At 45.5% G+C, this 72089-nt stretch overlaps 2 protein-coding genes and 1 pseudogene across 2 annotated transcripts; all 3 read left to right on the plus strand.

Moving 5' to 3' along the window:
* Positions 1-7963: 7963 nt before the first annotated feature.
* On the plus strand, positions 7964-9421 carry LOC124694272 (disease resistance protein RGA2-like). The gene has a single exon (XM_047227278.1). It carries the CDS (start codon positions 7964-7966, stop codon positions 9419-9421), a length of 1458 nt encoding a protein of 485 aa, XP_047083234.1.
* Positions 9422-18138: 8717 nt separating this feature from the next.
* Positions 18139-19595, plus strand: LOC124694273 (annotated as a pseudogene).
* Positions 19596-27192: 7597 nt separating this feature from the next.
* Positions 27193-28650, plus strand: LOC124694274 (putative disease resistance protein RGA3). The gene has a single exon (XM_047227279.1). The coding sequence runs from the start codon at positions 27193-27195 to the stop codon at positions 28648-28650; it is 1458 nt and encodes a 485-aa protein (XP_047083235.1).
* The last annotated feature ends 43439 nt before the right edge of the window (positions 28651-72089 follow it).

Genomic DNA, 72089 nt, shown 5'->3' on the forward strand with positions numbered 1-72089 from the left:
CCCTTCTCAAAGTAGAAGCGTGTGGCACGACGCCTAGCATCCTCCCCGTAATCCAGGATCGTTGGGGCATGGTCCGATCCGATGATCGTCAAACCGATAAGGGAGCAAAGGGGAAATAACATCTCCCAGTCAGTGGAGACCAACACCCTATCAAGGACACTCCTTACCGGGTTCAGCTGTTTGTTAGTCCAGGTGTATCTGGCTCCGCCCCTGTGGATCTCGCGAAGTGCAAGGTCAGCGATACATTCGTTGAACCTGTGCACCCGCGGCCAGTGGATGTTGTCATTGGACTTGTCCTCTGATCCCCTAATCAGGTTAAAGTCGCCGCCAACCACCAGCGGAAAAGGGCAGGCGTTGACGGCAAGCGACAATTCCCCCAAGAATTCGTCGGAGAAGCGGTGATCCGCCGGGCCATAAACCACGAAAACCGTCCACATACAGTTAGTGGCTAATTGGAGGATATCCACCCTAAGGAAGAACCTCCCCTCCGTCCAGGCGATTGCCTCGAACGTGTCCTCGTTAACCCCCACGAGGATCCCTCCCGAGTGCCCCAACGCCGGAAGGGAGTGCCAAGCAAATTTCCCTTGTGGGTCAATCGATCTCAGGTCCGTCTGCGAGAACTCGCATTTAATCGTCTCCTGTAGACCCACAATGTCAAGCCGCTCTCGGGTTAAGAGTTCCCGGATCTGTGGCTGGCGCCCCGGCGCGTGATAGCCACGAATGTTCCAGAAGCCCGCTCTCATGGCGCTCCTGGGCATCTCCGTCCGCGACGGGTGGCCAACCTGGTCTTGCTCCCGCCCCTTGCATTGGCATGGGGGGCAGCATCCCTGTCGTGTGAAGGGTCGGCAGAAACCTCCCCACTCACGACGAGCGGCCTCACGCGACTCAGCAGGAGCCTCCCCCAACCGGGAAGCCTCGCCGGCCTCACTATGGGCCCGGCGGGCGGCAGCCAACGCCAATGCCGCTTGAGCCTCTTCCTTGGCACGGATAAACGAGATAGCGTCCGTGGCCGTCCCCGCTTCAACGGAGAAGGCCAGCCCGAGCATCGTGCGCCACCGTCTCCGGGTGCTCATCCGACACCTTTCGCAAAACCACGAACTCGGAGGCGGAAGGAGGGGGTGGGATCGTACTGTCGGGTCGAGGTTCTTCGCCGCGGTGAACTCCTTGGCGCGCTGCAAGATGGGGACCGCCGACGCAGGACCCTGGAGCCGGGCGCTCTTGCGCGCCGGGCCAACTGGCACAGCCCGCGTGCGTCGAGCCCGCGGCACCGTCACCCCGTTGAGCGCCGACCTGCGCGCGACGTCGTCCGTGTCGTCCACCACGCCTCCTTCCTCCTCCGCCTCCGCCGCGTGACCAGAACCCTTGTGTGACGCCGGAGACCCCAACGAGTCCGCGGAGTCGTAGTCCGACCCGGTGGTGAGAAGCGTGGAGGAGTCGACCGGCGGAGATCCCGGCGGGTCCGCCCTGATCGCCGAAGGCGGGTGAGAGGGAGGGAGCTCCCTCCGCGCTCCCTCGGCCGCCCTGGACTGCTCCAAAACCACCAAAGGAACCGGCCAGGGTGCGGACTTGCTCAGATTGGACCCATACTGATCAATCCGCAACTCCACCTGGCCACGGAGAGCCGGCGGCTCACTGGCACCCCTGGCCGTGATGACCTCCACAGGCTCCGCCGGCTCACCGGCCACCTCCTCAGCAGGCTCCCTGCCCTGCGTGGTAGCCGGCAGCGACTTGCTGCGCTCCGCCGCCTTGGCCCTGTCCTTGTCTCCCAGGGCCCTCCACTCGTCCTCCGAGGGGGAGTTGGCGTCGACGTCATCGTCATCCATATCATCATCCTGATGTGGAGGAGAAGGCGGCCGCGGCGCCGAGGACACCCCCCGAGGCTCCTCGACGCGGATGCCCACATTGTAGCCGAGGCTTTTGTGGAAGAACTGCACCGCCCCGTTCAGCTTGGAGGGGTTGCGGCACGCCACGCGCAGTCTCACCGGACCCCTAGCCTTGAGGGTGCTGTGATCCACCTCGAGAGGCCGGCCCAACATGCGCATGCCCACCAAGAGCCTCCTGGTGCGGCGCATGCACCTCGGCAGCCCGGAGACGCGCACCCAGACCTCCTGGAGCTTCTCCGCCGGCGCCGGGTCCGCATCAGCAAGCTTGATGTCCACCACCGTGCCGCAGAGGGTGAGGAACAGCTTGCCGCTCCGGGCGCTGAAGGTGAGTGTGTCCCTCGACGGGAACACCACCGCGAACTCGCGCTCCCCCAAGGCGCGGACTTGCCAATCCCAGTCACCCTCGACCAGATGACGCAGTTCTTGCTCCAAACCAGCGGCCGTCAGAGCCACCCCCGGGAAGGTGATGATGGCTTCCCAAGCTGGAGAGGATGTCCCTCTCGAGCTGCAGCGTCGACGTCACCGACCTGGTCCTCCGCTGCTCGCACCTGCGCGTGCTCAGAGAGGCCGACAGTACCCAATACAGGAACGTCATTATCCGATCCGCGTCGTTGCAGGTGGATGGTCAGAGTGGGCGTGTCCATTTTGGCCAACGCAATTGGCAATTCGATGCATGATGATAGTATAAGTAGAAAATCTGCACGAAAAATATCTATGAAAAATATATAAAAAATATTAGAAGGGAAATACTCGTGTGTCAAACCCTCTCTAGGTACTGCCACTAAACACTTACTACCACATTGACTGAGAGCAAAAAAAATCTCTTCACATAAAAATCCATGTTGGTCAGGAAGGCGGTGGTGACAATAGACGAACTAAGAGCATCTCCATTGACGTCTTCATAGCGAGCTCAATAGACCTATTGGAGTCCGGTCCGCGGTTGTTTTGTTTCGACGCATTCTATTACACAACATCAGCCTATTGTTTTATTACCTCCTCAGATTTCGTCATAAATTCATATATTTTCCTCAAATTTCTCCTAAAATTCCGACCTCTGCACCTCCCTGCCGATGCCGTCGGAAGGCTGGCCCCGCTTCCCTACTCCCGCCGCAGCCACCGGCGGCAAACCGGCGCTCTGCCGTTCTCCTTGTGTTGCCTTCAATGTCAACCGGGAGGGAGGCACGCCGGCGACGGGATCTCCAGACGCGGTGCGTCCATGACACCTGCCGCTGCAACGCCACTCCCCTCATCGGCCTCGAGTCCTCGACCGACACAGCCTCCATGGTGGCTAGAACGGCCATGGTGAAGCAGGGTTGAATGACTTTTTTACCACATGGTTGGTACAATAGGATGATACTGATGGATACTTTACTTTCGGTGACTCTACGTCCGGTCGTGCACGGTATGTATGTTTTTCGATAAAGGGAATATATTAATATCAAAAGATACCAATTACACCCAGCCTCTGCAAAAACGTCCCACCCTAATGGCAGTACGGATGCACACAGCTAAAAAAGAGAAAAGAAAACTAAAAAATAAAAGTCCCGCTACAGCCTTCTAGACCTAGCAACAACAATACAACCACCACCGTGACAACACCTGAAGTACAGACTCTCCAAAAACGACGCCTCCAAGAAGGAAACAGTGCACCAGCGCCGTCGTCGCCCGACCAAAGGTCTTAGGATTTCTTCCTGAAGTCTGCACTCTCAAAACAATGCCTTCAACAAGAACATTGCCAGGCACAACCAGTTAAGGCCAGACCTTGGGTTTTCACCCTGAGAGGTAAGACTCTGAACATCCCCTGTGCTGCCGCCCCCACATGCATACCACTGCTGCAAGTCCGGAACGCCAAGCAGATCCCTCAACATCACATTGACTCGAACCTCCTTTAGTCAGTCCACCAATCCGGCCTTCATGATATTCCTTCTTCTGACTTCATCATGGACCAAAAAGTCACCAGATGTCAACACAGAATATAGCTTCGCGGCGCTCCCTCCGTAACCAAACGGTCGGAATAAAAACATGGGTGCGCGCGACCGAATACCACCCAATCCAGCAAACTGCAGGCAAAATATGCACTGTTCCATTCGCCGGTGGAGCTTTCCGGCACGGTATGTATGTGATTCGAACGAATGAGAGGCACCTCCTTTTTCTAGGCTGTGCTGGAATTTCTTCTGCCGTGATGGCACGGAGGAATTCGCAGGATCAGGTTAGTGGGGTAGTACTGCAGTCAGACTGCAGTAGTAACAAGATGCACTTTTAGCACGATCTACCAACTAGTCCTTTGCACTACTAGTCAATTCTTGGCTGCTTAAATAATTCAGCATGAGGTTCATGGGTGCAAGTAGAAATATCTTGGGTGGACAACTAAGAGCTGCTTTCAATCCCCAAATTTTCTGCAAGGTCATTGCAGAGCCACTTTAATGTTTACATCTGTTTACCAAGCAGGAAAACCAATTTTTTACTTATCCAAGAATTAGTTAGAGTATCTAAACGTAACCGCATTTTCTCCATTTATCCCGAATTTGGAGAGGAATTGCTCTGTATAGCTGCTGTACTAACCGACCCTCTCCTCTCCCGACCCCCACCCCAACCCTAACCGCCGCCGCCGCCACCGATAGCGCCGCCGGGGCAAAGACCCACAGGGCGTGATGGCGGCGGGGGCCCTTCCTCGTCGACGTGGGTGACGGCGGACGGGGTCTCCTCCTCGACGCAAACGGCGGATCGGTCGGCGCGGGTGATGGGCGGCGGCGGCTCTGCGCTGCGGAGCCCTCTCCCGTAGGCTCTCCCCCGCAGCACACCGGCAGGGGCTGGTGGTGGGTGGCGGCCAGGCCCATGGCCTGCGCCATCCCCTCCCCCCGTCTCTCGCCGTTGAGTGGAGGCGATCTCGGGCTTCTTCCGCGACACGAGGTCGCCCGGGGCAGCAGCCTTGGGTACGACAGTGGAGGTGGCCCTCTTCTTCGCCGGAGAGGGTCGGCATGCGGTTGGTGGGGTTGGATCTTTCGATCTATCACCGCGTTCCGACGGCGTGATGGAGGAGCTTGGAAGCCGGCGACGGTGTCGCCGGTGGAGGGTTGAACTGGCCAGCCCGGGATGGTCGCTGACGTGGGGGTCCGACCTGAATAAAGGCGGCAGTCCTAGGGCCTCTCTTGCCTGAAGAGGAAGATCTACCGGAGGCATAGACTCGTGATCTGGCCGGAGTGTTGAGTTCCGGAAGGGTCCGACGGCGAATGTAACAGTGCCTTTTGCCTGGAGTTTGCTGGATCGGTGGTATTCGGTCGTGCGCACCCATGCTTTTATTCCGACCAATTGGTTCTGGAGGGAGCGGCGCGAAGCTCATTTTATGTGTTGACATCAAGTGACTATGGATCCATGATGAAAGTCGGAAGAAGAGAAGTTCATGAAGGCCGGAAGGGAGGACTAGCTAAGGGAGGTTCAAGTCTCCGCGCTGTTGAGAGACTTGCTTGGTGTTTCGGGCTTTACATCAGCGATATGAAAGTGGGGGCGACAACACAGGTGAAGTTCAGAGTCCTACCTTTCTGGGTGAAAACCCAAGGTCTGGCCTTAACTGGTTGTGCCTAGCAATGACCTTGTTGGAGGCATTGTTTTGAGAGCGGGGACTATCTTCAGGGTGAAAATCTAAGATCTATAATCGGGCGACGACGGTGTTAGAGCACTGTTTCCTTCTTGAAGGCGTCGTTTTTGGAGAGTTTGTATTTCAGATGTTGTCTTGGCTGTGGATGCATTGCTGTTGTTAGCCTCGAGATGCTGTAGCAGGACTTTTGTTTCTCAGTTTTCTTTTCCTTTTTTTGGCTGTGTGCATCCGTAGTGCCATTAGGGTGGTGCGTTGTTGCAGAGGCTAGGTGTAATTGGTATCTTTTTTATATTAATATATTCTCTTTATCGAAAAAACCAAGTAGGAAAGGATGTGCACTTTCCACAACCATGCTTGGTTAAAATTGGGATTGAAAGTTTCAAAACAGTCATCAAGTCTTTTGTTTCACATGAGCTTTTCTTTAGACTAGTCAAAGTCACCAGAGGATACTGTTTGTAAGACCTAGACCCAGAAATCTGCACGAAAAACATGCATGAAAAAAAATATGTTGATCATTTTCCTGGGCAGTGGTTCTGTCTCATTTCTCTTAAGCACCATACATATGTCCACAATCCTAAAGCCATAATAACACATCATAGCATAGCATGTACTCCTACCTACAACTATCAGCACAACTACCAAGCCAAATCAATCAAGGGTTACTCTGGTCATCGATGAAGATTGAGTATCATGATTTCGCCCCCTGGTTTCTTCCAGACCCCGGGGCGAAACCGCTTTCTCCCCGCCCGTAAGGCGCTCTTCTTCAAACTCCCTCGTCTTCATTGTGAGAAGTACAGACAAAACCAAAATTATGTGGACTTGGGAACAGTATATCATCTAAATGTATTATGTGCTACGTAAAAAAAAAAGTATTATGTGCAACCAACCTAGATGGTATGGTTGACTTATAGTTAATATGAGGGTTTACTTCCCTCTGTGGCCCATATCAAATGGATCAGCCTAAAGACGGCAAACACATAGCCACAACATATGGAGCATGACAAAGTCACAGTGGCCGTTTCTTCAATAAACAAAGAGAGCAGGAGTAAGCTAAACTAACTTCACCTAGATGGCATGTCTAAATACGTGCATAACTTTAAAACCAGACTGAAGAGTTTATACTTTTGAGTTGCGTTGATTAATTTGGCCCGAAGAGAGTAATTCCCTTTTTATCAAGATTTTGTCCTCGCTAGAGAAAACTTGGCCAACGCAATTAGCAATTCGATGCATGATAGTATAAGTAGAAAATCTGCACGAAAGATATCCATGAAAAATATAAAAAATATTAGAAGGGAAATACTCGTGTGGCAAACCCTCTCTAGGCACTGCCACTAAACACTTACTACTACATTGATTGAGAGCAAAAAAAATCATTCATCACATAAATATCCATGTTGGTCAGGAAGGCGGTGGTGACAACAGACGAACTAAGAGCATCTCCATTGACGTCTTCATAGCGAGCTCAATAGACCTATTGGAGTCCGCGGTTGTTTTGTGTCGATGCATTATTGGACGCGCTGATGTGACCCAAAAACAACGTCTGGCCCCCAAAAAGTTATTGGGCGCGCTAGTGGCGATACTCTTAGCAAATTCCTGGTAGGGATTCGGTATTTCAATTTCACTGGATTAAATGACTTTTTTTGTGTGCGTGGAAGAAGCAAACTTCGTCAGGTCTTTGAGTGTCCACCTTACCACGTGGTTGGTACAATAGGATGATACTGATAGATACTTTACTTTCGGTGTCTACGTCTGGTCGTGCACGGTATGTACGTGATTAGTACCAATGAGAGGCATCGTGTACATTAACCCTCCTTTTTCTAGGCTGTGCTGGAATTTCTTCTGCCGTGAGGAGGAATTCGCAGGATCAGGGTAGTGGGGCAGTACTGCAGTAGTAACAAGATGCACTTTTAGCACGATCTACCAACTAGTCCTCTGCTCGGCAGATTGGAGGATATCTTTTTTTAGTTGAAACGGGGCAAGAAGAGGATATCTATGTTCTGATTCTTCTTCTTGTTGTAAGTAGTACTGCTGCACTGCTAGTCAATTCTTGGCTGCTTAAATAATTCAGCAAGAGATTCATGGATGCAAGTAGAAATATCTTGGGTGGACAACTGAGAGCTGCTTTCAGTCCCCAAATTTTCTGCAAGGTCATTGCAGAGCCACTTTCATGTTTACATCTGTTTGCCAAGCAGGAAAAGGATCTGCACTTTCCACAAGCATGCTTGTTTGAAATTGGGATTGAAAGTTTCAAAACAGTCATCAAGTCTTTTGTTTCACATCAGCTTTTCTTTTTCTGATGTTCCTTTTAGACTAGTCAAAGTCACTAGAGGATACTGTTTGTAAGACCTAGACCCAGAATGTCATTGTATGTGTCTTCTAAGAAGTTTCAGATGTGCTGTATTTATAGCTCCTGGCTGAATCTCTTGCAGCACCACATTGCTTAAGAAGCACCAAGGCTTGGGGGTTCTCAAACAAACTTACATACATGGAGGTAATCTTTTCTGCTGTTATGAATGAGCTTGTGAGCAGATCCATATCTTTCCTCGTGGACATATATCTGAAACAGAAGGCAGCGCCAACCAAGGAGGAGAGACTCCGTAGCCTGCAACGACTGCTGCTACGGCTTCGCGTCATTGTCGATGAGGCAGATGGTCGGCTCATCACAAACCAGGCCATGCTGCATCAACTCAGCATACTGAAAAAGGAGATGTACAAGGGGTATTACACCCTCGACGTCTTCAGTTGCCGAGCCCATGGAGAAGACGTGAAAAAAGATCGTAAAGTCCATTACTTCTTTGCCCACTCTGAGTTCAACCCTGCCAAGCGTGTATGTTTTTGCAATGAAGATGCATCACAAGCTGAGCTTCTGGAGCAAGTTCTTGGCAGCATAAGGGACATCATTAAAGATATGAGTGAATTTGTCATGCTTCTATGCAAATCCCCACGTTTAAACCGTCAACCATACAACATGTATCTGCTACTGGGCAAGTGCATGTTCGGACGCCAGATGGAGATGGAACATATCATCAACTTCTTGTTGCAGGCAGAGAGGGCTCCTGATGCGGCTGAAAATCCGCCGTTTCTGCCGATCATCGGTCCCATGGGAGTTGGAAAGAGCACCCTGATCGAGCACGCTTGTGACAATGAAAGGGTGCGCAACCACTTCTATCAGATTTTGTGTTTCAGTGACGATGACCTTAAAGGTGCAACTTTAGAGATCCTAAGAGACAGAGGGAGAATCGAACATCAAAACCGTGGCATGGGCGGTGGAAGGACACTGATCGTCGTTGAGCTATTGTCGGATATTGAAAGGAATGTATGGAAAAGGTTGTATTCAGCTGCAAGAAGTCACATCGGGAGTGGCAGTAAGATCATAATCGCGAGCCGATCCGACATGATAGCAAGGTTTGGAACCACACAGCCCATCAGATTACAGTGCTTAAGTCAGGAAGCATACTGGTATTTCTTCAAGGTGTGTACTTTCGGAAGCACCAACTCGGAGGACCACCCAAAGCTCACAGCAGTTGCCATGGACATGGCCAGGCTGTTGAATGGGTGCTTCATGGGTGCAGCCATCTTCACTGGTCTACTCAAAGCAAACTTTAACATCTGCTTCTGGAATATGGCCCTTTCTATCATCAGGAATATCAACCGGAAGCAGGTCTTGATGTATGGGGTTGCTGAACCTTGGCAGCTAGCAGAGCCGGTATATGTTAGGAGAGCAAATAAAACTTCTTCTGAATGGTTTGTAATTTTTGCTGACTGCCAGACATCTTCTGCTGAAACTGAAGCTGAAGATCCGGAGACGATTAGCGTGCACGACTTTTACTTTGGAAATGTTAGGCCTCGAGGAAATTTCAAGGTCCATGCTTGGACATCTCACCTGCCCCCTCACTACAACTACATGTTTCACTGTCGGATAGAAGCGCTTCCAGAAGAGTAACAGCTAATTAACTATCCAATTTTTGATTTGTTGACTGAACATGATGATGCATGGCTGATACTCGTCCAACAACATGAAGAAGCGAAAAGTGGAATGCATACGTGACTTCACTGAAATGTGCAACTTCTTTCTTTTAATCTTTTTGGAGATTTGGAAATACCACAAACTTATATATACTTGCAGCACCTTTTATTGATCGAGATGTAAGCAACTTTTGAATTTCTTTTGTTAGGTGAGATGAGATTAGCCTGCTGCGTCACAATACTTTTGGTGCGTGTACTGAGTAAGTACTGAGAAACCATGTAATAAACAACTTCCCGAATTGCTCAGCTTTGACTAATTAGTCCATCCATGCATATAACTGTTTTTCTCATCTATTTACAACTGTACGCCTACACCTTAAAATTGCCTGTTCCATGATTTTTAGTCTTCTTGGAGAGCTGGGAAATAGTATAATATATATACTAAATACTCCCAATTCTTCTTTTTTTGCGAAATACTCCCAATTCTTCATGCGGCACGTTACTTTTGAAATTTCTTTGGTTTAGTGATACGCCTGCTACATCCAGTACCTTTATCATCTTTGATGCTGAATTTGTATAGACTAGATGACCTGTTGTGACCTGGCACAAAAGCAGAATCGAGACAATATTGGAACTATCATACTAATATTGTCATAAGTACATTACTACCTCCATACCAATTTACAGAGCAATTACACATTGAAGAAAGTCCATTTCTCGTCAACAAAAAACTTTGACTACTAATTTGGTCAACAAAATATAATATATTTATCACAAAAATGAAACTATTGGAAACTTGTTTTGAATATGAGTCCAATGGTATAATTTTTTATGGCATATATCTCATATTTTCTTGGCTAAATTTATAGTCAAACTTCGTTCTCAAAATGTGTAAGAAGAAAGTCTAGTTTTGATCCTTTAATTCTAGTGAAAGTTCACTTTTGATCCTAAAACTTTTGTTTGGTTCAAAACGAACCTTAAACTCTTAGAGTCATTCACTTTTAGTCCTTATCCCGGTTGAGCCAGACAAATATGTATCACGTGTGAAAAAAAAAATGTCCCTGCTCTTTACAAAAATTTGAAGATGAGGCCTTCCTCTTTACAAAAATCACCCTAGAAGAAAAGGAGAAAAAGAAATCAAGGACAAGGGCGCCCCTGCCACCAAACGTCGGTGAACTCTGGGCGATTCCGTCGAGCTTCGAGGGGAGCATGCTCGAAAGCTCTCCTCCTCCGATGAGATCCAGCCGGTGGCTACCACCAGAAGACCGGGACCGGACCACTTAGCCTCCTAGAAGCGCCGATCTCCAGCGATGTATCGACAAGTCCTCCGCCATGGAGGTTGAAGAAGGGTGCCACTTTATGATGGTATCATTATATCTATTTCAGTGTCATGTTATGGACATTTCAAGCTAGACACTACTGACCACTTTTAATACTTTTGCAATGAGGAACATGGGGCAAAAACGGAGGAGTGAGACACAATAGGACGAGACATAGAGGGGGGAACTCCGCATTGAATAATTGATGGTAGAAGAAATGATAGAACCCGAGATGATGGAAGGTGAACCAACGATGAGGAAGAAGGCGAGAGCTTTCACGGTGGCGGTGGAAAACTAAACATTAAGCGAAATCTAAAAATAATGTGCTTTTGCCATGGTGTTGATTTTGATAGTGCACAATCTGAATCGAATTTTTAAGTCAAGGCGGCTATAATAAATACCCCAGTTTGTTTCTACTCCAAAACCGACTGCAATGATGGTGAGAATTAGCTTCAGATGCTTCCAGTCGGATTTACCAGAACCGGCTGTAATACTCCCGTATGTTACGTATGTACCAGTAAAATAGTGTTTGATTAATTCTTAATCACGATTAATTAATATTAATAGACTCCTTTGACTAATTGTGTAGAAATGGGGATGTAGCTCAAATGGTAGAGCGCTAAATTATGCGAATTAGAGGCAGGGGGATCGATACCTCCCATCTCCGAACTCAATTTGTTTTTTTGTATTATTTGGCGATTTCCTTTCTGCAGAACAGCAGAAGCAAAAAATGGCCCGGGAAAACTCTATTGACGCAGCTGCCTCTTGGGTCTTTAATAATTGGGCCGGAAGCCGACTGATAGATAGTCCGTTCTAGTATAATCAATGGGCTCCCGGGGATGTTCTTCTGCAGATACTCGTCCGCCTCTGCTGCACCCGCGCAGCCGCCGGACTATGGACCCGTCTGCCCGACCTCAACTTCTGCATCGTCGCGCTCGGACCTCTCCTACACGTCCTCACCTCGCTCCAAACCTCGGCCTTTGCCCTGGGTTGCCCCCATCCTCTACATCTGCGTCGTGCCCATCTTCTCCGACAGCCAAGTCGAGAATGCCAAGTTCAGAGATTGCATCTTCTCGCTGCTCCACGCCGCCGCGAGGCCCTCCACGGCGGAGCTCCACTTCGCCCTCTGGCTGGCGTTTTGTTGCCCGCTGTTAAATGGAGGTGATGGCGCCCACTTCCACCGTGGGCTCTCTGCGGTTCCGGCGTCGATCAAGGTCAGCTCGCTCCTTAGCTAACGAGAGCGGTTCTTTTCGAAAATAACGTGATAAGTGTTGAGGGTGCCTGCCGATACACCGACAGGGAGGCAAGTGTTGTTGACCACGGCCTTGCGGGCTGCAGTCCATTCTTCCCTGGAGACAAAGAAAGTGCTATTGATGTTACTGCCGCTGGCTTCGCCATCCCATCGTCGCTCGATGTTGGTGCGCGGGGTGTGCTCACCCATAGAGATCTCGTCTCCCGTTTGAGGGTTGATGACGACATTGATTTGACGGCGAGCCAATCGTGTCACAATCGAGGGGACGACGTAGTTATGTTTGACGATGCTTTCTTCATCGAGGAGTACTTGATGCCGCACACGAAGGGAGAAGCGCCCGGGCCGAGCTCGTGTCTGGTGTCACGATCGCGGCAATAGTACGATGTTAGATCCGATGACTCAGAATCATCAGACCCGACAGACATGGTGGACATGGTGCGGCGTGACGATGACGACGATGCCAGAGTCGACGTAATTGACAATGGTGACGCAGTGGTTGCTCAAGTAGCAGCCGATAAATCAGCCACGGTCGATGATGAAGCGGTGGACGTAGTAGTCGATAAAGCTACGGCTGCTGCAGAGCCCGAAGTGATCGGGTCTGGGAGCCACAGAACGCCACCATCGCTGATGTTGAGGTGGATACTCCCGAACGTCATGTCCATCCCACCGTGCAGGCTCGAGAAGGCCGAACGCGACGCGATGGCGTGAGGGGTAACTCAAAGGATCCAAAACGGATCGAGCCCCCCGAGATCGGCGATGACGGAGCCGACGGTGGTGGTGATGCTGCCGAAGGTGTAGCCGACACGATCGGAATAGCCAATGAAGTGCCTTGAACCAGCAGGTTTTCCACAGATGGTGGCAATTGACGAGGGGGCTCCTCGGCAATGCCCGCCATGAGGGGCTTAGGGTTGACGGAATCCTGCAAGTTAGCACGAGACATCGGATACCAAACGAATAGAAGATGAGATTTTACCCAGGTTCGGGACCCTCGATGAGGTAAAACCCTTACTCCTTCTTGTCAGATCTTGATTTATCGATGAAAAAAGGTTACAATGGGGCAGCCGATAGATTACGTTGTGGTGAACTCGCCGGAAGGTAAGGTTTATAGGGTTTGGTGCGTACGGGATTGTGTAGGATGATTTCGATGTCCTCCGACAGGCCTCTCCTGGCCTTTATATAGGAGGCCAGGTCCCGAGAGTCCTGCTCGGATTCGACTATGTTGCAATGAGATCTAATATGATCTTCCTTTATTCGATGTTTCCTCGCCTTGTCCATCAAGAATCCGTTTCCTTCTACCTTTCCTTCATCGCTATCGATGTATTGGTCCATCTTGGGCTGCAATGATCTTCATAGATCCCTTGTTGGCCCGAAAGATTTAGGCCAATATTGGGTACACGAAGGGTAATACCCACATCAAAATCCGCATTAAATAATTAATGGTAGAAGAAGTGATGAAACCCGCTCGCCTCACTCGTATGAGAGGATGAAAGGTGAACCAACGATGAGGACGGAGGCGAGAGCTTTCACGGTGGCGGTGGAAAACTAAACATTAAGCATGAGAGAATCTAAAAATAATGTGCTCTTGGCGTGGTTTCAAACCTCAAAACCCTTATTAAATTTGTGCTGATTTTGATAGTGCACAATCTAAATCGAATTTCTCGTGTCCGGCCTAACAATATTATTTGATCTGTCTTGCACCTTTACTCGACAACAAAGTTAAGAACTTTCCACCTACCTTTACTCGACAACGAAGTTAAGAACTGTCTGCCTTAAAAAAGAGTCACAAAAAATGTTATTATAAGAAACTAACAATTGTTATTTGCACATGTTTCTCTAGAAATCACACTAGTTTTTATCATGGATACGTATAGAAATAGAGTTTTCATGTAAACATTTAATTAGCATTCTAAAGACTAGCTTTTGTACTGTTGAATAACATGACCATGTCTTCAAAACGATTGTGTATTGCTTAGTTTCCATACTAATAAGATTGTGTTTGTTCATACACTGTATGATGGTATATAGATCATCACATCTATTTCAGTGTCATGTTATGGATATTTCAAGGTATACACTACCGACCACTTTTAATACCCCAATGAGTAACATGGGGCAAAAGTGGAGGAGTGAGTCACAATAGGATGAGACTCGCTCGCCTCACTCGTATGAGGGGATGAAGGTGAACCAACGCTGAGGAACGAGGCGAGAGCTTTCACGGTGGCGGTGGAGAACTAAACATTAAGCACAAGAGAAATCTAAAAATAATGTGCTCTTGGCGTGGTTTCGAACCTCAAAACCCTTATTAAATTTGTGTTGATTTTGATAGTGCACAATCTAAATCGAATTTCAGTCAAGGCAGCTAATAAATACCCTAGTTTGTCTACTGCAAAATCGACTACAATGATGGTGAGAATTAGCTTCAGCTGCTTATAGTCGGATTTACCAGAACCGACTGTAATACTCCCATATGTACCAGTAAACAGTGTTTGATTGATTTTTAATCACGATTAATCAATATTAATAGGCTCCCTTGACTAATTGTGCATAAATGGGGATGTAGCTCAAATGGTAAAGCTCTAAATTATGCGAATTAGAGGCAGTGGGATCGATACCTCCCATCTCCAAACTGTATTGTTTTTCATTTGGCGATTTAGAAGTAGAAAATGGCCGGGAAAATCGGCTGTCATAATTGGGCCGGAAGCCTACTGTTAGATGGTCCGTTCTCTAATCATAATTGGGCTCCCCGGGATGTTCTTCTGCAGATTCTCGTCCGCCGCCGCGCGCACCAGCCCTGTCTCCCGCCGCTGCCAGTGGCGCGCCCTATGGACCTCAACTGCCGCATCGTCGCGCTCACCTCGGTCGTTGGCCCTGGGGTGTCCCTCCTCTACATGTGCGCATCGTGCCCATCTTCTCCGACAGCCAAGTCGAGAATGCAAGTTCAGAGATGGCGTCTCCTCGCTGCTCCACGACGCCGCGAGGCTCTCGCCGGTGGAGCTCCTTTCACCCACGGGAGAGCTTCCCAAGCTGGACAGTATGTCCCTCTCGAGCTGCACTCGACGTCACCGACCTAGTCCTCCGCTGCTCGCACCTGCGCGTGCTCAGAGAGGCCGACAGTACCCAATACAGGAACGTCATTATCCGATCCGCGTCGTTGCAGGTGGATGGTCGGAGTGGGCGTGTCCATTTTGGCCAACGCAATTGGCAATTCGATGCATGATAGTATAAGTAGAAAATCTGCACGAAAAATATCCATGAAAAAATATAAAATATATTAGAACAAAAAAATCATTTTTCACATAAAAATCCATGTTGGTCAGGAAGGCGGTGGTGACAACAGACGAACTAAGAGCATCTCCATTGACGTCTTCATAGCGAGCTCAATAGACCTATTGGAGTCCGTGGTTGTTTTTGTGTCGATGCATTATTGGATGCGCTGATGTGACCCAAAAACAACACCTGACCCCTAAAAAGTTATTAGGCGCACTGGTGGAGATACTTATTGGGCGCACTGGTGGAGATACTCTTAGCATCTTAGCAAGTTCCTGGTAGGGGATTCAGTATTTCGATTTCACTGGATCAAATGACATTTTTTGTGCGTGCGTGGAAGAAGCAAACTTCGTCAGGTCTTTAAGTGTCCGCCGTACCACGTGGTTGGTACAATAGGATGATACTGATAGATACTTTACTTTCAGTAGCTCTACATCCGGTCGTGCACGGTATGTACGTGATTCGTACGAATGAGAGGCATCGTGTACGTTAACCCTCCTTTTTCTAGGCTGTGCTGGAATTTCTTCTGCCGTGACGGCATGGAGAAATTCGCAGGATCACGGTAGTGGGGCAGTACTGCAGTAGTAAGAGCATGTCTAGTAGGCCCCTTATATTTCTGCCCCGTATCTTGCCGTTTTTTCGCCCCGTATCGAAAAATTGCTAACGGAAGAGCCATTCCGTCTAGCAGACCCCGTATTTTGCCCCGTATTTTCAAAAATAAAACCCCGGGAAGTTCAATTTCATTGATCATACTACGGATCATACATACGGATCAACGATTCTACATCCAGAATGCGCGATCCTACTCGGGGAGGTCGACTAGGTACGAGTCCGCCTCCGCCTCCAGCAACTCCGCCTCCTTCGCGGCGGCGATGGCCGCCGCCACCTCTTCATCCTCCGCCCTCTTCCTCTTGGCGTCGTCCTTGAGGAACTGTCGTAGCTCCTTCAACAAGTCGGGGGTCTCCTCCTCCTCGCCGGCGAGCGGAGCTCCTCCAGCGCTGGTGCCCCGCTGCTCCAAGCCTCCTTCGCCCAGCGGCGGCGCTCCCAATCGGCGCGCCACTCGTCGAACTTGGGCCCGCTCATCGGCTTCATCGGCGGATCCTCGTTGTACCAGCGCCCGCCCGCCGCGAAGTCAACGAGCTTCGGCGGGACGTACGCGGCGCCGGCGTACCTGCAGGCCGCACGCCGGCTCCCGGCGGCGGATCTCTTGCATTGGCGCCGCCACGCATCCTCCACGTTGTCCGGTGAGCGGGATCGCTTCGATCCGCTCGCCAGCAAGGTGGTACTGCGGCGGCGGGCGTCCATGCCGGATCTGGGGTGGAATGCGGCGCGGGGGAGTGAGGAATTGCTCGCCGGAGCTAAGTACGGAGGCGGCGGCGCACGGCGGAGCTAGGGTTGCGAGTGAGGGGTTAACCCCTCACTCGCACCTGCGCCCAGTATAAGTACGGGGCGACGGGGCCGATTTCCTGGGCCCCGTATTCCGCCGAAACGGGCCGGCCCGAATACGGGGCCTGCTAGACGCTCCAAATCGCGCCTGCCCCGTATCCCGCCGGAATTTTACGGGGTGGGCGGGTTATACGGGGCCTGTTAGACATGCTCTAACAAGATGCACTTTTAGGCTTTTAGCACGATCTACCAACTAGTCCTCTGCTCGGCAGATTGGAGGATATCTATATTCTGATTCTTCTTCTTGTTGTAAGTAGTACTGCTGCACTGCTAGTCAATTCTTGGCTGCTTAAATAATTCAGCAAGAGGTTCATGGGTGCAAGTAGAAATATCTTGGGTGGACAACTGACAGCTGCTTTCAGTGTCCAAATTTTCTGCGAGGTCATTGCAGGGTCACTTTCATGTTTACATCTGTTTGCCAAGCAGGAAAAGGATCTGCACTTTCCACAAGCATGCTTGTTTGAAATTGGGATTGAAAGTTTCAAAACAGTCATCAAGACTTTTGTTTCACATCAGCTTTTCTTTTTCTGATGTTCCTTTTAGTCTTTTAGACTAGTCAAAGTCACTAGAGGATACTGTTTGTAAGACCTAGACCCAGAATGTCATTGTATGTGTCTCCTAAGAAGTTTCAGATGTGCTGTATTTATAGCTCCTGGCTGAATCATAGCTGCCATGTTTCCGGTACGGAGGGTACGGGGGACGGAAACGGGAAACGGGAATCGGGGGATGAAAAAAATAGGAAACACTAGGGGTACACATCTCTAGATCGAATCTTATACGTCGGGGACGTGAACCGAGTCATTTTGGTACGGTGAAGCCGGTACGGTAATATGGTACGGGAAACATGAAAGAAAATGAAATCTTGGAAGAATAAGATCAAATCAAATCCATGGAAGAAAACGAAATCCCAAATCCCATCTGACCTTTCTATGAGATTCTTACCTAGATTTTGCTTCGACTTCTCCAGTTCTTCGTGGCTCTGCTCCAAGAATTCCATGGGATGGGAGTATTTATAGAAAATGGGAGAAGAAAACGAACGAAATCAGGGATTCTTGCTGCCTCCATTGATACAGAATTGAAGATGGGGAAGGGAACGAGGAGTCAATTGGGAGAGGAAAAGGTAGAACGGCTCGGGACTCTAGCTTTGGAGTAAATACGATTTGGGGAAGGGGAATTTTTGTCTCCCCGTTCTCCACCAAATCGATGAACCTGAGACGATCTGGAAACGTGAATCCGCTGCGATTTTGACTGAATCGCGGGGCGTTTCCGAATCCGTTTCCGGTTCATCGAATCCGGTACGAGGGACGGACCACCGTACCCCGAATCCGGCTGCTATGGGCTGAATCTCTTGCAGCACCACATTGCTCAAGAAGCACCAAGGCTTGGGGGTTCTCAAACAAACTTACATACATGGAGGTAATCTTTTCTGCTGTTATGAATGAGCTTGCGAGCAGATCCATATCTTTCCTCGTGGACAGATATCTGAAGCAGAAGGCAGCGCCAACCAAGGAGGAGAGACTCCGCCGCCTGCAACGACTGCTGCTGCGGCTTCGCGTCATTGCCGATGAGGCAGATGGTCGGCTCATCACGAACCAGGCCATGCTGCATCAACTCAGCATAGTGAAAAAGGAGATGTACAAGGGGTATTACACCCTCGACGTCTTCAGTTGCCGTGCCCATGGAGAAGACGTGAAAAAAGATCGTAAATTCCATTACTTTTTTGCCCACTCTGAGTTCAACCCTGCTAAGCGTGTATGTTTTTGCAATGAAGATGCATCACAAGCTGAGCTTCTGGAGCAAGTTCTTGGCAGCATAAGGGACATCATTGAAGATATGAGTGAATTTGTCATGCTTCTATGCAAATCCCCACGTTTAAACCGTCAACCATACAACATGTATCTGCTACTGGGCAAGTACATGTTCGGACGCCAGATGGAGATGGAACATATCATCAACTTCTTGTTGCAGGCAGAGAGGGCTCCTGATGCGGCTGAAAATCCGCCGGTTCTGCCGATCATCGGTCCCATGGGAGTTGGAAAGAGCACCCTGATCGAGCACGCTTGTGACAATGAAAGGGTGCGCAACCACTTCTATCAGATTTTGTGTTTCAGTGACGATGACCTTAAAGGTGCAACTTTAGAGATCCTAAGAGACAGAGGGAGAATTAAACATCAAAACCGTGGCATGGGCGGTGGAAGGACACTGATCGTCGTTGAGCTATTGTCGGATATTGAAAGGAATGTATGGAAAAGGTTGTATTCAGCTGCAAGAAGTCACATCGGGAGTGGCAGTAAGATCATAGTCGCGAGCCGATCCGACATGATAGCAAGGTTTGGAACCACACAGCCCATCAGATTACAGTGCTTAAGTCAGGAAGCATATGGTATTTCTTCAAGGTGTGTACTTTCGGAAGCACTAACTCGGAGGACCACCCAAAGCTCACAGCAGTTGCCATGGACATGGCCAGGCTGTTGAATGGGTGCTTCATGGGTGCAGCCATCTTCACTGGTCTACTGAAAGCAAACTTTAACATCTGCTTCTGGAATATGGCCCTTTCTATCATCAGGAATATCAACCGGAAGCAGGTCTTGATGTATGGGGTTGCTGAACCTTGGCAGCTAGCAGAGCCGGTATATGTTAGGAGAGCAAATAAAACTTCTTCTGAATGGTTTGTAATTTTTGCTGACTGCCAGACATCTTCTGCTGAAACTGAAGCTGAGGATCCGGAGACGATTAGCGTGCACGACTTTTACTTTGGAAATGTTAGGCCTCGAGGAAATTTCAAGGTCCATGCTTGGACATCTCACCTGCCCCCTCACTACAACTACATGTTTCACTGTCGGATAGAAGCGCTTCCAGAAGAGTAACAGCTAATTAACTATCCAATTTTTGATTTGTTGACTGAACATGATGATGCATGGCTGATACTCGTCCAACAACATGAAGAAGCGAAAAGTGGAATGCATACGTGACTTCACTGAAATGTGCAGCTTCTTTCTTTTAATCTTTTTGGAGATTTGGAAATACCACAAACTTATATATACTTGCAGCACCTTTTATTGATCGAGATGTAAGCAACTTTTGAATTTCTTTTGTTAGGTGAGATGAGATTAGCCTGCTGCGTCACAATACTTTTGGTGCGTGTACTGAGTAAGTACTGAGAAACCATGTAATAAACAACTGTTATATAGTATTGTACGCCACAAGTCTGATACCAACGGTGATGCAAAATTCACCATTAGCGATGGCATTCAGACGTGACCTTATAGGTCCAAGACTTGCATCTTGGAATACGCTACTTCAACAACTCGAGAGGGTCCAGTTGTCGCATAGGTCTGATGTGGTTCGATGGAATCTTAAAGAGAATGGTAAATTCTCTGTTGATTCTATGTATAATGCGTTGATTCAATCCGATACGCCAGTTGAAAATAACAAAAAAATCTGGTCTGTGAAGATTCCTTTAAAGACAAAGGTCTTTGCCTGGTATCTTCGTAGAGGGGTCATTCTTACTAAGGATAATCTTGTGAAACGTAGTTGGCAAGGTAGTAAAAAGTGTATTTTTTGTCTTCATGATGAGACTATCAATCACCTTTTTTTCCAATGTCAATTTGCGAGATCTATATGGTCAATAACCCAAATAGGTTCTACCTTGTACCCACCTCGGAGCGTTGCGCATCTTTTTGGTAGCTGGCTCAATGGGGTGGAGCGTAGGTTCAAAACTTTTATTCGGGTGGGGGCGATCGCCATTATTTGGTCGCTATGGCTATGTAGAAATGACAAGATTTTCCATGATATTAACTCTTCTTGTTTGCAGGTTATCTACCGGTCCACCGCTTTGCTCCGTTCGTGGTCTTTACTTCAACGAGCAGAGAGTCGCGACCTCTTTATGGAGGTATCTACACGATTGGAGGATGTGGCGAAGGATATTTTTTCCCGACATGGATGACGGCGTAATCTACGGATAGAGCCTCCCGCGCCTTAGGAGTGCGTCCTTATATTAGTATTTCAGCTATTGTAACATGACTGGTACTTTGGTGTGTGTGTGCGGCTGTGTGCATCATGTTATGCAGAGGCTAGGTGTAATACTTTTCTAAAGTAATGAAAGCGCCCTTTATCGAAAAAAAATGTAATAAACAACTTCTCGAATTGCTCAGCTTTGACTAATTAGTCCATCCATGCATATAACTGTTTTTCTCATCTATTTACAACTGTACGCCTACACCTTAAAATTGTCTGTTCCATGATTTTTAGTCTTCTTGGAGAGCTGGGAAATAGTATAATATATATGCTAAATACTCCCAATTCTTTTTTTTGCGAAATACTCCCAATTCTTCATGCGGCACGTTACTTTTGAAATTTCTTTGGTTTAGTGATACGCCTGCTACATCCAGTACCTTTATCATCTTTGATGCTGAATTTGTATAGACTAGATGACCTGTTGTGACCTGGCACAAAGGCAGAATCGAGACAATATTGGAACTATCATACTAATATTGTCATAAGTACATTACTACCTCCATACCAATTTACAGAGCAATTACACATTGAAGAAAGTCCACTTCTCGTCCTTGAACTTGTGGAAAAGTTTACTTTTCGCCCTAAAAGTTATTTTTAGTTCAGAACGGACCTTAAACTCAAGGACGAGAAGTGGACTTTCTTCTATGTATTTTAAGAAAAAACTTTGACTACTAATTTGGTCAACAAAATATAATATATTTATCACAAAATTGAAACTATTGGAAACTTGTTTTGAATATGAGTCCAATGGTATAATTTTTATGGCATATATCTCATATTTTCTTGGCTAAATTTATAGTCAAACTTTGTTCTCAAAATGTGTAAGAACAAAGTCTAGTTTTGATCCTTTAATTCTAGTGAAAGTTCACTTTTGATCCTAAAACTTTTGTTTGGTTCAAAACGAACCTTAAACTCTTAGAGTCATTCACTTTTAGTCCTTATCCCGGTTGAGCCAGACAAATATGTATCATGTGTGGAAAAAAAAACGTCCCTGCTCTTTACAAAAATTTGAAGATGAGGCCATCCTCTTTACAAAAATCACCCTAGAAGAAAAGGAGAAAAAGAAATCAGGACAAGGGCGCCCCTGCCACCAAACGTCGGTGAACTCCGAGCGATTCCGTCGAGCTTCAAGGGGAGCATGCTCGAAAGCTCTCCTCCTCCGACGAGATCCAGCCGCTGGCTACCACCAGAAGACCGGGACCGGACCACTTAGCCTCCTAGAAGCGCCCATCTCCAGCGATGTATCGACAAGTCCTCCGCCATGGAGGTTGAAGAAGGGTGCCACTTTATGATGGTATCATTATATCTATTTCAGTGTCATGTTATGGACATTTCAAGCTAGACACTACTGACCACTTTTAATACTTTTGCAATGAGGAACATGGGGCAAAAACGGAGGAGTGAGACACAATAGGACGAGACATAGAGGGGGGAACTCTGCATTGAATAATTGATGGTAGAAGAAATGATAGAACCCGAGATGATGGAAGGTGAACCAACGATGAGGAAGAAGGCGAGAGCTTTCGCGGTGACGGTGGAAAACTAAACATTAAGCACCAGAAAAATCTAAAAACAATGTGCTTTTGCCGTGGTGTTGATTTTCATAGTGCACAATCTAAATCGAATTTCTAAGTCAAGGCGGCTATAGCTGCAGATACCCTGTTTGTTTCTACTGCAAAACCGACTGCAATAATAGTGAGAATTAGCTTCAGATGCTTCCAGTTGGATTTACCAGAACCGGCTGTAATACTCCCGTATGTACCAGTAAAACAGTGTTTGATTGATTCTTAATCACGTTTAATTAATATTAATAGACTCCTTTGACTAATTATGCAGAAATGGGGATGTAGCTCAAATGGTAGAGCGCTAAATTATGCGAATTAGAGGCAGGGGGATCAATACCTCCCATCTCCAAACTCAATTTGTTTTTTGTATTATTTGGCGATTTCCTTTCTACAGAACAGCAGAAGCAAAAAATGGCCCGGGAAAAACTCTATTGACGCAGCTGCCTCTTGGGTCTTTAATAATTGGGCCGGAAGCCGACTGATAGATAGTCCGTTCTAGTATAATCAATGGGCTCCAGGGGATGTTCTTCTGCAGATACTCGTCCGCCTCTGCTGCACCCGCGCATCCGCCGGACTATGGACATGTCTGCCCGACCTCAACTTCTGCATCGTCGCGCTCGGACATCTCCTACACGTCCTCACCTCGCTCCAAACCTCTGCCGTTGGCCTTGGGTTGCCCCCGTCCTCTACATCTGCGTCGTGCCCATCTTCTCCGACAGCCAAGTCGAGAATGCCAAGTTCAGAGATGGCATCTTCTCGCTGCTCAACGCTGCCGCGATGCCCTCCATGGCGGAGCTCCGCTTCGCCCTCTGGCCGGAGTTTTGTTGCCCGCTGTTAAATGGAGGTGTTGGCGCCCCACTTCCACCGCGGGCTCTTTGCGGTTCCGGCGTCGATCAAGGTCAGCTTGCTCCTTGGCTAACCGAGAGCGGTTCTCTTCGAAAATAACGTGATAAGCGTTGAGGGTGCCTGTCGATACACCGACAGGGAGGCAAGTGTTGTTGACCATGGCGTTGCGGGCTGCAGTCCACTCAAGTGCTATTGATGTGTTACTGCCGCTAGCTTCGCCATCCCGTCGTCGCTCGATGTTGGTGCGCGGGGTGTGCTCACCCATAGAGATCTCGTCTCCCGTTTGAGGGTTGATGAAGACGCCGATCTGATGGCGAGCCAATCGTGTCACGATCGAGGGGACGACGTAGTTATGTTTGCCGATGCTTTCTTCATCGAGGATTACTTGATGCCGCACACGAAGGGAGAAGCGTCCGAGCCGAGCTCGCGCCTGGTGTCACAGTCGAGGCAATAATACGATGTTAGATCCGATGACTCAGAATCATCAGACCCGGCGGACATGGTGGACATGGTGCGGAGTGACGATGACGATGACGATGATGCCAGAGTCGACGTAATTGACATTGGTGACACAGTGGTTGTTGAAGTAGCAGCCGATAAATCGGCCACGGTCGATGATGAAGCGGTGGACATAGCAGTCGATCAAGCTACGACTGCTGCAGGGCCCGAAGTGATCGGGTCCGGGAGCCGCAGAACGCCACCAACGCTGATGTTGAGGTGTACACTCCCGAATGTCATGTCCATCCCACTGTGCAGGCTCGAGAAGGCCGAACGCGGCCCGATGGCGTGAGGGGTAACTCGAAGGACCAAAAATGGATCGAGCCCCCCGAGATCAGCGATGATGGAGCCGACGGTGGTGGTGATGTCGGCGAAGGTGTAGCCGACACGATCAGAATAGCCAATGAAGTGCCTTGAACCAGCAGGTTTTCCACATACGGTGGCAATTGACGAGGGGGCTCCTCGGCCATGCCCACCATGAGGGGCTTAGGGTTGACGGAATCCTGCAAGTTAGCACGAGACATCGGATACCAAACGAACATAAGGCGAGATTTTACCCAGGTTCGGGGCCCTCGAAGAGGTAAAACCCCTTACTCCTGCTTGTCAGATCTTGATTTATCGATGGAAAAGATTACAATGGGGCAGCCGATAGACTGCGTTGTGGTGAACTCGCCGGAAGGCAAGGTTTCTAGGGTTTGGTGCGTACGGGATTGTGTAGGATGATTTCTATGTCCTCCGGCAGGCCCTCTCCTGGCCTTTATATAGGAGGCCAGGTCCCGAGAGTCCTGCTCGGATTCGACTATGTTATAAAGAGATCTAATCTGATCTTCCTTTATTCGATGTTTCCTCGCGTTGTCCATCAAGAATCCGTCTCCTTCTATCTTTCCTTCATCGCTATCGATGTATTGGTTCATCATGGGCTGCAATGATCTTCATCGATCCCTTGTTGGCCCGAAAGATTTAGACCAATGTTGGTTACCCGAAGGGTAATACCCACATCAAACTCCGCATTAAATAATTAATGGTCGAAGAAGTGATGAAACTCGCTCGCCTCACTCGTGTGAGAGGATGAAAGGTGAACCAACGATGAAGAAGGAAGCGAGAGCTTTCACGGTGGCGGTGGAAAACTAAACATTAAGCATGAGAGAATCTAAAAATAATGTGCTCTTGGCGTGGTTTCAAACCTCATAACCCTTATTAAATTTGTGCTGATTTTGATAGTGCACAATCGAAATCGAATTTCTCGTGTCTGCCCTAACAATATTATTTGATCTGTCTTGCACCTTTACTCGACAACAAAGTGAAGAACTTTCCGCCTACCTTTACTCGACAACGAAGTTAAGAACTGTCTGCCTTAAAAAAGAGTCACAAAAAAATGTTATTATAAGAAACTAACAATTGTTATTTGCACATGTTTCTCTAGAAATCACACTAGTTTTTATTATCCATACGGATAGAAATAGAGTTTTCATGTAAACATTTAATTAGCATTCTAAAGACTGGCTTTTGTACTCTTGAATAACATGGCCATGTCTTCAAAACGATTGTGTATTGCTTAGTTTCCATAATAATAAGATTGTGTTTGTTCATACACAGTATGATGGTATAGATCATCCCATCTATTTCAGTGTCATGTTATGGACATTTCAAGGTATACACTACCGATCACTTTTAATACCCCAATGAGGAAGATGGGGCAAAAGTGGAGGAGTGAGACACAATAGGATGAGACTCGCTCGCCTCACTCGTATGAGGGGATGAAGGTGAATCAACGCCGAGGAACAATGCGAGAGCTTTCACGGTGGCGGTGGAGAACTAAACATTAAGCACGAGATAAATCTAAAAATAATGTGCTCTTGGCGTGGTTTCGAACCTTAAAACCCTTATTAAATTTGTGTTGATTTCGATAGTGCACAATCTAAATCGAATTTCTAAGTCAAGGCGGCTAATAAATACCCCAGTTTGTTTCTACTGCAAAACTGGCTGCAATGATGGTGAGAATTAGCTTCATCTGCTTCCAGTCGGATTTACCTGAACCGGCTGTAATGCTCACGTATGTACCAGTAAACAATGTTTGATTGATTCTTAATCACGATTAATTAATATTAATAGGCTCCCTTGACTAATTGTGCATAAATGGGGATGTAGCTCAAATGGTAGAGCGCTAAATTATGCTAATTAGAGGCAGGGGGATCGATACCTCCCATCTCCAAACCGATTATTTTTTAATTGGCGATTTAGAAGCAGAAAATGGCCGGGAAAAAACTCTATTGGCTGTCATAATTGGGCCGGAAGCCTACTGTTAGATGGTCCGTTCTCTAATCAATGGGCTCCCGGGGATTTTCTTCTGCAGATTCTCGTCCGCCGCCGCGCGCACCAGCCCTGTCTCCCGCCGCTGCCAGTGGCGCGCCCTATGGACCTCAACTTCCGCATCGTCGCGCTCACCTCGGTCGTTGGCCCTGGGGTGTCCCTCCTCTACATGTGCATCGTGCCCATCTTCTCCGACAGCCAAGTCGAGAATGCAAGTTCAGAGATGGCGTCTCCTCGCTGCTCCACGACCCCGCGAGGCTCTCGCCGGTGGATGTGACCCAAAAACAACACCTGACCCCCAAAAAGTTATTGGGCGCGCTGGTGGAGATACTCTTAGCAAGTTCCTGGTAGGGGATTCAGTATTTCGATTTCACTGGATCAAATGACATTTTTTGTGTGTGCGTGGAAGAAGCAAACTTCGTCAGGTCTTTAAGTGTCCGCCGTACCACGTGGTTGGTACAATAGGATGATACTGATAGATACTTTACTTTCAGTGGTTCTACATCCGGTCGTGCACGGTATGTACGTGATTCGTACGAATGAGAGGCATCGTGTACGTTAACCCTCCTTTTTCTAGGCTGTGCTGGAATTTCTTCTGCCGTGACGGCATGGAGGAATTCGCAGGATCAGGGTAGTGGGGCAGTACTGCAGTAGTAACAAGATGCACTTTTAGGCTTTTAGCACGATCTACCAACTAGTCCTCTGCTCGGCAGATTGGAGGATATCTATATTCTGATTCTTCTTCTTGTTGTAAGTAGTACTGCTGCACTGCTAGTCAATTCTTGGCCGCTTAAATAATTCAGCAAGAGGTTCATGGGTGCAAGTAGAAATATCTTGGGTGGACAACTGACAGCTGCTTTCAGTCCCCAAATTTTCTGCGAGGTCATTGCAGGGTCACTTTCATGTTTACATCTGTTTGCCAAGCAGGAAAAGGATCTGCACTTTCCACAAGCATGCGTGTTTGAAATTGGGATTGAAAGTTTCAAAACAGTCATCAAGACTTTTGTTTCACATCAGCTTTTCTTTTTCTGATGTTCCTTTTAGTCTTTTAGACTAGTTAAAGTCACTAGAGGATACTGTTTGTAAGACCTAGACCCAGAATGTCATTGTATGTGTCTCCTAAGAAGTTTCAGATGTGCTGTATTTATAGCTCCTGGCTGAATCTCTTGCAGCACCACATTGCTTAAGAAGCACCAAGGCTTGGGGGTTCTCAAACAAACTTACATACATGGAGGTAATCTTTTCTGCTGTTATGAATGAGCTTGTGAGCAGATCCATATCTTTCCTCGTGGACATATATCTGAAGCAGAAGGCAGCGCCAACCAAGGAGGAGAGACTCCGCAGCCTGCAACGACTGCTGCTACGGCTTCGCGTCATTGCCGATGAGGCAGATGGTCGGCTCATCACAAACCAGGCCATGCTGCATCAACTCAGCATACTGAAAAAGGAGATGTACAAGGGGTATTACACCCTCGACGTCTTTGGTTGCCGAGCCCATGGAGAAGACGTGAAAAAAGATCGTAAAGTCCATTACTTCTTTGCCCACTCTGAGTTCAACCCTGCCAAGCGTGTATGTTTTTGCAATGAAGATGCATCACAAGCTGAGCTTCTGGAGCAAGTTCTTGGCAGCATAAGGGACATCATTGAAGATATGAGTGAATTTGTCATGCTTCTATGCAAATCCCCACGTTTAAACCGTCAACCATACAACATGTATCTGCTACTGGGCAAGTGCATGTTCGGACGCCAGATGGAGATGGAACATATCATCAACTTCTTGTTGCAGGCAGAGAGGGCTCCTGATGCGGCTGAAAATCCGCCGGTTCTGCCGATCATCGGTCCCATGGGAGTTGGAAAGAGCACCCTGATCGAGCACGCTTGTGACAATGAAAGGGTGCGCAACCACTTCTATCAGATTTTGTGTTTCAGTGACGATGACCTTAAAGGTGCAACTTTAGAGATCCTAAGAGACAGAGGGAGAATTAAACATCAAAACCGTGGCATGGGCGGTGGAAGGACACTGATCGTCGTTGAGCTATTGTCGGATATTGAAAGGAATGTATGGAAAAGGTTGTATTCAGCTGCAAGAAGTCACATCGGGAGTGGCAGTAAGATCATAATCGCGAGCCGATCCGACATGATAGCAAGGTTTGGAACCACACAGCCCATCAGATTACAGTGCTTAAGTCAGGAAGCATACTGGTATTTCTTCAAGGTGTGTACTTTCGGAAGCACCAACTCGGAGGACCACCCAAAGCTCACAGCAGTTGCCATGGACATGGCCAGGCTGTTGAATGGGTGCTTCATGGGTGCAGCCATCTTCACTGGTCTACTGAAAGCAAACTTTAACATCTGCTTCTGGAATATGGCCCTTTCTATCATCAGGAATATCAACCAGAAGCAGGTCTTGATGTATGGGGTTGCTGAACCTTGGCAGCTAGCAGAGCCGGTATATGTTAGGAGAGCAAATAAAACTTCTTCTGAATGGTTTGTAATTTTTGCTGACAGCCAGACATCTTCTGCTGAAACTGAAGCTGAAGATCCGGAGACGATTAGCGTGCACGACTTTTACTTTGGAAATGTTAGGCCTCGAGGAAATTTCAAGGTCCATGCTTGGACATCTCACCTGCCCCCTCACTACAACTACATGTTTCACTGTCGGATAGAAGCGCTTCCAGAAGAGTAACAGCTAATTAACTATCCAATTTTTGATTTGTTGACTGAACATGATGATGCATGGCTGATACTCATCCAACAACATGAAGAAGCGAAAAGTGGAATGCATACGTGACTTCACTGAAATGTGCAACTTCTTTCTTTTAATCTTTTTGGAGATTTGGAAATACCACAAACTTATATATACTTGCAGCACCTTTTATTGATCGAGATGTAAGCAACTTTTGAATTTCTTTTGTTAGGTGAGATGAGATTAGCCTGCTGCGTCACAATACTTTTGGTGCGTGTACTGAGTAAGTACTGAGAAACCATGTAATAAACAACTTCTCGAATTGCTCAGCTTTGACTAATTAGTCCATCCATGCATATACCTGTTTTTCTCATCTATTTACAACTGTACGCCTACACCTTAAAATTGTCTGTTCCATGATTTTTAGTCTTCTTGGAGAGCTGGGAAATAGTATAATATATATGCTAAATACTACCAATTCTTTTTTTTTTGCGAAATACTCCCAATTCTTCATGCGGCACGTTACTTTTGAAATTTCTTTGGTTTAGTGATACGCCTGCTACATCCAGTACCTTTATCATCTTTGATGCTGAATTTGTATAGACTAGATGACCTGTTGTGACCTGGCACAAAAGCAGAATCGAGACAATATTGGAACTATCATACTAATATTGTCATAAGTACATTACTACCTCCATACCAATTTACAGAGCAATTACACATTGAGAAAGTCCACTTCTCGTCCTTGAACTTGTGGGAAAGTTCACTTTTCGCCCTAAAAGTTATTTTTAGTTCAGAACGGACCTTAAACTCAAGGACGAGAAGTGAACTTTCTTCTATGTATTTTAAGAAAAAACTTTGACTACTAATTTGGTCAACAAAATATAATATATTTTATCACAAAAATGAAACTATTGGAAACTTGTTTCGAATATGAGTCCAATGGTATAATTTTTATGGCATATATCTCATATTTTCTTGTTAAATTTATAGTCAAACTTCGTTCTCAAAATGTGTAAGAAGAAAGTCTAGTTTTGATCCTTTAATTCTAGTGAAAGTTCACTTTTGATCCTAAAACTTTTGTTTGGTTCAAAATGAACCTTAAACTCTTAGAGTCATTCACTTTTAGTCCTTATCCCGGTTGAGCCAGACAAATATGTATCACGTGTGGAAAAAAAGCGTCCCTGCTCTTTACAAAAATTTGAAGATGAGGCCTTCCTCTTTACAAAAATCACCCTAGTAGAAAAGGAGAAAAAGAAATCAAGGACAAGGGCGCCCCTGCCACCAAACGTCGGTGAACTCCGGGTGATTCCGTCGAGCTTCGAGGGGAGCATGCTCGAAAGCTCTCCTCCTCCGACGAGATCCAGCCGCTGGCTACCACCAGAAGACCGGGACCGGACCACTTAGCCTCCTAGAAGCGCCGATCTCCAGCGATGTATCGACAATTCCTCCGCCATGGAGGTTGAAGAAGGGTGTCACTTTATGATGGTATCATTATATCTATTTCAGTGTCATGTTATGGACATTTCAAGCTAGACACTACTGACCACTTTTAATACTTTTGCAATGAGGAACATGGGCAAAAACGGAGGAGTGAGACACAATAGGACGGGACATAGAGGGGGGAACTCCGCATTGAATAATTAATGGTAGAAGAAATGATGGAACCCGAGATGATGAAAGGTTAACCAACGATGAGGAAGGAGGCGAGAGCTTTCACGATGGCGGTGGAAAACTAAACATTAAGCACGAGCGAAATCTAAAAATAATGTGCTTTTGCCGTGGTGTTGATTTTGATAGTGCACAATCTAAATCGAATTTCTAAGTCAAGGCGGCTATCCTCCTCGAAATAGGCTTTCGCCCCGCTATATTAATATAGCAACACCGATACAAGATAGAGACCACCGCTGGGGCAAACAGCACATCAAAGCCCAAAAGAAAACATAAGAAGAAGAAAAGAGGAAAACAACGTCGACAAAGCCGGATCGACGAAAACAATGATGATCCGCAACCGCTGCGCCCTCCGGAGAATTCCCACCACGATCTTGGCCCTCCGAATCGCCGCATACCAAAGCAGCACCTTCAAAAAGGATGCGACGATGATGACGCTGCTGCCCGGACAAATCCTAGGGTTTCCCCCGATATGCGGGAGGGTTGTGGGTAGGGGGAACCCCGACGCCCCTCAAGAAGGAAGGCGGCGCCCGCGAGCGTCACCGCGTCGGTGTCAACTGATGCGTGTAGTTGACACGTCCGTTGGGAACCCCAAGAGGAAGGTGTGATGCGCACAGCGGCAAGTTTCCCTCAGTAAGAAACCAAGGTTTAATCGAACCAATAGGAGTCAAGAAGCATGTTGAAGGTTGATGGCGGCGGGATGTAGTGCGGCGCAACACCGGAGATTCCGGCGCCAATGTGGAACCCGCACAACACAACCAAAGTACTTTGCCCCAACGAAACAGAGTGAGGTTGTCAATCTCACCGGCTTGCTGTAACAAAGGATTAACCGTATTGTGTGGAAGATGATTGTTTGCAGAGAAAATAGTAAAAACAAGTATTGCAAGCAGATTTGTATTTCCAGTATAAAAGAATGGACCGGGGTCCACAGTTCACTAGAGGTGTCTCTCCCATAAGATAAAAGCATGTTGGGTGAACAAATTACAGTCGAGCAATTGACAAATAGAGAGGGCATAACAATGCACATACATGACATGATAAGTATAGAGAGATTTAATTGGGAATTACGACAAAGTACATAGACCGCCATCCAACTGCATCTATGCCTAAAAAGTCCACCTTCAGGTTATCGTCCGAACCCCTCCAGTATTAAGTTGCTAACAACGGACAATTGCATTAAGTATGGTGCGTAATGTAATCAACAACTACATCCTCGGACATAGCGCCAATGTTTTATCCCTAGTGGCAACAAGCACAACACAACCTTAGAACTTTCGTCACCGTCCTGGTGTCAATGCGGGCATGAACCCACTATCGAGCATAAATACTCCCTCTTGGAGTTAAAAGCAAAAACTTGGCCGAGCCTCTACTAGTAACGGAGAGCATGCAAGATCATAAACAACACATATGTAATAACTTGATAATTAACATGACATGGTATTCTCTATCCATCGGATCCCGACAAACACAACATATAGAATTACGGATAGATGATCTTGATCATGTTAGGCAGCTCACAAGATCCAACAATGAAGCACAATGAGGAGAAGACAACCATCTAGCTACCGCTATGGACCCATAGTCCAGGGGTGAACTACTCACTCATCACTCCGGAGGCGACCATGGCGGTGTAGAGTCCTCCGGGAGATGAATCCCCTCTCCGGCAGGGTGTCGGAGGAGATCTCCAGAATCCCCCGAGATGGGATCGGCGGCGGCGGCGTCTCAGTAAGGTTTTCCGTATCGTGGTTTTTCGCATCAGGGGTTTCGTGACGGAGGCTTTAAGTAGGCGGAAGGGCAGAGTCGGGGGCCTGACGAGGGGCCCACACCATAGGGCGGCGCGGGCCCCTCCTTGGCCGCGCCGCCTTGTGGTGTCGCCACCTCGTGGCCCCACTTCGTATGTTCTTCGGTCTTCCGGAAGCTCCGTGGAAAAATAGGCCCCCGGGTCTTCGTTTCGTCCAATTCCGAGAATATTTCGTTACTAGGATTTCGAAACCAAAAACAGCGAGAAAACAGGAACTAGCACTTCGGCATCTTGTTAATAGGTTAGTTCCGGAAAATGCACGAATATGACATAAAGTGTGCATAAAACATGTAGGTATCATCAATAATATGGCATAGAACATAAGAAATTATCGATACGTCGGAGACGTATCAAGCATCCCCAAGCTTAGTTCTGCTCGTCCCGAGCAGGTAAAACGATAACAAAGATAATTTCTGAAGTGATATGCCAATAACCTTGATCATACTATTTGTAAACATATGTAGTGGATGCAGCGATCAAAACAATGGTAATGACATGAGTAAACAAGTGAATCATAAAGCAAAGACTTTTCATGAATAGTACTTTAAGACAAGTATTAATAAGTCTTGCATAAGAGTTAACTCATAAAGAAATAAATCAAAGTAAAGGTATTGAAGCAACACAAAGGAAGATGAAGTTTCAGCGGTTGCTTTCAACTTGTAACATGTATATCTCATGGATAATAGTCAACATAGAGTAATATAACAAGTACAATATGCAGGTATGTAGGAATCAATGCACAGTTCACACAAGTGTTTGCTTCTTGAGGTGGAGAGAAATAGGTGAACTGACTCAACATAAAAGTAAAGAGTGGTCCTTCAAAGAGGAAAGCATCGATTGCTATATTTGTACTAGAGCTTTTATTTTGAAAACATGAAACAATTTTGTCAACGGTAGTAATAAAGCATATGAGTTATGTACATTATATCTTACAAGTTGCAAGTCTCATGCATAGTATACTAATAGTGCCCGCACCTTGTCCTAATTAACTTGGACTACCGGATCTTTGCAATGCACATGTTTTGACCAAGTGTCACAATGGGGTACCTCCATGGCCGCCTGTACAAAGGTCTAAGGAGAAAGCTCGCATTTTGGATTTCTCGCTTTTGATTATTCTCAACTTAGACATCCATACCGGGACAACATGGACAACAGATAATGGACTACTCTTTAATGCATAAGCATGTGGCAACAATTATTATTCTCATATGAGATTGAGGATATGTGTCCAAAACTGAAACTTCCACCATGAATCATGGCTTTAGTTAGCGGCCCAAAGTTCTTCTCTAACAATATGCATGCTCCAACCATGAAGGTGGTAGATCTCTCTTGCTTCGGACAAGACGGACATGCATAGCAACTCACATGATATTCAACAAAGAATAGTTGATGGCGTCCCCGTAAACATGGTTATCGCTCAACAAGCAACTTAATAAGAGATAAAGTGCATAAGTACATATTCAATACCACAATAGTTTTTAAGCTATTTGTCCCATGAGCTATATATTGCAAAGGTGAATGATGGAATTTTAAAGGTAGCACTCAAGCAATTTACTTTGGAATGGCGGATAAATACCATGTAGTAGGTAGGTATAGTGGACACAAATGGCATAGTGGTTGGCTCAAGGATTTTGGATGCATGAGAAGTATTCCCTCTCGATACAAGGTTTAGGCTAGCAAGGTTATTTGAAACAAACACAAGGATGAACGGTACAGCAAAACTCACATAAAAGACATATGGTAAACATTATAAGACTCCATACCGTCTTCCTTCTTGTTCAAAACTCAATACTAGATGTTATCTAGACTCTAGAGAAACCAAATATGCAAACCAAATTAGCAAGCTCTAAGTGTTTCTTCATTAATGGGTGCAAAGTATATGATGCAAGAGCTTAAACATGAGCACAACAATTGCCAAGTATCAAATTATCCAAGACATTTTAGAGTTACTACATGTAGCATTTTCCAATTCCAACCATATAACAATTTAACGAAGAAGAAACTTCGCCATGAATACTATGAGTAGAGCCTAAGGACATATTTGTCCATATGCTACAGCGGAGCGTGTCTCTCTCCCATAAAGTGAATGCTAGGATCCATTTTATTCAAACAAAACAAAAACAAAAACAAACCGACGCTCCAAGCAAAGTACATAAGATGTGACGGAATAAAAATATAGTTTCAGGGGAGGAACCTGATAATGTTGTCGATGAAGAAGGGGATGCCTTGGGCATCCCCAAGCTTAGACGCTTGAGTCTTCTTAGAATATGCAGGGGTGAACCACCGGGGCATCCCCAAGATTAGAACTTTCACTCTCCTTGGTCATATTGCATCATACTCCTCTCTTGATCCTTGAAAACTTCCTCCACACCAAACTCGAAACAACTCATTAGAGGGTTAGTGCATAATAAAAATTCACATGTTCAGAGGTGACACAATCATTCTTAACACTTCTGGACATTGCATAAAGCTACTGGACATTAGTGGATCAAAGAAATTCATCCAACATAGCAAAAGAGGCAATGCGAAATAAAAGACAGAATCTGTCAAAACAGAACAGTCCGTAAAGATGGATTTTATTAGGCCACCAGACTTGCTCAAACGAAAATGCTCAAATTGAATGAAAGTTGCGTACATATCTGATGATCATGCTCGTAAATTGGCTTAATTTTCTGAGCTACCTACAGGGAGATAGACCCAGATTCGTGACAGCAAAGAAATCTGGAACTGCGCAATAATCCAAATCTAGTACTTACTTTTCTATCAAAGACTTTACTTGGCACAACAAAACATAAAACTAAGATAAGGAGAGGTTGCTACAGTAGTAAACAACTTCCAAGACACAAATATAAAATAAAGTACTGTAGTAAAAACATGGGTTGTCTCCCATAAGCGCTTTTCTTTAACGCCTTTCAGCTAGGCGCAGAAAGTGTATCTCAAGTAACATCGAAAGATGAAGCATCAACATCATAACTTGTTCTAATAATAGAATCATAAGGTAACTTCATTCTCTTTCTAGGGAAGTGTTCCATACCTTTCTTGAGAGGAAATTGATATTTAATATTACCTTCCTTCATATCAATAGTAGCACCAACGGTTCGAAGAAAAGGTCTTCCCAATATAATGGGGCAAGATGCATTGCATTCAATATCCAAGACAACAAAATCAACGGGGACAAGGTTATTGTTCACCATAATATGAACATTATCAACTCTTCCCAAAGGTTTCTTTTTAGCATTATCAGCGAGGTTAACATCCAGATAACAATTCTTCAATGGTGGCAAGTCAAGCATATCATAGACTTTTTTAGGCATAACGAAATACTTGCACCAAGATCACATAAAGCATTACAATCAAAATCTTTGACTCTCATTTTAATGATGGGCTCCCAACCATCCTCTAGCTTTCTAGGAATAGAAGTTTCAAGTTTTAGTTTCTCTTCTCTAGCTTTTATGAGAGCATTTGTAATATGTTTTGTGAAAGCCAAGTTTACGGCGCTAGCATTGGGACTCTTAGCAAGTTTTTGCAAGAACTTTATAACTTCAGAGATGTGACAATCATCAAAATCTAAATCATTACAATCTAAAGCAATGGGATTATCATCCCCAAGGTTGGAAAAAATTTCAGCAGTTTTATCACAAGCAGTTTCAGCAGTTTTAGCAGTTTCAGGTAATTTTGCGCGCTTTGCACTAGGAGTAGAAGCATTGCCAACACCAATTATTTTACCGTTGATAGTAGGAGGTGCAGCAACATATGAATCATTAGCATTGCTAGTGGTGGTAATAGTCCAAACTTTAGCTACATTTTCCTTTTTAGCTAGTTTTTCATTTTCTTCTCTATCCCACCTAGCACGCAGTTCAGCCATTAATCTTATATTCTCATTAATTCTAACTTGGATGGCATTTGCTGTAGTAACAATTTTATTTTTAATATCCCTATTAGGCATAACTTTCGATTTCAAAAGATCAACATCGGAGGCAAGACTATCAACTCTAGAAACAAGAATATCAATTTTATTGAGCTTTTCCTCAACAGATTTGTTAAAGGCAGTTTGTGTACTAATAAATTCTTTAAGCATGGCCTCAAGTCCAGGGGGTGTATTCCTATTATTGTTGTAAGAATTCCCATAAGAATTAGCATAACCGTTACCATTATTATAAGGATATGGCCTATAGTTATTACTAGAATTGTTCCGATAAGCATTGTTGTTGAAATTATTATTTTTAATGAAGTTTACATCAACATGTTCTTCTTGGGCAACCAATGAAGCTAATGGAACATTATTAGGATCAACATTAGTCCTATCATTCGCAAGCATAGACATAATAGCATCAACCTTATCATTCAAGGAAGAGGATTCTTCAACAGAATTTACCTTTTTACCTTGTGGAGCTCTTTCCGTGTGCCATTCAGAGTAATTAATCATCATATTATCAAGAAGCTTTGTTGCTTCACCAAGAGTGATGGACATAAAGGTACCTCAAGCAGCTGAATCCAATAAATTCCGCGAAGAAAAATTTAGTCCTGCATAGAAGGTTTGGATGATCATCCAAGTAGTCAGTCCATGGGTTGGGCAATTTTTAACCAAAGATTTCATTCTTTCCCAAGCTTGAGCAACATGTTCATTATCTAATTGTTTAAAATTCATTATGCTACTCCTCAAAGATATAATTTTAGCAGGGGGATAATATCTACCAATAAAAGCATCCTTGCATTTAGTCCATGAATCAATACTATTCTTAGGCAGAGATAGCAACCAATCTTTAGCTCTTCCTCTTAATGAGAAAGGGAACAATTTTAATTTTATAATGTCACCATCTACATCTTTATATTTTTGCATTTCACATAGTTCAACAAAATTATTGAGATGGGCAGCAGCATCATCGGAACTAACACTGAGAAAATTGCTCTCGCATAACAAGATTAAGTAAAGCAGGTTTAATTTCAAAGAATTCTCGCTGTAGTAGCAGGTGGAGCAATAGGTGTGCATAGGAAATCATTATTATTTGTGCTACTGAAGTCACACAACTTAGTATTTTCAGGGTTGGCCATTTTAGCAGTAGTAAATAAAGCAAACTAGATAAAGTAAATGCAAGTAAACTAAATTTTTTTTGTGTTTTTGATATAGCAAACAAGATAGCAAATAAAGTAAAGCTAGCAACTAATTTTTTTGTGTTTTGATATAAGTGCAGCAAACAAAGTAGTAAATAAAATAAAGCAAGACAAAAACAAAGTAAAGAGATTGAGAAGTGGAGACTCCCCTTGCAGCGTGTCTTGATCTCCCCGGCAACGGCGCCGTAAATTTGCTTGATGCGTGTAGTTGACACGTCCGTTGGGAACCCCAAGAGGAAGGTGTGATGCGCACAGCGGCAAGTTTCCCTCGTAAGAAACCAAGGTTTAATCGAACCAATAGGAGTCAAGAAGCACGTTGAAGGTTGATGGCGGCGGGATGTAGTGCGGCGCAACACCGGAGATTCCGGCGCCAACGTGGAACCCGCACAACACAACCAAAGTACTTTGCTCCCAACGAAACAAGTGAGGTTTTCAATCTCACCGGCTTGTCTGTAACAAAGGATTAACCGTATTGTGTGGAAGATGATTGTTTGCAGAGAAAATAGTAAAAACAAGTATTGCAGCAGATTTGTATTTCGAGTATAAAAGAATGGACCGGGGTCCACAGTTCACTAGAGGTGTCTCTCCCATAAGATAAAAGCATGTTGGGTGAACAAATTACAGTCGGGCAATTGACAAATAGAGAGGGCATAACAATGCACATACATGACATGATAAGTATAGTGAGATTTCATTGGGCATTACGACAAAGTACATAGACCGCCATCCAACTGCATCTATGCCTAAAAAGTCCACCTTCAGGTTATCGTCCGAACCCCCTCCAGTATTAAGTTGCTAACAACAGACAATTGCATTAAGTATGGTTCGTAATGTAATCAACAACTACATCCTCGGACATAGCGCCAATGTTTTATCCCTAGTGGCAACGAGCACAACACAACCTTAGAACTTTCGTCACTCGTCCCGGTGTCAATGCGGGCATGAACCCACTATCGAGCATAAATACTCCCTCTTGGAGTTAAAAGCAAAAACTTGGCCGAGCCTCTACTAGTAACGGAGAGCATGCAAGATCATAAACAACACATATGTAATAACTTGATAATTAACATGACATGGTATTCTCTATCCATCGGATCCCGACAAACACATCATATAGAATTACAGATAGATGATCTTGATCATGTTAGGCAGCTCACAAGATCCAACAATGAAGCACAATGAGGAGAAGACAACCATCTAGCTACTGCTATGGACCCATAGTCCAGGGGTGAACTACTCACTCATCACTCCGGAGGCGACCATGGCGGTGTAGAGTCCTCCGGGAGATGAATCCCCTCTCCGGCGGGGTGCCGGAGGAGATCTCCGGAATCCCCCGAGATGGGATCGGCGGCGGCGTCTCGCAAGGTTTTCCGTATCGTGGTTTTTCGCATCGGGGGTTTCGTGACGGAGGCTTTAAGTAGGCGGAAGGAAGAGTCGGGGGCCTGACGAGGGGCCCACACCATAGGGCGGCGCGGGCCCCCCCTTGGCCGCGCCGCCTTGTGGTGTCGCCACCTCGTGGCCCCACTTCGTATGTTCTTCGGTCTTCTGGAAGCTCCGTGGAAAAATAGGCCCCTGGGTCTTCGTTTCGTCCAATTCCGAGAATATTTCGTTACTAGGATTTCTAAACCAAAAACAGCGAGAAAACGGAACCGGCACTTCGGCATCTTGTTAATAGGTTAGTTCCAGAAAATGCACGAATATGACATAAAGTGTGCATAAAACATGTAGGTATCATCAATAATATGGCATAGAACATAAGAAATTATCGATACGTCGGAGACGTATCATCAACCATCCGACAGGGATTTCTCCCGTCCCCCAAAGAACCACAACCCGGACACTCCATCGCGCTCCGCCAATCTTGCCGTCCACCAACGCGCGCCACCACGATCTTGCAATCACCATTGCCGTCTCACCGTGGCCCAAAGACGACGGCCGACGAAACCGGGAGGAGACATCCCGAGCCTAGGAGGGTCTGGACAGCAGCCACGCGGGAGGGCACAACCTCCACCGCCAACCTGCGGCAACAGACCGGACGCAGCTACAGGAGCATACCAGGCCCCTCTGGCCCGGCCGAGCCCGACGGGCTCGTGAAGCTCCCGTGGCCGCGCTGCAGTCCGCGCGCCGCCGTCCTAACCGTCCTCAGCCGGAGCAGCCCCATCGGCTGCCGGGAGCAGACGCACCAGATCTGGCCCGTTGATGACCCACAAGTATAGGGGATCGCAACAGTCTTCGAGGGAAGTATTACCCAATTTATTGATTCGACACAAGGGGAGACAAAGAATACTTGAAAGCCTTAACAGCGGAGTTGTCAATTCAGCTGCACCTGGAAACAGACTTGCTCGCAAGAGTTTATCAGTAGTAACAGTTTTATAGTAGTGAAATAACAGCAGCAGAGTAACAACGACAGCAGTAGTGATTATAGTAAACAGCAGGATTAAAATACTGTAGGCACGGGGACGGATAACGGGCGTTGCATGGATGAGAGAAACTCATGTAACAATCATAGCAGGGCATTTGCAGATAATAATAAAACGGTATCCAAGTACTAATCAATCAATAGGCATGTGTTCCAATTATAGTCGTACGTGCTCGCAATGAGAAACTTGCACAACATCTTTTGTCCTACCAGCCGGTGGCAGCCGGGCCTCAAGTGAAACTACTCGGATATTAAGGTACTCCTTTTAATAGAGTACCGGAGCAAAGCATTAACACTCCGTGAACACATGTGATCCTCACATCACTACCATCCCCTCCGGTTGTCCCGATTTCGTCACTTCGGGGCCATTGGTTCCGGACAGCGACATGTGTATACAACTTGCGGTGTAAGATCATAAACAACGAATATCATGATGAAATAATAACATGTTCAGATCTGAGATCATGGCACTCGGGCCCTAGTGACAAGCATTAAGCATAACAAGTTGCAACAATATCATAAAAGTACCATCTACGGACACTAGGCACTATGCCCTAACAATCTTATGCTATTACATGACCAATCTCATCCAATCCCTACCATCCCCTTCGGCCTACAGCGGGGGAATTACTCACACATGGATGGGGGAAACATTGCTCGGTTGATGGAGAGGTGTTGGCGGTGATGGCGGTGATGATCTCCTCCAATTCCCCGTCCCGGCGGAGTGCCGAACGGAGACTTCGGCTCTCCGCGACGGAGTTTCGCGATGTGGCGGCGTTCCGGAGGGTTTCCGGCGACTTCGACTTCTCTCCGGGCGTTTTTAGGTCGAGGCGAATAAGTAGTCCGAAGGGGGCGTCGGAGGCCGGCCGAGGGGGCCACACCACCCGGCCGCGCGGCCCCCCGGGCCGCGCCGCCCGGTGGTGTGGGGCCTTCGGGCCTCCACTTCAATTGCCCTTCCGGCTCCGTTAGTTTCCTCGGGAAAATAGGGCCTTTCGCATAAATTCCGAGGTTTTTCCCGAAAGTTGGATTTCGCACAAAAACGAGACACCGGAGCAATTCTCGCTGAAAACAGCGTTAGTCCGTGTTAGTTGCATCCAAAATACACAAATTAGAGGCCAAACAATAGCAAAAGTGTTCGGGAAAGTAGATACGTTTTGGACGTATCAACTCCCCCAAGCTTAGCTTATTGCTTGTCCTCAAGCAATTAAGTTAACAACCGAGCGATAAAAGAACTTTCACGAACACATTTGCTCATATGATGTATATATTCTCATGATATGGCTAATACTTAAGCAGTTCATAATGAGACACATGCAAATAAGATCATCTAACAGCTATGTCAATCATGGAGAGGTACCAACAATTAATAATAAGCATCATGAATCATGTATATAAGCAGGATTGCAATGTTCATAAGAGAGTATGATAAAGTGGTATCTCGCTTGCCCGTATTTGATTGGCAAAACATAAATGCCCGGGCACCTCTCGGAGTTCATAGAAAGACTAGAAGTAGTGATTGTCAAAAGATAAATGCATCAAAGTTATACCACAATCAATCATATTTTGAGACAAGCATATTGTACTAAGAATGACAGTTGTGCTCTCAAGATAGTACTCAAAGAAATAATGGAGACACAACATAAAAGTAAAAGATTGCCCCTTCGCAGAGGGAAGCAGGGATTAACATGCGCTAGAGCTTTTCATTTTTATAAATCAGGAGTAAAATTATTTTGAGAAGTGTTTGTTGTTGTCAACGAATGGTAATGGGTACACTAACTACCTCGCCAACCGGACTTTCAAGAGCGGCTCCCATGAATTATTGCATATTTATGTGGCACTCCTTCCAACCTTTTTTACACAAACCATGGCTAACCGAATCCTCGGGTGCCTGCCAACAATCTCATACCATGAAGGAGTGCCTTTTTATTTTAGTTTTATTATGATGATGACACTCCCCCCAACCTTTGCTTACACAAGCCATGGCTAACCGAATCCTTCGGGTGCCATCCAACAATCACAAACCATGGAGGAGTGTCTATTTAAGTTTAATTAATTCGGGACTCGGGAATCCCATTGCCAGCTCTTTTTGCAAAATTATTGGATAAGCGGATGTGCCACTATTCCATATGAGAGTCCGTCAAAAGTAAATGACAAGGTTGAAAGCTAAACACCACATACTTCCTCATGAGCTATGAAACATTAACACAAATTAAGAAGCATTTTGAAGGTTTTAAAGGTAGCGCATGAGAATTTACTTGGAATGGTTTGAAATGCCATGCATAGGTATTTATGGTGGACACTCCGGAATAACTTGGTTTTCATGTGTTTGGAAGCACGAGCAGCGTTCCCGCTCAGTACAAGTGAAGGCTAGCAAAAGACTAGGGAGCGACAAATCAAGAGAGCAGTAACCGTCATAATCATGCTTGCGGCAAAATAAATTAACAGAGGCATAAAAGTGATACAAGAACTCTGAAGCAATATAGATCATCGAGGCTTAATTGACTTTTTGTTCAGTCATATGCATGCGTGAGCATGTGCCAAGTCGATATAAATGAATTATTCAGAGGAGGATACCACAATGCCATACTTACTTATGAATAAAACAATGCAAGCAAACATCCATGACATGCTACTCATATTAATAGATTGGAACTAAACATGAGAGATCATAAACTACTAGACTTTCTCAAATAACATATACCTCACATGAACCAACTAAGCATGCTCACATGGATGAGTATATGTACAAAAATGAAAACAAATAGAGTTCATACCAGCCTCTTACCACAATCAGATTGTCGTAGATCGTCATTATTGCCTTTTCACTTGTGTAGCTTGGATAATATGAAATGAAAACCACGCTCCAGCCACCGAAGACCATTGAACTCATGATGAACTTTACAAACCAAAGAAGAACAGCAAATATTTTTGGTGTTTTCGAATTTGAGAACAAGAACAAAAGGAAACAAGCAAACAAAGCAAAATCTTTTTGGGTTTTCTTATAGCAAACTAGCAATAGCAAATAAAGCGAAACAAATGCAAGAAACCAAGATAAACAAATGATGAAGAGAAACAACAGAAATATTTTTGGTCTTTTTGTGTTTTGGGAAAGAAACAAAGTGAAAACAAGAAATAGCAAACTAAAAGAAACACAGAAAACCGAAATGGCAGAAATCTGCCAAAACCTGACAGCAGTACAGAAATCGATTTTTACAAAAATCTTACGTTGCTCAGTTCAAAAAGTGTTCAACTAATTAAAGTTAGATAACAACCTGGGGAACCTGCACAAAAATTTGCAGCTCAAAATGACGCTCTGGCTGTGCACACGAATTTTTACGGTAACAGCCCAGAATCTGTTTTCAGGCAGCACTTCCCCAAATATCATCTTCCTCTCATTAGAAAACCACTCAAAGAGACTAAACAAGTATATACAAGTATCCAGCAATCATAATATGCAAAGAATGAGTGATGCCGGTATACCTCCCCCCAAGGTTAGGCTTTTGGCCTAAGTGGAGTTCAACCCCAACGAGGGTCGTTCCTCGCCGGTGGGTAGTCCATGGAGTAGTCAAAGTAAAGCTCCTGCGCAGAAGAAAAGCGTGGAGGCTCCGCATATCCACCATGTTGATGCGAGGAACTTGCTGCATCGGAGGATGAGTCGGGGTGCTCCTCGACCTCTATGTCGTCTCTTGCATGTTGGCCTCCTCTCTCTATATGTGCATCCAAGTGCACCTTCCGTGACCGACCAATCTCCCCTGGAATCAAGGTTAGACAAAACAGACGCAGCAATCTTACTAGTTTCTCAGTTTTCTTAGTTATTCTCCAAACTTTCTTATAAAATATCATCTTATAATACAGGTTACCCAAGTTGGAGGAATCTGAAACAAATTCATGTTTAATCATAGAGGCTATGTCAAGTTTTTCTATGGGGAACGGAATATCAAAATGATGAGGTTCCACATTATGAAAAGCTAGTAAACGGGAGGCGATGAGGCCTCCACACATTCCACCTTTCTCACGGTTAGTAGCAAGTCTATAAGCTATTAATGCCCCCAAATTATAAGACCTACTATTTTGCAGTGCTGCAGCTAGAAAAGCCAAATCCGGGATAGAAAGTTTACTACCAATCCTTTTAGCGAGAACGCATTTAGTAATAAAATAAGCAAAGTAGCGGATAGCCGGGAGCTGAATACTAGTGATTTTACCACTTTCACCTGAGAAACTCCTTCCATCGCAAATCATCTTGTAAAGATCCGAGAGTTCTTGCGGCGATCCCCTTATCTTCTCGCACGACCCCCATTGCGGTATTCTAATTGCTCGCACAAAAAGCACTAAATGGCAAGTTGACAGCTTTATTGTAAATTTTATACTCGGACCGTGGGGTTAGATCGCGACCAATTAAACTTGAAGTCCTGCACAAAAGCCATAGTTAATTTTACATATTGTCTTGGCTCTCCTTCAACAAAGTCACTCAGCCCCGCACGAGAAATTAGAGTTTGAACATCTTCAAATATCCCCGCGCTTCTCATGAAATCCGCGCACGGGTAGTAAGAGGGGTATACTCCCTCTTCACGATTGACTATCATAACTTGTTGGACTTCCAATTCTTGCTGGTTCAAGTGATATCTATTCCATTCCATTTTCTGAAATTTCAACAACCAATATAAAAGTTTGATTTGGTGACATAAAATTGAGGGAAACTACCATAGGAACTTGCTAGAGTACTAATCATGCATCAAAACTAGTTTCTACCACTTAGAACAAGCATGCAAGCTCACTAAACATGTTACCTACAGCAGAAAAATATTCAAGATATACTCAACCAAACGAAATTCTACTTGGATGGGTGGAGGAGTCACATACCGAAGAGCAAATGTGCCAAATTTCAGACGAAATCTGGGCTGAGCAAAGAGATCGAGAAATCTGGAGCTCCGGAGCAAAAACGCGAGAGAGATGAACTTGGTACGAGTTTTTTCGGGAGAGAGAAGGTGCTGGGAGAAAGAGATGGCAAAGTGGGGCAGAGGGGAGCCCACACCACATGGTGGCGCGGCCACCTTGCAGGGCGCGCCGGCCTGTGGTTTGGCGCCCTCTGGTGCCCCACAGGTCATCCTCTGGTGCTCCCGAGTGCCTCGTCGAAAAATAGGACCAACGGTATAATTTTCGCGAATTTTTGAAAACTTTGAAAAATGCACATTTTCTGGGTATTAAGTTTATTATTACTGGCCAGGAAAATTTCTGAAATCTTCAAATCAACTAAGAAACTTTGCAAATTAAAAGTGCTACAGCAACTAAAGCAAGTGGAGAAAGAAAGAGATGTTGTTTACCTCCTCTATGCATATAAAAGGTATTTGTTAACAAGGTTGATCAAGTCTTGCCACCAAATAAATTTTACATAGCATATGAAGAAATAAACCTCAAATCAATCATGTTACCTTGAATTGTATTGATATGGATCCAATCACAAGAGTTTGATATTCTTCTTTAGGCTCATATATGGGACAATCAATAGTTCCCACTTTGATAGTTCTCACATTAGAAATAGTATTAACTCCGCACGCTTTTTCAATCCTCTTGGGGAAATAGACGGTGTGTTCCTTATCATCAACATTGAAAGTAACCTTTCCTTTATTGCAATCAATAACAGCCCTCGCGGTGTTAAGAAAAGGTCTCCCAAGAATAATAGACATATTATCATCTTCAGGCATTTCCAATACAACAAAATCAGTTAATATCAAGCAGTTAGTAGTAACTTGAACAGGAACATTCTCACATATACCAACAGGAATAGCAGTAGATTTATCAGCCATTTGCAAAGATATATCAGTAGGTATCAACTTATCTAAGTAAAGTCTCTTGTATAGAGAAAAAGGCATGACACTAACACCGGCTCCCAAGTCACATAGAGCAGTTTTAACATAATTATTCTTAATAGAACAAGGAATAGTAGGTATACCTGGGTCGCCCAATTTCTTTGAAATTTTGCCATTGAAAGAGTAATTAGCAAGCATAGTGGAAATTTCCTCATTGGGGATTTTCCTTTTGTTAGTAACAATATCTTTCATATACTTTGAATAAGGAGGCAATTTAATAGCATCGGTCAAAGGGATTTGCAAGAATAAAGGTTTCATCCAATCACAGAATTTATTATAGTGTTCCTCTTCCTTTGATTTTAGTTTCTTAGCAGGAAAAGGCATTGGCTTTTGCACCCAAGGTTCTCTTTCATTACCATGTTTCTCAGTAATAAAATCTTCTTTAGTATACTTTTTATTTTTAGCATGCTTTTCAGGTTCTTCTTCAACCTCTTCTTTATCAGGAGTATCAATCTTATCATTATCTTTATCATTATCATGTTCATTACCACTTTCGGTTTCAGCATCAGAAATAGAAATACTATTAGGATCATTAACAGGTTCAGAGGATTCTACAACATTTTTATGTTTCTTTTTCTTTTTCTTAGAATGAGCTCTAGGTTCAATGCGTTGAGAATCTTGTTCCATTCTTTTGGGATGCCCTTCAGGATATAGAGGATCCTGGGTAGAGACACCACCTCTAGTTGTTACTTCATAAGCATGTTTCTCTTTAGAATTATTTCCTAACAAGTCATTTTGCACTTTAGTGAGTTGATCAATTTGAGTTTGAATCATATGAAAATGTTTAACAAGCATCTTAACATCATTGGAGGTTCTCTCCACAATATCATGCAATTGACTAATAGCTTGAGAATTTTCCATTAAATGATTCTCTACTCTCATATTAAAATTTTCTTGCTTAACAATATAATTATCAAACTCATCTAAGCATTGCGCAGGAGGTTTTGAATACGGAATATCTTCCCTAGTAAAGCGTTGAAGCGAGTTTACCTCAATCATGGATGAAGGGGGAATTATCTCACATATGTCTTCTATTGGAGGTAGATTCTTCACATCTTCAGATTTAATACCTTTCTCCTTGAGAGACTTCTTGGCTTCCCTCATACCTTCATCATTCAATTTAATTAAACCCCTCTTCTTCACTATTGGCGTTGGAGTTGGTTCAGGCGTATTCCAATCATCATAATTCCGGCCTATTTTAGCCAATAATTCTTCGACGTCGTTTGGAGTTCTTTTCCTCGAAAACACAACCAAGCACAACTATCCAGGTATGCCCTAGACTCAATGGTTAGTCCACTATAAAATATATCAAGTAAATCATGCTTTTCTAAATCATGGTCAGGCAAAGCTCTAATAAGAGAGCAAAATCTCGCCCAAGCCTCGAGCAATTTCTCTTCATCTCCCCGATCAAAATTATAAACTCTCTCGCAAAGCAGCATGTTGAGCACTAGCAGGAAAGTATTTGCGGAAGAAAACAAGCAAGTAATTCTTTTGGACTTTTAATAGAACCAGGTGGCAAATTATTATACCAAGTTTTAGCGTCATCCTTCAATGAGAATGGAAATATTTTAGCAACAAAGTAAGTACGCTTCTTAACATCATCAGAAAACAAGCTACTCAAAGTAGATAACTCAGTCATGTGTTCAACAGCACTTTCTTTTTCAGTACCACAAAATGGTGTTTTCTCAACAATAGCTACATGAGATAGATCAAGAGAAAAATCATAATCTTTATCCCTAATGTTTATAGGAGATGTGACAAATTTAGGATCAGGAGACAGTTTATATCTAACAGTATGTTCTGCAAGTAACTTTTTAATTTTTCTTGCATCAGTAGTAGCATGGCATTTTTCAATAAAATCATCATCAAGCTCCACATAATCTTCATCAAGATCATCACTAGAGTATTCAAGTTCAGGTGAATTAACAGGTGTAGTAACATCAGGAATTTCAGCATTTTCAATTTGTCTAGACCTAGCAATGGAAGCATCTAGAAAAGTTCCCAACGAACCACTATCATCAAGCACAGCAGAAATATTATCAGTATTATGAGAGTGTTCAGATTCAGCAGATGTACCAGCATTTGAAGCATGTGGTGGTGAAACAAGTTTATCAATCACAGATGGTGAATCAAGTGTAGCGGAGGTACTCAGAATTGTACCTTTTCTTGTAGTGGATGGTAATATGGCGATCTTAGTATCGCGAGGTTTACCCATGATGGAGAATTTGCAGCGAACAATATTAATCCAAGTGAACTTCCAAATAAAGCTATGCTCCCCGGCAACGGCGCCGTGAAAATAGTCTTGATGACCCACAAGTATAGGGGATCGCAACGGTCTTCGAGGGAAGTATTACCCAATTTATTGATTCGACACAAGGGGAGACAAAGAATACTTGAAAGCCTTAACAGCGGAGTTGTCAATTCAGCTGCACCTGGAAACAGACTTGCTCGCAAGAGTTTATCAGTAGTAACAGTTTTATAGTAGTAGCAGTAGTGAAATAACAGCAGCAGAGTAACAACGACAGCAGTAGTGATTATAGTAAACAGCAGGATTAAAATACTGTAGGCACGGGGACGGATAACGGGCGTTGCATGGATGAGAGAAACTCATGTAACAATCATAGCAGGGCATTTGCAGATAATAATAAAATGGTATCCAAGTACTAATCAATCAATAGGCATGTGTTCCAATTATAGTCGTACGTGCTCGCAATGAGAAACTTGCACAACATCTTTTGTCCTACCAGCCGGTGGCAGCCGGGCCTCAAGGGAAACTACTCGGATATTAAGGTACTCCTTTTAATAGAGTACCGGAGCAAAGCATTAACACTCCGTGAACACATGTGATCCTCACATCACTACCATCCCCTCCGGTTGTCCCGATTTCTGTCACTTCGGGGCCATTGGTTCCGGACAGCGACATGTGTATACAACTTGCAGGTAAGATCATAAACAACGAATATCATGATGAAATAATAACATGTTATGATCTGAGATCATGGCACTCGGGCCCTAGTGACAAGCATTAAGCATAACAAGTTGCAACAATATCATAAAAGTATCATCTACGGACACTAGGCACTATGCCCTAACAATCTTATGCTATTACATGACCAATCTCATCCAATCCCTACCATCCCCTTCGGCCTACAGCGGGGGAATTACTCACACATGGATGGGGGAAACATTGCTGGTTGATGGAGAGGTGTTGGCGGTGATGGCGGTGATGATCTCCTCCAATTCCCCGTCCCGGCGGAGTGCCAGAACGGAGACTTCTGGCTCCCGCGACGGAGTTTCGCGATGTGGCGGCGTTCGGGAGGGTTTCTGGCGACTTCGACTTCTCTCCGGGCGTTTTTAGGTCGAGGCGAATAAGTAGTCCGAAGGGGGCGTCGGAGGCCGGCCGAGGGGGCCACACCACCGGCCGCGCGGGACCCCCGGGCCGCGCCGCCCGGTGGTGTGGGGCCCTCGGGCCTCCACTTCAATTGCCCTTTCGGCTCCGTTAGTTTCCTGGGAAAATAGGGCCTTCGCATAAATTCCGAGGTTTTTCCCGAAAGTTGGATTTCCGCACAAAAACGAGACACCGGAGCAATTCCGCTGAAAACAGCGTTAGTCCGTGTTAGTTGCATCCAAAATACACAAATTAGAGGCCAAACAATAGCAAAAGTGTTCGGGAAAGTAGATACGTTTTGGACGTATCACCCGTCCAAGCCCAGATGGAGCCCGAAGGGCCCAGATCTGGGCCAGGAGGCGCCGCCGCTGGCCTCCGCGCCGCCCCGCTGCCAAGTGGCCGCGCCGCCGCTGTCAAACCACCCGGAGCCGAGCCACCCTAGGAGCGCCGCCGCCGGAACCTTGACCACCAAAGCGCACCGCCGCCGGACGAGGGAGCCCCCGCGCCTCCCCACCACGCGCGCGGGTAAGGGCAAGGCCGCCGCCGCCGGCACCGCGCGGGCTTTGCCCGGCGGCCTGCGCCGGCGGCGGCGGTGGGGGAGGAGGAGATGCGGCCTAGACGCTAGGGTTGCTGAGGTCGCCCCGAGTCCGCCCGCGGGGACGGACGGGGGACGAAGTGTTTTTTCAGTAGAAATCTAGGATTTAGAATTTGAGATTTATGTTCCAAGGCGGCTATAACTGCAGATACCCATGTTTGTTTCTACTGCAAAACCGACTGTAATGATGGCAGAATTAGCTGCAGATGCGTCCAGTCGGATTTACCAGAACCGGCTGTAATACTCCCGTATGTACCAGTAAAACAGTGTTTGATTGTTTCTTAATCACGATTAATTAATATTAATAGACTCCTTTGACTAATTGTGCAGAAATGGGGATGTAGCTCAAATGGTAGAGCGCTAAGTTATCTAAAGGTATAAACGATGCCTCCCATAGGGGGTCTCACAGCGCACTGAGGTTCTGGGCCGTCGGATCCTGGTTGATGCTAAATCTTGTCCGTTCATTGCTGGGCGCAGCACGCATGGTGGTTGGCTCGGACCGTGCCCACTTGTTCCTCACGCTTGATAAAGCCATGCAATGGCAGTTTTTTACCCACCTCTGGCTGCACGTGGGTCCCACATTCGGTCGGGTCCGCTCGTCGGTCACTGCGGGTGGGATTTTGTTCGGTCGGGTGTTTTGTTTGCCCGTGGAAAAGATCTGCACATTCGGTCTGTCCTCCACCCATCCAATCGCCGCTCCCGTTCCTCTCTCCCCAATCCCCTCAAACCCTAGGCGAGGGAGCTGCCTCCCGTTGCCCCATCCCTCCCGCTCCTCCTCCAACCTCTCCCCTCCCCCTGCCTTCTCTGGTCGTCCTCGTATTGGGCCACACCAAGAGAGCAGCGGGTGGTGGCCGACGGGAGAAGTGCAGCCGCCGTGTGCTTCATGCCGTCTCCGAACGAGCAGGTGGTGGCCAGCAGGAGCAGCGCCGCCGTTGCCGGACGAGCAGGTGGTGGCCGGCAGGAGCAGCCTCGCCGCCACACGCCATGCCGTCGCTAGGAGGAGCCGTGCTGTCACCGAGAAGATATTTCGTTTGTCTGAGATTTGTTTGCTCTTCTATTCTATTTCGTCCCAGATTCGAGATTGTATGAGATTTCCTTTTGGGTTGTCTATGATTTGTTTGTTCTTCTGTTCTATTTCGCCCCAGATTTGAGATTATGTGAGTTTTCCTTTTGGTTTGCCTTAGATTTTGTTCGTTCTTGTGTTCTATTTCATCCCAGGTCAGATTTGTTCTATTTTTATTCTTCCTTCTGGTTGCTCTTTAATTTTGTACATCAGGTTTCTACTTATCTCAGCCCCTTCATGTGCATCCTCATGCCTTTTCCAGGGGTCAACTTGGTGATGCTCAGCAGCAAACTCCGGTGAGAACTTGGAGGAGTAAGAGGATAGACAGAAAAAGATGGAGAAGCAAGACTACAAGTCTACAAGAGTGGGGTATGCAGAGATGTGGAGGAGCCAGAAACATTGTGGCTAGGTTCTTTCTTGTGAGGTAGCTCTCACTAGGCAAATAGGGGCACAGTTTTGCAATTTGTGTAGTGAAGAAGATTAAAAGAAATGTAACTGTTAATTTGGGGGCTATGTTGCAGGTTATCGACGGTGAATAGGGTTTGGTGACGAGGAGGGAGAGGTGGAGGTGCTTACCTTAGGAGGAGACAACGACCAGTGGCAGCTCTGCGACCGAACACCGTCGTGTCGGGCACAACGAGTCATGGACACGAATGGAATCAGTGATGTCTTGCTAGAGCTAACTTCCGTTTTGAAATTGGGTTGTGTTATTGCTTTGTACACAGATCCTTCTCTCTCACACATATCTCATATTTGTAATTGATTACCCACCATACTTCTATTTATTGGTATCTAATATCCTTTCCTGTACTTTTGTATATTGACATTCAGGCTGAATTTGACTAAACCTGGCTCAGCTTTGCCTATATCATGACGGTAAGTAAAGCATCATGCTTATTTTCATTTCCCAATTCTTGTGAAAATAGTTTGTGTCAATCGTTAGAGGTTAAAATTTTCACTCTGTAATATCATATCCATTGGTTGGCGAAATACTGAACTTCGACAGCGGACTCATATCAATTTAGTTTATCATATGTTGGGTAAAATGTGCAGTTAGTGTTATGCCTTCCTTTCCTTCTATCTGACTATGCTATGAAAAGAATGAGTAAAAAATATTTATATGATGGTAAGATGGTATAAAATTTATTTTTATGTCACAGATGGTCTAAAAGAACCATTTCTTATGCCGATACTAAGAATGAAATATTATCGCTTCACTCGTTGGTGCTGGTTTTTTCTCTCCTTTCATTTGATCATCTCCTGTTCGTCGATGTGCTCCTGGTTTAAACAGTATTAGGAATTATTTAGCAAGCTCTGAATTCTAGTGTGCTATGTTATTCTGATTTTTTTTACAGTAGTGGGCACATGTTGGTCTTGGTTGTGCGCTCTGTTTGTTGTTCATCATCGGTTTATGAACATATTAATACATGAATTCGAGAAGAGGCTGCGGATGCGTGCAGCACTGTGGCTCGTGTCGACAAGTTCAATTAGGCGTTTCTCTTTTTGTCAATCATACTCTGCATTTATGTCTTTTGGTTGCTTATTTAATTTTAGCCTCTATTTTTTTGGTGCAGGTGTATTCTAAAGGTAGAAGATGAAGCTTAATAGAAGAATTGGCCCATATCTTGCGAGCACATCGCTGCACTCCTATAGTAATCTGCACTCAAGGTACGTCCTTTTCATTTCCTTGATCAATAGCTCTCTTAGTATGTATATATCACCAGAGGATCGCATTGATTGGGATCATGTTTTTGCTCAGGGTCCTCTCATGATGGAAATCAGGTTTTTCACCAATCATGAATCCATGGGTCAGCCAAAGGTTGTCTTTTGTTTTGTTCTAATTTGTCTCACCCCTTCTCTCTTTCACTCTCCCTAATTTCCCATATACTTTTTTTTGTGTGTAGATGCTTCTGTATCTACGCCTATAATATGTTTGATGAAAATCAAATCAGGCTGCGGAGGAAGACTATTTTGTTTTTATGCTTTGCTATCTACTAAATAATTCTTTACTTCTAAAATTTATCTGCAGTCAACGATCACTTAGGCACTTGGTAGGAAGAAGAATATCTACCCATGAACTTTGACTCATGTTCATGATTTTTCAGTATTATTTTTATTATACCAAATATTCAAATTCTTTAATTATGATTTACTATGAATTGGATTTTATTGGACAGGTCGGGAGAGTCACTTTTCAACACCCAGATTCCTTTGCTTGTTATAGAGTATGAGCCACCAAGGTTTGTTTCACACGCCATCTGATATCTTACTGCTGCATGAGATGATGTAATACCCTAGAACAAAGATACTCATCACCATTTAACTGCAGGATCAGATCTTTTAGAACTGTAGAATAATCACTGTGGGTTCTTTATGTGGCTAGCGTTGGCTTTAATATCTCATACTAAGCTTGGTAGCTTGATCAGGTATTAACTTTGAGCTGCCAATTTTCTAAATTATGTCCACTAAGGTATTTCCTTACTTTAATAGCAATTGTTGGAACTTCCTTATATATATATTGGACAATGTCATTGGTCTATCGCGTATTTTTATTAGTGAGCAAAATGCAATTCATTACAAGAATGCATTTTTGTTTCTTCAGTTCATGAGATGTTTGTATGAATTGTCTCAGTGGTTACGAAAAGCGGAGCTACCCTCAAGGCCGGATATGTTTCTGTCAGTGGGATGGAGAGATTAAAGGTAAAAGGGTGACTTTTGTAGCGCCTGGTTTAGGCGAGTTTTTCTTTATCTTTTCTCTTCTCTCTTCGGTGTGTCCGGCCCTCTAGATGTGGCTGATTGTGGATGTCAGGGCTTGGGTGATGAACATCTTGGTTACTGGCTTATTTAATGGATTTCCCTTCCTGTAATGCTTGTGCTCATGGTGCTAATTGAGATGATCAGTTTTACTGTTGGTATTTGTCCCTCCTTTCCGCCCTCTTCATCATGCACAACGCTGCATAGGCCATGAATCAATATTCTCTAATTCATTTGGTTTGTGATGTCTTCCAATTGTATGATCCAGAAATTAATGGAATATTGAGCTCTTGGTGCATGGCCTTCTCAATCCTTCAAGGTATGCAACTATTTTTAAACATCATCGGGTCAGGACAAATTTCTGTGTGATTCATGCTTATGCAATTCTTCTTTATGTCACCACTCTTTACTCTTTTTTGGCGTACTCAATGCAGTTTACATGATTGCCATTAAATGTGTTGTTATATTGCAAATGGTAGGCAACTGAATATGTGTATGACATAGTTGTGATCATTTGCAGGTAAAGGTTTTTGTTATTATGACGCAGTCATGGAGATGAGTTACCTTGACAATTGGGTGATACTGATAACAGATCATTTTTGTATTTTTGTCTGATGCATCCGAATCTCTAAAACACGATATCTACTTACATTGTTCTACCAGTAATTAAGTAGGTAAATCATAATTAACTAGAACCACTCACCCCTTCGCAGTTGCATAATCTACGAGTGCATTCACCTATATCGAATTGCATAGTTTTTGTTTCATATTGTTAGTTGATGCTAATCACCTTGATATTGAACCTCATAAATTTTGCCTGGTTATCCCACACATATGCTTTTATCTCACAGGTTGGTTTTACATTTTCTAGGAAGAACAAAATGACCAGGGATAGATAGACTGAGGTATTTCTATTTCTTTTTCCACTGTTGGTGTTAATGTAGCTACCAATTGTTTCGTTTCGTTTCCTTGACTCTTTCGGCTTGCTTACTGGTTACTGCTCGAGAATTCTTGCTTAAAAATTGGAATGCATTGCCTAAGCTTTTTTCCTAATGCTTTCCACAATGCAAGTTGATTATTTGGAGGATGTCTTCCCTTTTGCACTGCTGTTGGAAGTGATGAAAGAATAACAATCAGGGGGCATCAAGGCTCATATTTGTGATTCTGCAGATGATGCTCATTTAGATTTAGATGCTGATTTTATATGCTACAGCCACAAACTGTTAGCTTATGATTCCTTAGGATCTATGAGCTGTTAGTTTTCTTGGGTTTTTATCTAGAGTGGAAATGTTTTTGCAAGTTCGGGGTGGTTTCCCGCGCCTCTAGCACCGAGTTAGCTCGTGAAACAAGCAACTCGGGATCATTGTTTCTTTTTAACTCGCAGCAGTTTATTCTCAACTTGCGTGTTCCGCTTGGAGCAGTACCAAATAACAAATATCGAATCAATTGAACTCATTTTTCCCTCAAATATTAGTCGTGTAGAGGAGGGGCCTTTTGTGAGATTATCAACAAGAATGTGGTTTAGATACTTTCGTTATCTGTAATATGTAGTATGTTATATCAAATTCTGTAATTCCTTCTCCTACGTATTAAAAAAAATACGGATTTAGCAAACTCTAGCATATGAATGGCAATAGCAACGTACTCATATGCTTATATTTCGTTCGTATTAAGTCACACGTGATCGATTTAGGCTATAACTAATTTACCCAAATGCTAGAAACCGAATGCTGGATGTTGTAGTTGCTGTTGTTCAGTTAGATAGTTATATTAGTAATTCAAGATGGGCTGATCCAGTGGGATGTCATGTTTGCAGTGGTTTCTGCAGCTTCGTTGTTTGGTCAGGTCCACATTCTATATGACATCACACTTTATGCAGTTAGACGTTCAGACACGGTTAGCAGAAGTAGTGTCGTTACCTAAGATTTTGTAGATACAAATAGAAAGTTTGTTATACTGATATGTACTTAAAGTATTCTAATGTTTATATTTTTTATGGCAGCAGCTTCATGGAGCACGTTGAGATCCCGTCCGCCGCTATTTTGGAGGCTATGAAGAAGTTGGGCCTTCTACGAGAGCCAAGTTGTTGCAAAAGACAGCTTTACATCTAAATTGATGTTCTACCTGTCTATATAGTCTCTGCGCACTTTTCCCTCTCACTCAATAATCAATATAAAGCTACCCCGCACTAACCATGGAAGAAGCAACAAATGCCGCTGCTCGGCAAGCAATTGAAGAAGAAAGAGCCTGAAAGTTTCAGAGATGTTGATCTACATGGAGAAGACTGAAGAAGAAAGAGCCTGCAAGTTTCAGAGATGTTGATCTACAAAAGGATAAGAGGACGGTTGAGCTTCTCCATTATCGGTTGGAAAAGAAGAATGAGAAGCTCATAAGAAAGTCCAACCAGATGATGCAAACGTGACTGAATTTGTTCGTCACATCAAGAAGCAACTTGGCTCCAAGCTGCAGCTTTACACAAGAGAAGCACCATGCTATAGCCTACTTGAAATCCAGGCCACCGATGTTGGTCTTAGTCAGCGTACGGCTAATACACTTCCATGCTCAAAGACGCAGGACATGTCCATACGGGGAGGAAACTATTGATGGTGACTTGTTTTGTGGACCCCATGACTTAGGCGGAGCCCCTGGGTAGTGAGATATTCATGGTCCTACGGATTATATGATGTTTGGCTGTCACACTCACTGCCGCTCTATTATCAGTTTGCTTTCAGTGAATTATCTCATGCTAGACTATATGTAATAAGTGACGAGCAACTCTTCTGTGATCCCTAGCGGAGCCCCTCTGTGCACTTAGGTGCTGTTATTTTCGTGAACCATCTTTCTGTAATTACCATAATATATTTCCCTTTTCTTATTCCTTACATATGTTCTTCTTTTTATTAACTGTGTGATTTTGCTTACCATTTCATTCAGTTACATAATGGAGAGCGTTTGGCCATAGTTCTAATTCCTTTCCCGGTTATTACGTTATGCATCATTTAATTATATTGCATTTGACTGTTTATTTCCTAGGTTGTTTATAGGTGTTAGTGCTTGATAGATCGTGTGTTCAAATTTTTATTCGTTGACTGTCAAAATTGTTTTGAAGAGAAAGTTGTATTAGTTTCCTAACATAATCTCCCATTTATCAGACAAATTTTGTTGATGGTTCTCAGGCTGAATTTGCAAGGTAACCTTGACCAATGGTTTTTGGCATTTTACATACTCCATCTGATTCATATTAGTTGGCTCTAATATAGATATTAGTGTTAAGTAATATGAATCGAAGGGAATATATATGTTGGAGGGATTATTCGTTCCACTTGGATAGGGGTTTTGGCTAAATGGACTAAAAGATCTTTGGAACAAACCTGTTATCATATTGTGCCTACTGCCTTTTCAAGTGTATTACAAAGCGATCATCGGCGTGAAAAACCGGGCTCGCGCGCCAAGGCGCGCATCAAAATCTAGTGCGAATTAGAGGCAGGGGGATCGATACCTCCCATCTCCAAACTAATTTTTTTTTGTATTATTTGGCGATTTCCTTTCCTACAGAACAGCAGAAGCAGAAAATGGTCCGGGAAAAACTCTATTCACGCAGCTGCCTCGTGGGTCTTTAATGATGGTCCGTTCTAGTATAATCAATGGGCTCCCGGGGATGTTCTTCTGCAGATACTCGTCCGCCTCTACTGCGCCCGCGCAGCCACCGGACTATGGACCCGTCAGCCCGACCTCAACTTCTGCATCGTTGCGCTCGGACCTCTCGCTCCAAACCTCGGCCGTTGGCCCTGGGTTGCCCCCGTTCTCTACATCTGCGTCGTGCCCATCTTCTCCGACAGCCAAGTCGAGAATGCCAAGTTCAGAGATGGCGTCTTCTCGCTGCTCAACGCCGCCACGAGGCCCTTCACGGCGGAGCTCCGCTTCGCCCTCTGGCCGGAGTTTTGTTGCCCGTTGTTAAATGGAGGTGATGGCGCCTCACTTCCACCGCGGGCTCTCTGCGGTTCCGGCGTCGATCAAGGTCAGCTTGCTCCTTGGCTAACCGAGAGCGGTTTTTAACGTGATAAACGTTGAGGGTGCCAGCCGATACACCGACAGGGAGGCAAGTGTTGTTGACCACGGCGTTGCGGGCTGCAATCCACTCTTCCCTGGGGACAGAGAAAGTGCTATTGATGTTGCTGCCGCTGGCTTCGCCATCCCATCGTCGCTCGATGTTGGTGTGCGGGCTTGCTCACCCATAGAGATCTTGTCTCCCGTTGGAGGGTTGATGACGACGCCGATTTGATGGCGAGCCAGTCGTGTCACGATCGAGGGGACGACGTAGTTATATTTTCCGATGCTTTCTTCATCGAGGAGTACTTGATGCCGCACACGAAGGGAGAAGCGTCCGAGTCGAGCTCGTGCCTGGTGTCACAGTCGAGGCAATAGTACGATGTTAGATCTGATGACTCAGAATCATCAGACCCGACGGACATGGTGGACATGGTGCGGCGTGACGACGATGATGATGATGATGCCAGAGTCGAAGTAATCGACATTGGTGACGCAGTGGTTATTGAAGTAGCAGCCGATAAATCGGCCACGGTCGATGATGAGGCGGTGGACGTAGCAGTCGATAAAGCGGCTGCTGCAGGGCCCGAAGTGATCGGGTCCGGGAGCCGCAGAACGCCACCAGCGCTGATGTTGAGGTGGACACTCCCGAACGTCATGTCCATCCCACCGTGCAGGCTCGAGAAGGCCGAACGCGACGCAATGGCGTGAGGGGTAACTCGAAGGACCCAAAACGGATCGAGCCCCCCCGAGATCGGCGATGATGGAGCCGTCAGTGGTGGTGATGCTGGCGAAGGTGTAGCCGACACGATTGGAATAGCCAATGAAGTGCCTTGAACCGGCAGGTTTTCCACAGACGTCGGCAATTGACGAGGGGGCTCCTCGGCAATGCCCACCATGAGGGGCTTAGGGTTGATGGAATCCTGCAAGTTAGCACGAGACATCGGATACCAAACGAACAGAAGGCGAGATTTTACCCAGGTTCGGGGCCCTCGATGAGGTAAAACCGTTACTCCTGCTTGTCAGATCTTGATTTATCGATGAAAAAGGTTACAATGGGGCAGCCGATAGACTCCGTTGTGGTGAACTCGCCGGAAGGCAAGGTTTTCTAGGGTTTGATGCCTACGGGATTGTGTAGGATGATTTCGATGTCCTCCGACAGGCCCTCTCCTGGCCTTTATATAGGAGACCAGGTCCCGAGAGTCCAGCTCGGATTCGACTATGTTACAATGAGATCTAATCCGATCTTCCTTTATTCGATGTTTCCTTGCCTTGTCGATCAAGAATCCGTCTCCTTCTACCTTTCCTTCATCACTATCAATGTATTGGTCCATCATGGGCTGCAATGATCTTCATAGATCCCTTGTTGGCCCTAAATATTTAGGCTAATGTTGGGTACCCGAAGGGTAATACCCACATCAAACTCCGCATTAAATAATTAATGGTAGAAGAAGTGATGAAACTCACTCGCCTTACTCGTATGAGAGGATGAAAGGCGAACCAACGATGAGGAAGGAGGCGAGAGCTTTCACGATGGCGGTGGAAAACTAAACATTAAGCATGAGAGAATCTAAAAATAATGTGCTCTTGGCGTGGTTTCAAACCTCAAAACCGTTATTAAATTTGTGCTGATTTTGATAGTGCACAATCTAAATCGAATTTGTCGTGTCTGCCCTAACAATATTATTTGATCTGTCTTGCACCTTTACTCGACAACAAAGTTAAGAACTTTCCGCCTACCTTTACTCGACAACGAAGTTAAGAACTGTCTGCCTTAAAAAAGAGTCAAAAAAAATGTTATTATAAGAAACTAACAATTGTTATTTGCACATGTTTCTCTACAAATCACACTAGTTTTTATTATCGATACGGATAGAAATAGAGTTTTCATGTAAACATTTAATTAGCATTCTAAAGACTGGCTTTTGTACTCTTGAATAACATGGCCATGTCTTCAAAACGATTGTGTATTGCTTAGTTTCCATACTAATAAGATTGTGTTTGTTCATACACTGTATGATGGTATAGATCATCACATCTATTTCAGTGTCATGTTATGGACATTTCAAGGTATACACTACCGACCACTTTTAATACCCCAATGAGGAACACGGGGCAAAAGTGGAGGAGTGAGACACAATAGGATGAGACTCGCTCACCTCACTCGTATGAGGGGATGAAGGTGAACCAACGCTGAGGAACGAGGCGAGAGCTTTCACGGTGGCGGTGGAGAACTAAACATTAAGCACGAGAGAAATCTAAAAATAATGTGCTCTTGGCGTGGTTTCGAACCTCAAAACCTTTATTAAATTTGTGTTGATTTTGATAGTGCACAATCTAAATCGAATTTCTAAGTCAAGGCGGCTAATAAATAACCCCAGTTTGTTTCTACTGCAAAACCGGCTGCAATGATGGTGAGAATGAGCTTCAGCTGCTTCCAGTCGGATTTACCTAAACCGGCTGTAATGCTCACGTATGTACAGTGTTTGATTGATTCTTAATCACGATTAATTAATATTAATAGGCTCGCTTGACTAGTTTTGCATAAATGGGGATGTAGCTCAAATGGTAGAGCGCTAAATTATGCGAATTAGAGGCAGGGGGATCGATACTTCCCATCTCCAAACTGATTTTTTTTATTTCATTTGGCGATTTAGAAGTAGAAAATGGCCGGGAAAATCGGCTGTCATAATTGGGCCTCACGCAGCATCGGCTGTCATAATTGGGCCGGAAGCCTACTGTTAGATGGTCCGTTCTCTAATCAATGGCCCTGTCTCCCGCCGCTGCCGGTGGCGCGCCCTATGGACCTCAACTTCCGCATCGTCGCGCTCACCTCGGTCGTTGGCCCTGGGGTGTCCCTTCTCTACATCTGCATCGTGCCCATCTTCTCCGACAGCCAAGTCGAGAATGTCAAGTTCAAAGATGGCGTATCCTCACTGCTCCACGCCGCCGCGAGGCTCTCGCCGGTGGAGCTCCGCTTCGCCCTCCGGAGAGCTTCCCAAGCTGGAGAGGATGTCCCTCTCGAGCTGCAGCGTCGACGTCACCGACCTTGTCCTACGCTACCCGACAGTACCGGCTGTATGGTCAAGTCCATGTCCATGCCCATGTCCTGTTGTTGTACTTGGTCGCCCATGTATGGCTATCGTCCTCCGTCCTACTCAATTTACTGGGTTTTCAGGCTTGCAGCCTAAACTGAACTTATGCATGATGTCCCGCTGAATTGTTTCTGTAGATTTCACATAGTTCTCTCGAGGCAGCAGCAGAGCTTACAACAGAGCAACATATGGTTATCCATTTCTCTGTTTTGGAACTACATTCCATGACAAGGGGAAATCTCCTTGGGATGCGTCGGATTTGTACTGCTACACGCAGCCGTGGAGGAGCTGACCTCATCAGCGCCCTCCCGGACGACATGATCATCCAGGTCCTCGCCTGTCTGCCCTGCGCCAGCGTCGCTGCGCGTACCAGCCTCATCTCCCGTCGGTGGCGTCGCCTCTGGAGTCTGGAGTCCAACCGCCTCCATGACCTCATCTTCCGTGATGTCACGCCCGGCTCACTCCTAGCGGCGCTGTCCTCCCTCAGAATCGGAGGCGTGTCCCCCTCCCTCATCGACATCCATGTCTCTCCAAGGAAAGCTCCCCGATCTTCGTTCAGAAGAAGGTGGCCCACCAACTAGGTCCCCTCGCTGCTCCGGGCTGCCGCAAGGCTCTCGCCGTCAGCTCTCCGCTTCATCCACCCACAACACATAGGAAAGCCGTACGTCAACGTGGACTTATCCGCCTATTTCCGCCATGCCACCTCGCTCGAGGTGCAAGCGCCGTTCCTCTGCTTCCCGGACCCTCGGTCCGAGCTCCCCGCGCTTGAGAGCCTATCTCTCTCTGGCTGCCGTGTCGGTCTTGCGGCCTTGGTCCACTTCTACCCACGGCTGCGCGTGCTGAGAGTGGCCGACACCTTCCTAGGTGATGACGACGTTGTCATCTACTCGGCGTTTCTCGAGGAGCTCATGGTGGAGAACAAGGCCATCTACTCATTGATAGGACGTGTCCATGTCAAGACCCCCATGCTCAAACGATTTACAATGTTCTTCCACGCCCGGGGCGATCTCAGCGTGTCCTTCTCGGCACCGGTGCTGGAGAGGGCCTCATGGTGGTGCTTGTACAACAGAGCGACTGTCGGGCTTGGTGTTTGGGGCCTCCTTGTAGCGAGATTAGAGACGGAGGACAACGATGGAAAAGGGGAAGACATCACTCGCGTCCATGTCCTCTGCCTACACATGTTTGCCTCAGTACTATACTCTACCTCCTCCTCAGTTTACTTACTGAAATAAATTTCCTAATATATTCAACTTATGATCATGATGTTCTGCCATTTTTGTTTGTTTTGCCAGTATCCAGTTAATTATCGAAAAAGAGAGCTTGGCTTTGCACGGAGATAGAGAAACATATGATAACAGACTTCTCTAGCTTAGAGGTGTACTTGGCACCACCAGACCACGTCTTCGGAGGTTTTATGTTGCGACTACTCGGGATGCATCGAATTCGCACTGCTACACGACTCCTTAAGATCGTCCTACAAAGATCTGAGGTAATTTCATGTGTTCTTAAAGGTTCTTCGTACATTTTAGAGCTTATTAAATATGAATAGTGGATGGAGCATCTAGTATACCATATTGGTGTAACTCACATTTGTTTGTTTTAGACGGAAGACAGATGCAAACCCCTAATGAATTGTTCTTGTGATAAGCCGACGGACTGGAGAACCCAGGCTATCTCCTTGACCAATCTTGAGAAGGTCGAAATCAAAGGATTTGAAGGGCAGGATCATGAGTTTGATTTCTTGAAATTAATATTTAGATGTGCGTCGATGGTTAAAAAAGTGGCCCTGGAGCTATCATCAGAGGAGTTCACACCAAATGATTACAAGTGCACAAAAATACACAACATCTTCATGGCGTTTCCATCGGTGGAATGCGGCGTTAATCATAGTCCTGGTAAGCACGTTCCATGCACAAGCATCCTAGATGCAGCATTTGCTTTTTACGGAAGAAAGCTCTAGTCCCCGAGGGTCGAGTTGCTTCGTAGAGGCGAGTCGAGTTTCTCTCCTCTAACCCCAAACTCATCGAGGCAAGTCGAGTCTCCTCGTAGAACCTCCGCCTCACGCCGCCAGGGCGCAGTGCCAGGTTTCCGGTGCTTGAGAGATTATCCCTCCTCTAGATCCAAACTCATCCAGGTTTGGGGCAACTTATCTGTCTCTCCTATCCCCACGACTATAGTGGGTCTGCCGGTCACCGTAGACCATGGTGGGGGTGGTTGTATTCGGTCGAGGCTCGATTGGTACAAACTTGGTCGACTTGATCTTGAGTTGGGCCCAAAGTCATTAATAAGCTAGCAAGGTTATTAATGAGGTCTTGTGTTTTTCGAGTGAATAATTAGAAGAAATTATGTTATTTTCTACGAAAACAAATCTCAAGTTTTTTTCTCTTTAAAAATAGCCTAGGTGCATGTGCAAAGTGCTATTTTTTCTAATTTTAGAAGCTCTGGAAGCTCCTTTATTTAAAACTAACTAATCATAAGCTCATGATAGAAATAAGTTCACCAAAATATTTGCTTCTTTTGAGCTTAAGCTGCCTTGGACCTCAAAGTTGGCTTAGGAGCCCAAAAGAAGTGGCCCTAAACCCCGGTGTTCTAGTAAGATGGATTCATAAATGAATAAGGATGAAGAAGGGGATTCCTCTTCGAGTCGGGTCAAGAAGCACCTTATGGCGATGAGCTCAATTTCGTCCGTAGTCAGTGTCCCTAGTACAAGGCGCAACGGAAAGGCCCAGCAACATTACTGGATTTATCTCGCATCTTTACTCAGTAACAAAGTTAAGGACCACCGGTCGTAAAAATGGAGTTAAAAAAATATAATTATAAGAAACTAAAACTAGCTATTTCAAAATAATTCTCTAAAAACCACAGTAGTTTTTATTATGGATACAAATAGAAATAGAGTTTCATGTAAAGATTTAATTAGCATTCTAAAAGCCTTGTTTTTTCTCCTCTTGAATAACATGATGAGTTTGTGCATTGCTTGTTCATACACAATATTATGCTGGTATTGCTCAACATATCTATTTCGTTATCATGTTTTGGACATTTCAAGGTAGACATTAATGGCCATTTTAACATGGAGCAAAAGCAGAGGAGTAATACACAGTTTGTTTCTATTGCAAAACGGATAATAGCGAGTATTAGCTCGAGCTGGTTCCAATCGGATGTACGAGAACCGGCTGTAATACTCCCGTGTGTACCAGTGTAAATAGTGATTGATTGATTCTTAATCACGATTAATTAATATTAATTGGCCCGGTTACGACATTTGTGTACAAATGGGGATGTAGCTCAAATGGTAGAGCGCTAATAAATGCTGATTAGAGGAAGGGGGATCGATACCTCCCATCTCCAAACTAATTTTTTTTTTAAGAAATTGGCGATTTTCTTTCCAGCATAAGCAGAAAATGGGCGTGAAAAAACTCATTTCTTTCTTTTAGCCCCAGCCCCAATCAACTATATTTCTTTTCCCAGCTAGTCACTCTCGCTGCATTGATTAGCAGCCCCAATCAGTTAATAGAGTAGCAGCGAAGAATGTTCATTTATATGATCATTTAGTGTTAAATTTCCTTTGCAATCAACTCATAGGATTTTGTAATGCAACATATTAAGACAAAAAGATCCAAGCTAGACTGTTAAAGGAAACAGCTATATGTCTACATGTATACATACACCAACTAAGAGCATCTCTAGCACCATAGCTTGGTTCATGAAGAAGCGTGCCGAAATATGCGCGCTTCACGCCTGATTCGTCGCGCTCATGTCTAGCACCATGGTTTTTTGTGAACTATATTTATTGATCATGACCATGTTGTGCCCTTTTTAGACTACATTTTATGTCGTATCATGTGGACAATCTGATGGAGGATTTGAGACCTAATTTTTTCAGAGAATTCTCGTTTTGCGTGTTTTTTCTTTGACTAAAAATTACTCTAAATGTAAAAAAGATTGGTTTAAAATTAGCATCATTATAAGTGTTTTTTAATATGAATCCAACGATATCAATTACATACAATATAATTTTTTTTTTAGATCAACAGGGGTCTCCCCCAGCTCCATTTTCATTGAAAAGGAAGCCAAGTCTTTTACAGAAGATAACTAAAACAACACAAACGAAAAGAGAAACAGGCTTTTTGCTGGGGAGATTGGCTGCCATCCCAACCAACTCCGAAATACCAGCAAGCCCTGGAACAGTTCTTTTAGAACAGTGAGCACACACTAAAAGCATACGATAACTAAATCCATTACAACCAAACAGATAGGTAGGAGCCTACTAGCATAGCTCCCAATCTTCTCAGCTTTTCCCTTGGCATCCTCTTGAGACTACACCACCTTCTCAGTCCAAGTCGATCAGGTGACCACATGAATCTTGTGGGAGTCACCAGGATTGTCCAGGAGGTAGGCCAGCGATGCCCTGCCATCAAAGCTTGAGTTCCAGGAAGAGACCCAGTCGAAGGAGGGACATCTCACCCCACTGGGGAGCGAGAGAGGAGCTCTTAAACTGGTTAGCAGCGAGGTCCATGAATCGACCGTTTTCTCCAGATTCTAGCTCTTTGAAAGGTTTCAACCAGTCCCGAAGGAGGAAGAGAACCCTTCGCCACACTTGTTTCACATTAATCCAAGTGGTTTTGTTAAACACCAGACTATTTCTATTAAGCCATAAACTCCACAGAACAGCTGAAGAAGCTACATTAAAGTGCATGAACTTTTTGTTACAGAGCCATTTTGAAGCAATTGATTCAAAGTTAGTAATATGCACTGCAAAAATTTCTTCAAACAAGTTCCAAATAGATCTAGCCACTATACATTCAAACATAAGATGGTGAACTGATTCAAATTCAGAACACATCTCACAGTTCATGGGTTTAGGAATACCTCTAGCTCTCAGATTATCCCTAGTCATGATCTTATTCTGGGAAAATAACCATAAGAAAATTTGAATCCTAGGAGGGATTTTCAGTTTCCAAACAGCAGGTAGATAAACTGGAGTAACACCTCTAAAATTAATGATAGCATACAGAGAGCTAGATGAATAAATCCCAGAAGAGGTGTATTGCCAGATCAGCTGATCTTCCTCTTGAGAGAAAATTATAGTCTTAGCAATCTCTAGCAGCTCAAACCACTGAACCATCATGTCATCAGTGAAGGTTCTCCTAAAAGTACCTCTAATCTCCTGGCCATCCCAGATATCAGAGATGGTTTTGTTCTGTTGGTTAGAAACAAAATAAAGATCCCAGAATTGGGTAGCCAAAGGGGAATTGCCAAACCAAATGTCTTCCGAGAACTTTATGGATTTACCATTCCCTACATGCCATTTATACCCAAACTTCACTGCTTTAGTATCCCACATAACACCTTTCCAGAAAGTGGAAGGCTGAATATCATGACAGGACAGAATGTTTGGATTTCTAGTGTAATATTTAGCATCTAGTACTCTTCTCCACAGAGCCCCTTCACTCTGGATGTATCTCTTAATCCAAGAGCCAATCAAACAAATGTTTAGGTCTTGGAGATTTGGAATACCTAAACCTCCAAATTCCTTTTTCATGCAGATGGAAGGCCAATTAGCTAAATAAATTTTATGATTGCCTTCTTCATCATTCCACATAAAGTTGGCCATCTGTGAATCAATCAGATGCAGAGCCCACTTTGGGAATTTAAAGAAGGAAAGAAGATAAATGGGGATACTAGCTAAACAAGACTGTATGAGAATTCTCTTGGCCGCAGAGGATAGAAGTTTCCCCCTCCAGCCAGTAATTCTTTTAACTCCCTCGTCTTTGCTATCGGTGACCTCCATCTCGATGTACCCCTTCTCACGCTGCTGCCTGCGGAGCTCGGCGATCATGTCGGTCTGCGCTTTCACTGCGAAGTCCATGTTGCCGCACTTCTCCAGCGAGAAGCCTCGGTCGGTGAAGAACTGTTGCGGTCAGAAACCCACCGGCGGGCAGCGACGGGCAACACCGTAGAGCCGGGAATCTCCCAGGACTGCGGCTGGCCCTGGTCCCTCCGAGCGACGGCCCGCAAAGCCTTCGGCACGCACGTCCGATGCTGATGCAAGGGCGTGCCACCTGACCTATACCTGGTCGGGGAAGGTGTTGGATGATGCCTCGCTTAGTTTCCTGCATGGCATACACGTAAACATTAAATACAAGCCTCGATCGGCTCTCAGGTTGTCCTGTGAATCGGCTCAAGGAGCCGATCCACCCATGATGCGTACGAGGTGTACGATCGGATGGTGGTCCTGCTTGATCAAAACAAAGCTAAAACGACCTACTACGATTTAGGGTTTTCACCGCATAATCGGAACATCCTACTCGTGATTGAGCCTGGCGGCCACGCACGGTGATCGTAAACCGACCCTAGACAAGGCCTAAAAACCAACACGAAATTGATCCTCGGAACATCCTGTCTAGAGCTAGCAAACTACACCCTACGCGCCACTGGATCCTTCAACCCGTTTGTAAGGCCTAACGATGCAGATATTAAACTAATCCTTGAAGAATCAAGGAGCAATCATAACGGATCGGATCTACTAAATAATGATCAAGCGGGGTGCCGCCCTTACACCCAATATAGGTGTAAGGGCGGCTAGATGCCTAAGGGTCGCACGACGATAGCATATGTGTTATCACCGGAATTTGACCAGGTCAGAGGTGGGCCGTGATCAAGATGGGCTTAAAGATTATATACGGAAGAAATACGTGAATCGGCCTTACATGCAAAGTTTGGGCTAAATTTCCCTTGTATCTGTATTATAGTAGGTTGCATCTTAATTTAGAAGTTAGAGTTTTACCCATGCACGGTTAGGTGCACGCTTGAATTAGAAAGTCCCCTGGACTATAAATATGTATCTAGGGTTTATGAAATAAACAACAACCAACGTTCAACACAAACAAATCTCGGCGCATCGCCAACTCCTTCGTCTCGAGGGTTTCTCCGGTAAGCACCATGCTGCCTAGATCGCATCTTGCGATCTAGGCAGCACAAGCCTACCCACGTTGTTCATGCGTTGCTCGTGCTGAAGCCTTTTTTGATGGCGAGCAACGTAGTTATCTTAGATGTGTTAGGGTTAGCATTGTTCTTCGTATCATATGCAATAGTTAGGCCTTACAAAGGGTTGGAGGATCCAGCGGCGTGTAGGGTGGAGTTCGCTAGCCCTAGACAGGATGTTCCGGGGATCAACCTCGTGTTGGTTTTTAGGCCCTGCCTAGGATCGGCTTACGGTCACCGTACACGAGCGCGAGGCCCAATCGTGAGTAGGATGATCCGATTATGCGGTGAAAACCCTAAATCGTCGTAGATTGCATTAACTTTATCTTGATCAAGCAGGACCACCATATATTCGGACACCCTGTACGAATCATGGGTGGATCGGCTCTTTGAGCCGATTCACATGATAACCTGAGAGCCGATCGAGGCTCGTATTTAACGTTTACGTGTATGCCATGCAGGAAACTAAGCGAGGCATCATCCAATACCTTCCTGACCAGGTATAGGTCAGGTGGCACGCCCTTGCGATAGCATCGGACGTGTGACCAGGAGGCTTTGCGGGCCGTCGCTCTGAGGGACTGGGGCCAGCCGCAGCCCTAGTTGTTCCCGGCTCTCACTGTGTTGCCGGTCGCTGCCCGCCGGTGGGTTTCTGACCGCAACACATTCCGGCACGCCCGGTGGGACAATCTTCGACATCCACCGCATCGCCATCTACATCCGAGATGGCGGAAAGCACTCCGGTCAAGTACGAGGATCTGGCTGACGAGCTCAAGAAGAAGCATGACGAGATCAAGGCAGTCCTCGAAGCCGACCTCATCGGCTCTTTCCACAGAACCCGATCCCATGGCATCAGCATCAACATGGTGGAACTTGGGTACCGCCCTGGTAAGGGTAGCGATGAGGGCAGCTGCTCTCATAGCAAGGATGAAGAGGGAGCCGATCCACGCGACCGGCCCCGACACTGCCACAAGATCCTCGTGATGATCAAGATGGAGGTCGATTCTAGCGATCGGACCGTATTATCCGCACCACCGGCTCTCCCAGTATTTGGCGTCGACCTCACAGGTGACGGAAAGCTGGGGTATGGGTTCACCTCGGCTGATGAGCTAGAGGAAGTCGACATCGGCCCTGGGGATAAGCCTCGGCCAACTTTTATCAGCAGGAAGCTAGATCCACAGCTCAGGAGTCAGATGATTGCTCTATTGAAAGAATACCCAGATTGCTTTGCATGGGACTACACAGAGATGCCTGGGTTAGACAGGAGCATCATTGAACATCGGCTCCCCCTTAAGAAAGGGTTTCGGCCGTTCCAACAACGAGCACGTCAGATGAAGGCCGAAATCCTGGAAGAGGTCAAGAAAGAGATCGAGAAGATGTTGGCCGCCGGGTTCATCAGGCCATGCAGGTATGCTGAATGGATCTCCAGTATCGTTCCTGTAGAAAAGAAGGACGGCCGGTGGCGTGTGGCTATCGATTTCCAAGATCTTAACAGATCCACTCCAAAAGATGAGTATCCGATGCCTGTGGCGGAAACATTGATCAATGCAGCTGCTGGCCACAAGGTTTTAAGCTTCATGGATGGCAACGCCGGCTATAACCAGATCTTCATGGCTCCAGAGGATATACACAAGACCGCATTCAGAGTACCAGGGGCAGTAGGCTTGTTTGAATATGTGGTCATGACCTTCGGGTTGAAGAATGCTGGTGCAACATATCAAAGAGCCATGAATTATATATTTCACGATCTGATCGGCAAGTTAGTGGAAATCTACATCGATGACGTGGTAGTCAAGTCTGTCTCCATGGAGGGACACTTGGGAGATTTGCGACGCGTCCTAGACCGGACTCGGAAGTTCGGACTGAGAATGAACCCAAAGAAGTGTGCCTTTGGTGTGACGGCCGGTCAGTTCCTAGGATTTTTGGTTCATGAACGAGGAATTGAGATCGGCCTGAAAAGTCGGGAGGCGGTGCGTACCATGCAGCCGCCCACCACGAAGAAGGAACTCCAACGTCTTATCGGCAAGATCAACTTCGTCCGCCGATTCATCTCTAACCTGTCAGGACGGATCGAGCCGTTCATGGCGTTGGTGAAGACTAAATCTGATGACGAATTTCACCGGGGCGAACGGCAGCGGGCGTTTGATGAAATTAAACGGTATCTGACGACGCCGCCTGTGCTAGTTCCGCCCCAGCAAGACAGGCCGTTCTACATCTACTTGTCAGTAGCCGACACGTCCATCGCCTCGGTAGTGGTGCAACTCTACGAGGGCGTTGAAAAGGTCGTTTTCTACCTCAGCGAGAGGATGTTGGACGCGGAAACAAGGTATCCCGAGGTCGAGAAGCGTGCCTCTGCTGTTCTTTACCTGCACCAAGCTGCATCACATCCTTTTGACGGCAGAGATCTTCGTCATATGCAAGTCAGACGTTGTCAAGCACATGCTGTCGGCCCCTGTGTTGAAGGGCCGACTGGGTAAGTGGATGTTTGCATTGTCGGAGTTCGATCTCCGGTATCAGCCTGTGAAAGCAGTCAAAGGGCAAGCGTTGGCCGATCTCATAGCTGAGCGAATCAGTACCAATATAGCAGCACTATCTATACGTGCATGGGCTATGTTCTTCGATGGATCGGCTTGCGACGATGGTTGTGGCATCGGCATTCTGCTCGTGTCGCCTCGGGGGGCAGAGTACTCCTTCTCCATCAGATTATCTACCCCTTGCACCAACAACGTAGCAGAATATGAGGCGGTACGTAAGGGGATGGAGTTGCTATTGGAAGCCGGAGCAGAGGCAGTAGAGCTTTTTGGAGACTCCAAGTTGGTGATTAACCAGCTCACGGATGAATACAAGTGCGAGAGTGAATCGCTTTTCCCATATTGGATGGAATGCCGTGAGTTGATGACACAGTTTTGGTACATCAACTTTAATTGGGTCCCAAGATCCCAAAACACCGAGGCCAACAATCTCGCACAAATGGCGTCAGGTTACATAGATATACCTGAAGGGTCGGAAGTCCAGGTGCAATTCCTGGAACAGGATGATTGGAGAGCCGAAATCTTCAATTACTTAAAAGATTCGGCTCGGGGGGCACCTAAACGGATAAGATACAAAGCCATGAAGTATGTCCTCATAGGAGACGATATGTTCTACAGGACGTTGGAAGGGTTACTACTCAAGTGCATGGGACCAACCGAGTCTAATCGGCTCTTACATGAGGTGCACGAAGGCGCCTGTGGAACTCATCAGTCGGCTCACAAGATGAAGTGGCTAGTCAGGCGCTCAGGGTTTTATTGGCCCACCATGCTTGAAGACTGCTTCAATTACTATAAGGGGTGCCAAGCATGCCGGATGTTTGGGAAGATTCGGATGGTACCAAGCATCGGCGATGAACCCTATCATCAAGCCTTGGCCGTTCCGAGGGTGGGGCATGGACATGATCGGCAAAATCCATCCGGCGTCGAGTAAAAAACATGAATGGATTTTGGCCATCACAGATTACTTCACCAAGTGGGTGGAAGCCGTCCCTATGAAGAAAGTGAAATCAGAAGATGTGATCAAGTTTGTGAAAGAACACGTGATTCATAGGTTCGGGATTCCCAAACTATCACGACCGATGGAGGTTCGGTCTTTGTTTCTAAAGAATTCAGGAAATTCTGCGATGACATGGGGATTAAACCGATCCGATCATCTCCGTACTATGCTCAGGCTAATGGGCAAGCTGAAGCGTCCAATCAGAGCTTAATCAAGCTGATCAAGAGAAAGATTGACGAGAACCCTAGGGATTGGCATGAGAAGTTATCAGAAGCATTATGGGCCTACCGCATGTCGTGCCATGGAGCTATAAAGACTTCGCCGTACCAGCTTGTTTATGGACAGGAAGCCGTATTACCTTGGGAAATTACGGCTGGATCAAGACGTGTCACGTTTCAGAATGATCTGACAGCGGAAGAATATGCAGCTTTGATGAGTGACACTATTGAGGACGCAACAGAACTTAGGCTTTGGTCATTGGAGAAGATTAAGGAGAACAAAGCCGGGGTAGCTCGTGCCTACAATAAGAAGGTTAGACCAAAGGAGTTTCAAGTTGGTGATCTAGTATGGGAAGTCTGTGTTGCCGTTAGGAACCGGGGACAAGGCATATGGCAAGTGGTCTCCTAATTGGCACGGTCCGTACAAAGTCGTCCAGTGCCTTGAAGGGTAATGCATACATGTTGGAAGAGTTGGACGGACGGAAGTTCCCGAGTAGCCGTCAATGGTCAACACCTCAAGAAGTATTTCCCAAGCATGTGGGATGATGGGCAGAGAGGTATGGAGGCCGATTTTAAATCGGCCAGTAAAAAACAAAAAAATCACAGCCGATGCGCAGACATCGACTTGAGAAAACATACGGAGATAACAGTATGAACATACAGCCGATGTACAGGCATCGACTTCAGAATAACAAAGCCGATACGCTGATATCGACTCTAGAGGAATAAGCTCAAATTAACGAGTTAATGGAATCGGTTCAGACCAGAGGTCATAATGTGAGATTGATGAAGAGTTCAAGCTGATGGTTTGGACGAGGTTTAGGCCTAGTAAGACCTGTTGGACCGTGTGGGTAAGCAACGGCTTGGCCCCAGATCGCAATGCGAGCCGATGTCCTG

This window comes from Lolium rigidum, chromosome 3, assembly GCF_022539505.1.
Source record: "Lolium rigidum isolate FL_2022 chromosome 3, APGP_CSIRO_Lrig_0.1, whole genome shotgun sequence".
NCBI classification, from domain to species: Eukaryota; Viridiplantae; Streptophyta; class Magnoliopsida; order Poales; family Poaceae; genus Lolium; species Lolium rigidum.

What these genes read in the sequence shown, in the direction of transcription:
- LOC124694272 (XM_047227278.1), top strand. Translation starts at nt 7,964, where the DNA reads ATGGAGGTAATCTTTTCTGCTGTTATGAATGAGCTTGTGAGCAGATCC.
- LOC124694274 (XM_047227279.1), top strand. Translation starts at nt 27,193, where the DNA reads ATGGAGGTAATCTTTTCTGCTGTTATGAATGAGCTTGTGAGCAGATCC.